The following is a 72,089-nucleotide window of genomic DNA, read 5'->3' on the forward strand; positions in this document are numbered from 1 at the left end:
TAATTTGACGTTGGGGAAAAGTCCATGTTGTACCATCAAACACCAGGACTGATATTAAGATTAATGATGTTGATGCATTCACTTGTAAGAAGCAGCTTTTTGCTGCTGTTGATGTCAAGGTCAGGCCAGATTGTAATCGCTTCATCTGGTTTAATCTGTAACAATGCATTACATTTGATAGAGCCTTTCATTTTTGCTTGTGTCACATGTGGTTACTAAAGCCATCAAATAGTGCAATGCAGTAAAAATGTAGTAAAAAAAAAGTATTTTCCTCTGAATGGAGAAACAAATCCTAAAGAGTGATTACTTTAAAGGCTTTATTTGTGATTTTTCAAACTTAAATATAATAGAAATCAAGTATATCCTCTGAAAATAACTCTGTGAGTTATGACTGTCTACAATGGGTGTAACACCCGAGTCCCACTGTCTGTGATGTTTTCAGAGTTTTCAGAGTCCTATCTTCACTTTGTTTACATCGCCCGGACGGCCGGCTGACTCCTCCCCTCGCGTATAAAAGTTGTTTAATTGAGGGACTAGAGAAAAGAAGAATAACATACTGTACTCACTGCTTAACTGTGTTTCTAGATCACGCTCATTTCAGGTAAATTTACATGCAGTGTGAAGATACGAGCATAATAAAGATCGCTAGCATTAGCATGCTAACACAACAATGCACCGCAAGTTGTTTTGGTTTCATGCTGGTGCTCAAGGGCGACATCTGCTGGATGAAAAAATCGCATATAAAGCCTTTAAAAATGTGTACTTTGTAATGTTTAATTGGAATGATTGTAGAGTAATACATGTCAGATTGAAGTTCATATTCAAACAGTGTAGAAACAAAATATCCACTTCTTTTTCCTCTAATTGAATCTCCTGTGAGGAACGTTTATATTGCGTATTTATTAGTGGCCTGATGGACAACGCAGGACAATTTATCTCTTTACTGATCCTGTACACGTATACACAGTAAGTCCTCCATTATATTAAATGTCTAACGTGCAACTCACATTAAAATCTTTGGCGTGGAACATTTTCTAAAGGCCTGTATAGACTAGAGGCATCAGTATTCAGCAGACTGTTTTATTACCATCCAAAAGCCCCTCACAGGAGCTTTTAATGACCATCCAATCAGAGTGAACAGGATATGTCTATGTAGGTATGTCTCATTTCTAAGTATCTAATACTTGGAATAACTCAGCATCATCTCGTTGTTCTGTACAGGACAGACCTCTAAAAATGCAATCTAAGGTCAAAGTTAGTGACCAGAGCAGGTAAACAGGCTCCTTGTCTGTGTTGCTCCAGTGAACCAACAGCCTCAATCCTTTCTTTCCTTTTGGCCCTCAGTGGAAAAGCCCCACCGTAGTCGAGGAGAGGGATACAGAGGTGGGGCTCTCTGCCTCTAAAAGACCTCTCTGTCCGGTCTCTGGCCTGCAGCCAGGCAGCAGCAGCAGAGACGTGCCACACCAGGTAGCTGCGCATGGAAGACACGTTTCATAAACTCCATAATGATCTTCAAATGAGAGTCCTTAATGACACGCTGCAGATGACTGAGCTGTAAATCGCTCATAAAGTACATTCTCCTGTGAGTTTCACACGAGGACTTTAAACCGGGTCCGGGAGATAGAGGTTGGTCTTTGACTCAGGAGTCGCCTTATAAAGTGGAGGAGAGGGAAGAAGGGGCTTATTTTTACCACACAGAGGAAAAGAGAGCGAGGTCATGGCCATGTGGAGGACAGCAGCAGCACTCCTGCTTTTACTACATACTGGTAAGAGATCTTTAAGAAGATTCATTAAATATCAGTCTGTGTTTCCTTCTCATATATTACTAACAGAAAATACAACATATTTTAAAAAGTTATGTTATTTGAAGAGAGATAATGTTTTCTGTATCAGATGCTGACTGTCTCCTGTCTTACATTTAACAAATACAACCTTGCATGATGATATTTTTGCCACAGATTTCAGGTTAAAAAAACCTAAAGTTTCCTTTTCTGTGTGGAACGTGTGGAAACATCTGCCCTCGAGTTAATGATTCATGCAATCGAACCATTAAAATCTGACAGAAAATGAGTAGATTCAGCTCACACAGGCTGAAATACTTCTTCTTTTAGTCTACATATTCACACAAACAATGTGTTGTGCCCATTGATTTATCAGGTTAACCCTAAAAGTGTTCAGGGCGACAGAGAAAAATCTAACTTTCTTCAGCATAAAACATGATGAAAACACAAACAGAGTGAACAAATCCTGGTTCATTTAGCAACCAGTCTTAACTCATTGTCTAGTTTTAAATAAGTATGTTACTGTACCTGTTATTAAACCTCACTATTATACATCTTATGAAATATGTTTAATCATTTGTATGGAACACTGTATACATCAGGATACATGTACAGCTCTCTACTTAATCCGTCTCCATAGAAAGTTTAAGAAATGCTGTAAACTTCTGTGTGACTCATCATCAGGTAGAACATGTTGACCTGAATCACTTTCCATTTGACCTTGATTTACTGCACTCATCAAGACAGGCTTGATAAGAGAAAGGAGATATCTCCTCATTAGACGCTGGTTTATTACGCTCTATTTGTTTTTTTCACTTATTATTTTAAAGCAAAGCAGAGTCTACTCTTCGCAGGTCAAATTGTGAGTGGTCAAACCGAATGCGTCTAAGTTTATTTAATTTGATTTCATTTAGTTTTTAAAGGTCTGAAGAGGTGAAATAGCTAAACCAATATTTCATCGACTCTCAGGTCAGGACTGTGAGTCTATTATGTTAAAATACCGTCAAGAAAAAGAAGGAAGAAAAATATGTGTGTATGTATTCAAGCTTTCTATATCCACTGATCATATCTACTTCAAATACTAACGTTAAAGTATCCTGTGGATTTTGTTTTACTTTAAAAAGCTCTAGCAGAATGACAAATTTTAATTCTATCTAAGCTCATTTCTTTGAGGACTTAAAGAGAAGATGTTTGTCACAAGTCACAATTTAAACTTCTCTAACAAATGGAAATCAAAGATCAGGATTTGGGCTGTGGTGTGGGGTGTGCCTGCTACAGTCAGAGGAGCATTTGGAGGAGCTTCACTGAAGCTGGCAGAATGGATTCATGACATTACAGGATAGTTTCATTAAATCACTTTGTGGAATCATTTAACATGAAGGGATCTATGTGTCTTTATCTCCTAGTGTTTGGGCAGAGCACCATCAGGTGGTGCACCATCTCTGATGCAGAGCAAAAGAAATGTCAGGCCATGTCTCAGGCATTCACCGAAGTCTCCATCCGCCCGTCCCTCAGCTGCGTCAACGGACAGACAGTGGAGGGCTGCGTCCAGAAACTACAGGTGCAAATTTGACAACGGCGTTTGAATTACTTACTTAAGTAACATGCTTTGTGAAATACCTTTAATGTGAGTCATCTGTTAAATCGTAGGTGTCAGGACAGAGAACTCATTAACAGCTGAACACATAACCAGAGATGAGATAACATGAAGAAACTCTTTGGACAACACCAATGCCCATGTTAATAATTAATGACATTATCAGGAGGGGCACAAGGTTTATGACCAAGAACTAGACGATGTTTAATCTCAGGATAGGGTGTCCATGGTTACCAGAAGTTGAACTAGGAGGGAAACGTTTGACGTTTACACTTCCCTATGTGTTATAAAGAAAAAGCTGATATGCTGAAAACACATTTCAGTATATCTAACCTCCCAAAACATGTCTTATTAGGACCATAACATGTATATTTCAAAAATTGGACATTTTCATTTACACAAAATAACACACAAAGCCACCCGAACATTTACAGAGTTTCACACAAAATGTTTAAAAAGTTAAAAACTGTCCATGTGAGACTGGTTACGTTTAGAATTCTTGATATTAGTTGAAACTCCTTGATATCACAATAAACATACATTTCTTTGTATACTTTGTCCCTGCAGAAAAAAGAAGCAGACACCTTGTCCATGTTCGGCAGTGACATCTACAACCTGGGGAAGACGGCTTCACTCAAGATGGCTGCCAGTGAATCAAAAAGTGATCGTAAGTTTCAACAGAGTCAGCCTGTGCTACCAAGAGTAGATCTGGAAGTGGTTGAGAGTTTTTCAAATGTTTTTTTTTTTCTTCAGGGGAGCTAGACAATAAAAAGAATACCATCCTCATGTCTTTGCGCTAAACGTGACATTGAGCTAGCCCGCGATTAGCTTAGCTTAGCATCAAGATTGGGAATTGTCAGAAAAAAAGGAATCTGACAAAAATGACTTCTAAAGCTCACATTAACTTTGTATTTCATGGGTAACACTTTATAATAACCATAATCTATAAAGGGTAAATAGATAGTTAATTAGCCATTAGTTAATAGTTATTTACTGTTAACAAACAAATAAATTATAGTTAATAATGTTTGCTAATGATTTGAAATGCTATAATTTATGTTATGTTAACAGTTTAGTGATGCACAAATCAATCAAGCAAATATCTGGTCCATGTATCTCTGTAATGTCTATAGATGTTTTATAAACCATTTCTTAAAGGTTTATAAATTATTTGGTCATCATTAACAAACACTTTATAAAGTGTATGAAATGTAATAATGTGTGCATCAATAAACTGTTAACATAACATAAATTAAAGCATTACAAATCATTAGCAAACATTATTAACTATATTTCATTGTTTGTTAACAGTAAATAACTATTAACTAATGTTTAATTAACTATCTATTTACCCATATTTACCCTTTATAGATGATGGTTCTTATAAAGTGTTACCATTTCATGTATTTAAAGTGTTAAGAAACTACTCAGAAATATGTGTTTTTATATCAAGTTAGCCTACATGCTTCACTGGACTAGCCTAAAAATAAGCTAGAAATACGCAGGCTTAGCTAAGCTAACCACTGCTGGATGTAGCCTACACATATTAGAGGGGTATCTTAGACATTTAAGAATTTATTGTATTGTGTGTTAATGTGTGTGCTTGTGTTGTTTCAGGAACCGGTGCCTCCTACTATGCAGTAGCTGTTGTTAAGAAAACAAATTCTGCTATCAACATCAACAACCTGGCAGGAAAGAAGAGCTGCCACACCGGGAAAGGCCGAACAGCCGGCTGGAATATGCCTTTAGGATACTTCATAGACCAGGGCTACATGTCTGTGATGGGCTGCAACATCCCACAGGGTAGGGAAACATATCAATACTTCTCGTGTGGTCGATGGTTCATAATGTGACTGAATATTAATAACCTGTACAGAAAATGAAAAGAGACTTTTGTGTATGTGTTTGGACAGGTGTGGCAAATTTCTTCAATGCTAGCTGTGTCCCTGGAGCCACTGAGGTTGGTGACCCTGCGTCTTTGTGTCAGCTGTGTAAAGGAGACGGCAAAGGAGCACACGTATGTGAGAAGAGCGACAAAGAGATGTACTACAGTTATGAAGGAGCTTTCAGGTAACACACTTTCATCCTTCTGAACTTCTACAATCTGCCGACAAGAATGAGTTGATGCAGAGGATATTGTCAGGTCATCAAGGGGTTATTACCAATGATTTTAGGATTTATCTTTCAACAATCATCAAGCTTTAAATGATCAACTAATTGCCTTGAACGTACTTGCCAAAGGTTTTTTTATATAATAGCCATTGCCATCCATAGGGCCACGCTGCTACCAATCAATGTGTTTTATATGGAAAATCTGGATTTGGAGAGCACAGCCACTTAAAAAAAAACAGGTGTGAAGTTCAACAATTCAACAATGGCTATACCTTTATCCTCATCTTTGTGTTGTTGTCTTTGTGTCTGTAGGTGTCTGGCTGAAGATGCAGGAGAGGTGGCTTTCATCAAACACACGACCGTCGAGGAGAACACTAACGGTAATAGCAGCGACAGCCTCTTTGTTGTTTGTCATTAGTTAGCATGTCTGGTAGCTAACCAGGTCATTTTTTTTTCACAAGGCCTTGGTCCACCCTGGGCTCAATCACTGCAGTCAGCAAACTATCAGCTGTTGTGCCGTGACGGTTCCAGAGCTCCTGTCTCGCAGTGGAAAACGTGCCATCTCGTCCGCGTCCCATTTCGTGGGATTGCAGTCGGCAATCACATCAGCCCCTCTGTGGTGTTCGGCATGCTCACCGAGGGCCTGGTACGTCCATTCTTCTTCTTCTATTAGTCACATTTTTTATTTTTTAGATTTTACCTATATTTTTGATGGCATGTTAAAAAATGCTACCACAACTAGCAAGCAAAGAAAGGAAACAGGCGGCAAGTCTTTATGCTAAGCTAACAACCTGCAGACTGTAGCTTTAATATAGTTAAAGACATCAGGGTGGAATCACTGTTTTATATCAAACTGTTTGCAAGTTAACGTTTCCTTAAACAGTTTTCATATATTTCTGCACCAAACTTAAAATCTTCATCTCCTTTAAAGCTGCTGATGATTAAAAGCTCAGGAGGTGATTATAAAGATTTGTTGTTGTGGACTTGCTTTCTTTGTTGCTGTCTCCAGACTTTGAATGAACTCATTTAAAATCAGTCCCTTCTGGCTTGTGGTTGACAAATAAATTGACTTAAAAATTTGAAATTCATGTAAACCTACAGCGCTGCGTTACCATTTTGGTCCTTTCCATAACTCTAAAGTATCACAGTCGTTGCATATTGAAATATCTCAAACACAGTGGAGCAATCACACGTTTGGATAGACGTTTAACTGATTGTAACTTTCTGTTTGCAGGAAAAATCAAAGTTCAAAATGTTTTCATCTGACATGTTTGGAGGACAAAACCTACTTTTCTCCGATTCCTCCGTCATATTTCAAAACGTCGAGTCAGACGACCCCCAGAAATGGATGGGACGTTTCTATTACAGTGCAATGAAAGCCATGGACTGTAAAACTGAAGGTGAATCATCTTTCTATTGATCTATCCGCCTGAAGATATATCAGAATAATGTTGTTCAAACAAATATTGAAAGCAAAACAAAACTAAAGATCTTCATCATGAAAATACCTTCATCTTAAACTGAATCACTCCTCTCTGAATACCCCAGATGTCCTGCGCTGGTGTGTTTTGTCAAGCGGTGAGCAGCAGAAGTGTGGTGACATGGGCGCAGCCTTCTCAAGGAAAGGTCTGACCCCAGACGTCAGGTGTATCTACGGGGACTCTGTGACTGACTGCATGAAGAAAATCAAGGTAACACAACTTTCAAGCTGAAAGAAAGCTAGAAAAGTTTTCTTTCTAGAAATTATCCACTTTTTCTAGCGTTTGTTGCATCTCTGCTCTTCCTTTTCACATTTGTGTAGAACAACGAGGCGGATGCCGTCACTCTGGATGGAGGTTACATCTATACGGCTGGCAAAGAGTATGGCTTAGTCCCAGCTACAGCAGAGAGCTACACAGGTATAATCCATAGACTGTATCAAACATGGTTGTAGTTTCAGTGACGACAACAATTGATTTCTGGAGCGTAGTTTTGAAGCCCAGCTATGGCGGTCGCCATATTAGAAATGCTGAACTTTTGGTCACTCTAGAAACAGACAAAGAGGTTGAGCTGAGGCCTTAACAACGACAACACACAATAAAGCCTTAATACAATCAAAATGGACAAATCTTTAAAAAATCCCCACCTGTGCGGTGTGTCCCGATAAGGAAATTAGCTGTTTAGAGCAAAATCATTTTGTAGCAGGCTGCAAACATGTTTATTTCTGCTGAAAAAAATTTCATTTTAACATTAGTTCAAGGGCTTTTGCTATCAGCCTCAAGTGGACAGTTGAGGAACTGCAGTTTTTCTGCATTACTGCGTTGGCTTCATTTTTCAACACTCTTTGTACTATCCCCCAAAAATAGAGACTCTCATAAAGATTCATTCACTTGTTCATGTTTGGAAGACGACAGATACAGATTTGTTTTTCCTCGTTTTGTGTCTCCAGACGACCGCGATGGTTCCATGTATTATGCAGTCGCGGTGGTGAAAAAGAGTAGCGCTGACATCCGCAACCTCGATGACCTGCGCGGCCGCCGCTCCTGTCACACCGGGTACGGTCGCACAGCTGGCTGGAACGTTCCCTCAGCGATGCTGATAGAGAGAGGCCTGATCTCCCCCAAGCAATGTCAGATACCACAAGGTCAGAGGGATGTCGATGTGTGTGTGTGTGTGTGTGTGTGTGTGTGTGTGTGTGTGTGTGTGTGTGTGTGTGTGTGTGTGTGTGTGTGTGTATGTGTGTGTGTGTGTGTGTGTATGTGTGTGTGTGTGCGTGTGTATGTTTTTGTACAGTGTTAGCTGAAGCAGTCAGAAATCATACAAACTAGGTGGTAAAGTTGTTAAATCATAAAATCTCAAACATAGCTAATTAAGGGTCTATATATTTGTTTATAGTCGTTATAAACGACACATATTCATTCATTAAAGCAAATACCAGAGATTATTTGTCACTTTTTCTTCTTCTTTCTGATTTATGCACAAAATCTGAAAGCAGACATGTTTATATTTTTTAAATAACGTCATCCAAAGGAAGCAAAAGGCTTTTATCCTTTACAAGATAGTTAATCACAAGAAAAAACAAATCTGCTGTTTCATGTCAGATTAGGGGACCACTTTTCTGGGTGGACTCATAGCTGAACAGTAATTGAAGACCATCTTGACGTACTCATCAAATAATCAAATATGGTCTCTTCTTAGTGTCTAAAATGTTTATGGTTTAAGTTTTACAGTAACCTGCTTTGTGAACATGTAATCAGTCATCAATCAAATAACATTTATAAAAAGCAGCCTGGAAATGTGGGGACGTAAAGATACCTGTCACTAAAAGATTAAAGTATTGAAAAATATTTTAACTGTATTTTTCCTTTTTCCCATGATGCTTAGCGGTGGGAGGGTTCTTCAAGCAGAGCTGTGTACCAGGCGCCAACCAACCTGGTTTCCCTGTAAACCTTTGTGGTCTGTGTGTGGGAGACGATGTAGGAAAGAACAAGTGTGAGAAAGGCAAAGATCTGTACGATGGATACAACGGTGCCTTCAGGTACTAAACACTACAAAACAAACAACAACCTCGAACCACAATATGAGTCTGTCAATGTTATGACTAAGGCCAACTTTGGTTCTGAGATATATATCGCTTGTCTCATAACTTCTGCAGATTTAAATACAACAGTACCTACGCGCACCGGCTGCCATCACAATGAAGAAATGAAATCAGAGACACCAATCAGAGCACTTGAAAAATGAAATGTATTCTGAATTTTGCAGTTGCAAAATGTGGTATCATATATATATTGCAAAATATAATATAGCTGAATGATTCATCCAAAATTTACAGAGTTTGAATCTGTACTTTCCACTAGTATGGTAAATGGACTTGAGCTTGTATATCGCTTTTCAAGTCTTCTGACTACTCAAAGAGCTTTTCCACCGCAGGTCACACCTACACATCCACACACTGATGGTAGAGGCTGCCGACCATCAGAAGTAACTAATCCCATTCATACACATTCATACGCTGCTGTCGAAGCAGCGGGAGCAACTTGGGCTTAAGTGTCTTGCCCAAGAACACATCGGACATGTTGCTTCAGGAGCTGGGGATCGAACCCAGACCTTCCGATTGAGAGGACAGAATTGAATTCTAAGCGGTTTTGTGTTTTTATTTCTGAAATGCAGCTTGAGAGTTGCAGTATTTTATGCTTTATGTTTTACTAAAGAAACGTGTTTGTGAGAGGCTGTTCATCATTTTTACTGACGACACAACTGAAACTGTAACAAGCCATCGAGGTGTTAAAACGATACGCTAACTTTTATCTTCTCGGTCCAATCAGGTGTCTGGCGAGCGGGGCTGGAGAAGTGGCTTTTGTAAAGCATTCGACTGTTTTCCAAAACACAGATGGTAAAACAAGTCACTTCAAGGTGCACATTATTTTCTCATCGCGTTAAGAGACTTTGTTAACCCCTCCACTGTGTGTGTGTGTGTGTGTGTGTGTGTGTGTGTGTGTGTGTGTGTGTGTGTGTGTGTGTGTTCAGGTAACTCTGCTGAACCGTGGACAACAGATCTCCTGTCTACAGATTTCCAGCTGCTTTGTTCTCAGAGCTCTAAATCTGAGGTGACACAGTACAGACACTGTCACCTGGCCAGAGTCCCCTCCCACGCTGTGATGGTTCGGCCCGACACTAACATCCACGCCGTCTACGGACTCCTGGACCGTGCACAGGTAAGGGTGTTCAAACGGCTGTAAGACCTGACACTGCATTATGAAGTTCAGTTTCTGCTAATGCATTTCCAGATCATCTGACATTTGAGGTTCCCTTGATGCATGTTGGATTTCTTTTTTTTTTACTTCTTTCCCCCCCACTTGATCAGTTTTGCTGTTTATTCATTTTCTCTTCATTTGTTCCCCTGTAGGCATATTTCAGCAGTGATACTGGTACAGATTTCAGGATGTTTGACTCGCAGACCTACCAGGGCGCAGATCTCATCTTCAAAGACTCCACTGTCCGTCTTGTGGGAGTTGGTGACAGAAAGACCTACCAGGAGTGGCTGGGACAGGGCTACATGGACTCTCTGGTGGAGTTGGAGTGTAATTCATCAAGTGCAGGTAAAAAAAAAAAAAAAAACACCCTGAACTTCATAAATCACATCTTACAATCCAATGTCAACAAAAAAAACTATTCAAGATTCAAAATTCAAAATGTTTATTGTCATGTGCACAGTAGGAAACATGTTTCCCTGTACAATGAAATTCTTTCTTTGCTGTCCACAATGAATGCCTACAATAAAATAATAAAATTAAACATAGCCAAATAATAATAATAATAATAAAAACAATAATAATATATACAAATATCCATAATAGCTATTGCTGTGTTTCAATGCACGTGATAGATGATCTTTAATTGACTATCAAGAGGAGCTGGACCTTCAAGTACACTAAACTAAAGCCACAACTTGCTTGCTTAGCTTACCAATGAATACTCGAAACCGGGGGAAGAAATAAGTCAAAAAATCAAGATATGTGTCGATGAACAGAACTTTGATTGATAGCTTCTTGTACTTAATGAGTGATGAGTGAGTGAGTGATGTCACTTCATCTCTCTGCATCAAAGCCAATCAGCCGATACTGTAAAAGTTTGACCTCTTTGATAATCCAGCCTGGTGTCGATTACACTTGATGTGATAGTAAAATATACTGCAGTGTTACATGCTGAAGTGCAGTACTCATATGAATCAATCTCCTAACTCATTCAAACATCATTCAGCTGTATTGGACATATAAACATTTATGTGTGGATTGAAGCCTCATGTATACATTGAGCCATCAGACTGATCCATAAAGAAGGATGTAACATGTTGTTTTGGGGAGTTTTCATTGTGGAACTAGTTAAAGTAAGGAAGGTCAAATTAACCTGCTGTTGATTTTGACTTTTTACTTCTATAAACTCTTTGTAGAACTGTTTGATAAACCCATATCACACCTGAGGTCGAGTTGTATTAAATACCAGCACGGCGTCACTCAGTCCATGATCAAACCACAGCATTACTGATATCCAGAACAACATCACTCCCTCTCGTGTGACATTGCTTAAGTTGCTTTGTTAAGAACAACCACTTGAATATTTGTCATCTCCTCCCTCTTACAGTGATGTCCTCTGTACGGCTGCTGCTGATGGCCCTGTTCAGCACCATGCTCACCAACCTCTGGATGTAAAAGCAGAGCAAAGCTCTCCTCCTAATTTTCCTGCGTCACCATTTTTTTTTCTTTCCTCACGCCTTCCCTTCTGTCCCCCTTTTTTTTCTTCTTCTCCAAGTTTGACACAACAATCGTTATATTTTCACCATCTTGTCTGCATTATAATCAAACCCCACCCCTTCTCTTTAAGTATTTTCATCCTCAAGATTGTATCATTTTACCTGATTGAGTGTCATTTTAATTTAAGGGAGGATATCATGTTGTTGGAACTGCCTTTGGATTTCATCTGCGGTCGTTTTTTTTTTTTTTTAAAGATGTAACTCAAGCACGATGTCTCCTGGAGACTTTCAGTCAGAGTGAATGTGATGAGAGGAGAAGGTGTTCCTGCCACTTTGTTTACTGAAGGTGAGCTGCCATATCAGTGTGTATGCTGCCACCTGTTACATTGCGTTAAGTGTGCAACACATCCCTTTTCCTCCAGAAGCCAGCTTTACAAAGAACAGACAATCTGACTTTCCCAAACTCACTAGAGCCACAAAACATGTGTTAAGTTGTTCAAATGTAAGTGAATAGACGACTTAGTGAAATATGATTAAAAACAACTCCTTAGGTCAACCTTAAAATCCGTTTTCTTGCACAAAAACCACTAACCCCCCCCCCCCCCCCCCCCCCTAAAAATGCAATCTTATAGTTCTCCTCATCGTCACATTGACGATTGCATGGATTCTGATCCACTCCAGATCAACTTTTCTCATTTTCTAGTCAGATTGCTGTTCTGTTCTGTTCTGCTGCCTCTTGCTCTGTGAGTATTACTAACAAACACGGCCCTGCTTCGGTTTGGGTCGTGTTTCTACTATAAGCTTATGCCATATCAGTGAATATGCACTAGTGTTACCTCCACACAGAGCTGTGCTGAGGATGTTGTGATGATGAGTGACTGAGTGTTTGTCCATAGGCTGTCTGCTTCATGTATTCTCCCCAAAGTACCTAAAAGTGAAATAGATCAATAAGTAAATACACAGTTTGTCATGTTGGATGGGTAGTCGTACCTCCCACCTGTAGCCACCTCACGTCTTTGTAGCTTTTCATTTGGACACAAGTGGAGTGAGTCACTCTGACAACGTGTTGGGGAGAACATAAAGAAAGCATCCTGTGGTTTTTACAGAAGAGAGTGGATGAGTTTGTGTTTGTCTTGAAGGTTGAAGTCAAAGAGAAGTCTGTTCAGTTAAAGAAAAGACAACAAATGAACACGGCGGCCATTGTTCTCTGACGTCACACTCAGGTTGTGAAGCTCATGCTGTTAAAATAGTTTAAAAAAGATTAAAGGGACCAACTTAAAAGACAATGAAAAGTGAAAACCCTGAAGGACGTCGTCCAGATTTCAAGGCTAAACAACAAAAATCTGCCAACGGGGCGAACTCCTTTTTTATCCATTGGCTTAAAATGAGATGTACTCGCTGACTTAGATACAGACATCTCATTTCATACACTCAACAAGTAGCCTACATTTTGCTTTTTATTTCTAGGAATATGATTTGTATCTGGACTTGTCAGCTGAATGTGGCTTTAAATAAGCGTAATGAGATATTTTAACTAGAAATAAGACAAATACACTCGCTTTGATTTGAGTTTTTGCAGAGCAGGAAGTCGTAGATTGCTAACTTTAGCTGTTTTCTTACACCAAGTTGTGGGATAACAAATATTTTGTTTATAGTCAAACCAGTCCTCCATGTCCCTCCAGGATTTCACTATCCATTTTCACTTCCAGGTTGAAAATGATTTGACAGAGTGCTGACATTTACATTGCTGAAAACCTGAACCACAGCAGTATGACACTTTAATTCAAGCTTCCCAGCTTTGGTGCAACGTCAGAGGGTAATCGCTTCCTTTGAATACGATGAATGTGTAATGTAATTTTAACTTTTACATGAAAAAAGCCTGTTCGACTTGAGATTTGATTGATTAACAGTGACACAAAAATGATTATCAAGGAGTTAAAGTGGAATGAAATACTAGAAGAAGACCTGCTGTGATGTAACCCCAAACATCTCACTCCAGATGTGTCTCCTTCCCGATGCTCATGTTATCCACTGTACTTCTGCTGCTTTCCTGTTTAAAAAGCGTTGATTTGGATGTGTATGTTCCTATGTTGAGAGATTTATTTTTATATGAAGTTCAGATGCCATATCAGTGTATATGTACTGACTCATGCTGTCAGAAACAAATGCCTTCTCTTTCCTCCTGATAGAGATCTATTTCTTTGTGAAATGACGTATCATGTAACTAATATTTAGTTGCCAGGCCAGTGCGTCTGCACGAGTATTGCTACAGAAAGCTGCCGACTTGAGCTGGTTTCAGTGCTCAAATGAAATAAAGCTTTAATACTGCAAAGTGTGACCTGTTGAGCTTCTCTTCTTGATGTATTTTATCAATTTCAAATGGCTTGAAATGTTTCAGTGTGTTTTTTATATGAACATTTTGTATTGCTATTTGCGTAATAGTTTTCCAGTTTTTGTTATTTTTAGTCTCTTGTAGCTAAAAATATCAGACCACCTGAAATCAAATGAACTCTGAGTTATGTGAGACCTTCAGCTTGTGACTGTTCAAATCTGACTCAGAATGAACATTGGAGCAACTCCCAACGTCATATTATTTCAGTGTGTCTGTGAGCATTTGTATTGACAAAGAGCAAATACAGTCAAATAGTTTACTTTCATTTCAGCAGAAATCTGACTTTCACAATAATGTGAAAAATATGCAATTAAGTCATTTCAAATTTGGATTTGTTTTTGGACGGCACCTCGTGACCCCCCTCCCAGTGTCTTGTGACCAAATTGGTAACCACTGATCTGAGTTACTGCTTCTAAATGGACTCAAGGGTTGCAAACAGTCAGGAATATTTCCATGTAGTTATGAACTAAATGGCATCAGAAGACTGCTGTGATTGGAGTATGTCACTGTTCTTTAAGGACACATGCGCTTTAATACCTGCAGATGTGTTTTCTTGTTTAGCTTGATTTCTTCTTGCCATGTATTCGATGCATTGTTTTACGTTTCCGTAATTTTGTACTGGAGAAATAGTTTTACTTAGCTTCCTTGTAATTTATTCTTTTCATAAAGTTTTTTCGGTAACCCTTTATAATAACCATCATCTATAAAGGGTAAATAAGGGTCAATAGATAGTTAATTAACCATTAGTTAATAATTATTTACTGTTAACAATGAAATTATAGTTAATAGTGTTTGCTAATGATTTGTAATGCTATAATTTATGATATGTTAACAGTTTATTGATGCACACATTATAACATTTCATACACTTTATAAAGTGTTTGTTAATGATGACCAAATGATTTATAAACCTGTAAAAGATGGTTTATAAAACATCTATAAACATTACAGAGACAGGCCCTCACTTCACCCCTCACTTCAGTGGAGCAGGAGGTAACAAGGATGTGGGGCAGGACTTGAGTTCATAGGACCCTCCACCCCCCATGCCCCCATCCCCCCCCCCCTCTATAATAACATCATGATTTGGAAAACGGGTTTTCTCCAGGTCCGCTCCGGTTCTCCCATCGCATCCTGTAACAATGTGTTGCAAGAATTTAAAAAATGTATTAAAAAAATAAATAAAAGTGAAATAGAAATTCAAAAATGTCTGAAATTCTGCTGATTCAGTGTTACTCTGGTTAAACTTTGTTATGATCAAACCATTTGAGATCTGATTGCCTCATCATTTGTTTCAGGATTTAAAAAAATAAAAATAAGTGTATAAAATGTTATGTCTACTAAGTTCCTATCATTTACTATAAGAACTGTAGAACTGTATTTGATAATAAAATAATAAACAATTCAGACTGCCAGATTAAAGTGTTGCTTAACTTACAAATTCATTGTTTCAAAATCTAAAAATGAGATTCACAGAATCCTCAATGTCAGCGTGCACCATTTTGGATAAGTCTCCTATTCACAGTGAGCATCTACGGTAGCAGAAAAAAACTGTTTTAAAAACAATTAGCAGATAATTCAATTATAAAAAGCCAATAATACACAGGTTAAAAAATAAACACATTCCACGGTGTGACAGATGGCTGGGCGGTTATGTAGCGCACCACATATATGGAGTCTTCATACCTCATCTCAAAAGGACCGTGGGTTCAATTCCGACCTCGGCTCTTTGCTGCCTGTCATCCCCCACTCTCTCCTCCCAACATTTCCTGTCTCTCTTCGGCTGTCCGATCCAATAAAGGCAGACAGACCCAAAAAACAAACACTTCATACAGGTGTATTTCAAGTTTTTAACAGACTTTATTTTATTCCTTAATTTCTTATAAAGATCTGTCAGGTTTCACAAAATAAGAAGTCAAATAGCTCATTGTAAAGACAATTTACTGCATGGTTTTAAAAATATTATCTGATCAATTATTTCTCTCTTCACTACTTTTTCGCTGAACAATCATCCAGAGATTCTAAAATGAAACCATTATTAATTAAATATAATCACAGCAAATATAAAGACAGCAAATGATTGCATGAGTGTTTCAGATTTATAAAACCGTTCGTACGCACACCTGCACGCAATGTTCCCTTTATAAATCACGATCCACCTGGAAATGTGCGCACGTAGATTAGTCCCATGTTCCGCCCTCTACACGCCCACATTCAACCATAAACGGTCAATGCAAAGCAGCTCGTGAATGAAAATGCAAACAAACGAGGGGGCAGATCAAAGGTTTCCAGCGCTGGATCGCGGCCAAACCCGTAAGTTTAGACGAAGAAACAAAACTTTCTGACCCAGAAACAGAGGAGTTTGTGAATGAAGTGAAGGATAAAATGGACATATCGGTAGTTTACTGCAGCAGGAGGATCACAAACTGAAGAAAAGTCAGAGAGTGACACCACGTCGCTGCTGCATTCACCCTGTCCTATGTGCCAAAACATCCACCGTTCATCATTACGCACGAGTATATCTGCAATGTTTACATGTTTACGGGACCCACACTGACTTCTTCATATTGTCAGAGTGCTCACGTCAGTCAGCAGTCTGCCTCACTCTATCATATTAGTAATCAAAAGTTTGATCAACGAACAAAAACGTTTGATTGTTGGCCCTTTTTTTCGTGGTAAACTCCGTCTGCTCTGTGACTAATTATGAGGATATATAGGCCTAATGATCGTGGATTTGTTTCATGACCATGATCATCATTAAACTAAACAATCTATTCAATATGTTGAAACTCTGGAAAATGTGGAAACCCTTGCCTGTCAACAAAGTATAGGACATCTTCCACCCCACACTCGGCCCTCTGCTGCACATCTACAAATTTAGCGTGCTTCAGAAGGGCCTCCTGCAGGGGGAGTTTGTTGATCAGAAACACCAGTGCTGCCTGCTGGAATATCTGCACCTCCTGAGGTGTGATGTCTCCAGCCTCAAGGAGCCTGTTGAGGCTGCTGGTGAAGCCAACATTCAGCTTTTCTCCTATCAGAGAGAGAAAAGAAAGAGATAAAGCACATTAAGTACAGGTAGTTTAAACAATATCTATGTTCTAGGTTTTACCCATAGACTACATATACATTTTATGCCTTTTCCATCACATCAGAGATCTCACTCATAACAACAATCTTCATAAAAAAAGTGTATTTGTGGACAATGAGCATACAGGTTTATCTCCTTATGAGACTTGAAAGCATTACCCATGGAAGTGACAAAATTCTGTAAAATATATATGTAGCACCTGTGGTCCTAACCTGGTTGGATAGATAAGATACTAACATCAATCTAGGTCCTAAAAGAGTATGCACCTTGAATGACTCACAAAAGGAGTTGGTGTTGGTTTGAACAGTTGACACTTTTTAATGCCTTTATCAGCATCAATAAACATTAACAGTAGTGCTGTGTGTATAAACATAGAAAAAATAGAGTTCTGTGAAAATAAAACAAAAGAAATTGTCTTTTCCAGTTGGACTCCCAGCTCGAATGCTCCTCTATAAAAAGGAATTGTGAGAAATGTTCAACGTGCAAAAAGAGTTCAGCTTTGGGGAAAAATCTTCTACTTCAATCATTGTATTTTTCAATGTATAACCAAAATCCAAGGAAATACCTAAATACAATAAGATTAATTGCTATGTATCACAACAATTAGTTTTTAACAACAAAAAATATACTGACTTGCAATGAATCACCATATGTCATGGTATTTTAGCAAATAAATGAATTATTTATCTCTTTTAAAATCTACTCTTCATATTTCCCTTCTTTAAACTCTTTTAAATAAAGATTTGAATATATTGCATTTTAAAACATGAAAATGAATTAAATTATAACTACTATTACACTTATACAAAGTGCTTTAATGTCAACAAAACAGGTGAAGTGTTCCTTTAAGGTTTCACTGTCTGTGCTGCTCAAACTCACCTGAGATTCATAAAGACAATAATAACTCGATGAAAGTTATCTTCCTCAGGCTCACAACTTGTGTTCTGCTAAAAGAGTGAACTTATTAACATCAAAACATTCTTTTGACTAAACCTGTTGTTAGAGGAATTCAGCCAAGAATATCGTTTGGATCATATTTGTGTGTTATGCATAAATTCATCATGTGAATCCCCTTCATAGATACGACTTCATATGACCCTATTTTGTATATATATTAAAAAAAAGAGTCAACTTTGGAGCGATATTTAGAACAGATTCTTTGTAAATTGTCAATTCGTATGATATCAATGTTCTCGCACTAGCAGCAAAACTGAGTCCGCTACTTCAGCCCAAAAAACAATATTTTTAACGTCAGGTGAGACAAATGATAATGCAGTGTAAGAAGAATTAAAGTGAAGTCAGAACTGAGAAGAACTATTACAGCCTCATATTAAAGTCATGCTGACAAGTGTGGTTCAATCTAATTCAGATTTGTTGTTTGTTTACAGTTTAATATGTAAAATAATGCTGCTGGAAATGCTTCAACTGTTTGAAAGGTGCAAATATTAAAAAGTTTGAATTATTTTTAAACTATGAGGAAATATTACAGTGATTATTTATCTTCCTTTTTCAGGGTGTAAAACAAAGCACAGTTGTTCAAAGTTTTTATGGGTCATTTGTGTGATGGAGGTGCGGTAGTAGAAATGTTCTGGGTAAATTTGGGCCGTGGTAGGGGCCCAATGTGATATCTTTTCATGGGGCCCGGAGTTCCTAGCGGCGCCGCTGATCTAGGACTAAAAAACAGGTGTCAGAATAGCTGCTGAAATGAACAAGGATTCAACTGTTAGCTAATATTACTGATTACCAGCTGACTGGACACAATATTCCCCAACATACAGAAATCAAATGATGAGATGACTTACTGTATTAATACCATATGGTCCTCTTCTCCATAGACTGTAAATATAACGGTCCTCTCCCACGTCGATCAGTCTGTACTTCAGCGAGCGTCTGAATCAAAGTGTCATTGGCGTCTTCTTTGTAACCACAGTGTAGCGTTGTTGTAGCGGGAATATCTAAATCTTACCCGGATACAGCAATGCTATTTATTGATTGGCTGTTGGGTAGCTATAGTTCTTTTTTTTGATTAGCTGGTGCGTGGCAAGCTCCTTCTGAACTCTATGGGAAACCCCCTTGATTCCTATCTGTTCCATAGTTACAAAATATAGCGGCACAACTTGGTGGGTGTTATCCTAGTAATTTATTTGCGTGAGAAATACAAGGCTTTTCTCACGCAGTGTTTCTCACACTAATTTAGTGTTGCCTAGCAACACTAAGTTTGGAGGCGGAGCTTAACGGACTCCGATCTCTGACGTCAGGTGACAGAGGGCTTTTTTTGCCTTTGATCTGTGACGCGTTGTGAAAGATAGCTAAGGGGAGCATACATTTAGAAGACAGTGAAGTTAAAGGACGGAGCTCTTATTAGTCGAGAAATCTTACAAGTAGCTTATCTGACAGACAGATAGACGAGAGAAATAACCAAAACATCATTTATAATTCATCTAAATACAAGGTAGAAATACATCGATACAGAAATCACAATGGACAGTATTGAGTATAGAATGAAAGAGGCAGTGGAGTTCATGGAGATTAAAGTTGCTTCTGTTTGCCCACTGATTGAATCCTTTTTTGAAAGGATGACTTCAGAACAATGGGCAATGATGAAAAATGGAAATGCGGATGATGCCACCAAACTTCAGTTGGCCGAATTGATTTTGGAATTAATAACGTTTTTAGCCAATTCTTTTATGGAAACTGTTACACGAAGAAATATTGTCCTTTCTGAGGATAGGATTCGGGCTACTTTGGGAGACACAATTCCTCAGAGCTTTGCTGAGGTTTTAAATATTGACCAATGTAAATGTGACAGCTCTAACTATTTAACGGATTTAATTGCTAAAGAGGTTGCCCTAAGCATCAAGTCTTCCCTCTTAGCTAGAGCAAACTCACAGGAGTATTCAATCAATCCACGAATCACACCCCCGAAAACACTGAATAAGATGGTGAGACATGCTTGCATGATGTTAAAAACATTGATAGGCAAGGTGAAAAATATCTGCACGGTGACCTTGGCCAAAGCCAAGAGGCAAAAGAAGAGACAAAGTAACATCTCAATAGAGACGGACTTGGTCATTGAAGATCTAGAGGTGGCTGACACTAAGGACAGCTGTCTGTCACAAACCAGATCTCTAGGATCAGGAGTCCAACAGAAGAGGTCCAGAGGATCAGCAGACAGCCGTTTGAGTGCAAAAACAAAAGCTTTTCACAAAGTTATTAGCAGAGAGTTACTGGAGTTCACAGAACCTCTTTTGGACAGCATGGCGGGCTCTGAGCTGCTCCAGACGGACACTTTTCAGGATATTCAAGTGATTGCTGAAGACATCGCTCAGTCAATCGCAGAAGAAGTTCAGAGTGTGGAAGAAAACGATGTAAGCCTGACACCAGAAAAGAAAAACAAACAGTTTTTTAAAGGAGCACTGGACAAGATACATCACTTTTTTGCAAAGAGCTTTGCCAGAATGTCCATTCATCGCCTTGCACAACAGCTTAGGAGCAAATTCCGTCGTGGCTCAAAAGTTGAAAGCAGAGAGTCAATTCAGTCATTGGCTGACAGTATTGACTCTCTGTTTTTTAAACAAGCTATGGAGACCCTTCAAAATGGAAACCAGGTTTGCGTATATCCAAAGCTGATTAATTTTACCCGGGCTAATGTCCTGGTATTAACAAAAGGAATCAGTGATCTCCTTTACAATTACAGTGTAAATGGATTATTGCCTGAGCTTACCCCAGAACCACCATATTGCAGGGATGTGTGTCCTGACATCTATGGTGAGATACAAGCCAGAGTCTGGTGTTTTCTGGCACTGATGAAGTGGTGGCTTTCCTTTCAGGTAGACACCCATAGCAACAGGGTGATGCTTGCTTTGGGAGAGACTGAGCAAGCTTTGTCAGAAAAAGAGCAAATGAAATCACAGAAGGGACCTCAGGTCACCAAAGGTTCACCTTTTGTACCGACTAAGAGCGTAGAAGAACTTTTTAAGCGAACATCTGTCAGAATACTTGTCGAAATGTTAGTTACACGGATGTTCAACAATGCTAAAGTGAAACACACCTTAGTGAAGCCAGAGACTATCATTAAGCGCCTGTTTGAAAAGATATGGGCTGAAGTGCACGGAGGAGATTTTCAAATCGAATCCAAACACTTTGATAAAATCCACAAGGCCATTTTCAAAGACCTGAGCAAGAAGTTTGGCAATGGGGGGATTGGGTTGGTTCTCCTGAATATGGAGCTTCAAGAAACTGAAAACTATATCATCTCCCTTTTTAAAACTCACCTGACACCAAAAAGGCCTAACGCTGTCTGCAGGGTCTTTAGGGCCGTCGGCAAGGCCCTCACTTCACCCTTCAGACGAAATAAGGTGTACCCCCTCCCCCACCCTCGATAATTCCATCATGATTTGGAAAACGGGTTTTCTCCGGGTTCGCTCCGGTTCTCCCATCGCATCCTGTAACAATGTGTTGCAAGAATTTAAAAAATGTCATGATTTGGAAAACGGGTTTTCTCCGGGTTCGCTCCGGTTCTCCCATCGCATCCTGTAACAATGTGTTGCAAGAATTTAAAAAATGTATTAAAAAAATAAATAAAAGTGAATTAGAAATTCAAAAATGTCTGAAATTCTGCTGATTCAGTGTTACTCTGGTTAAACTTTGTTATGATCAAACCATTTGAGATCTGATTGCCTCATCATTTGTTTCAGGATTTAAAAAAATAAAAATAAGTCTATAAAATGTTATGTCTACTAAGTTCCTATCATTTACTATAAGAACTGTAGAACTGTATTTGATAATAAAATAATAAACAATTCAGACTGCCAGATTAAAGTGTTGCTTAACTTACAAATTCATTGTTTCAAAATCTAAAAATTTGATTCACAGAATCCTCAATGTCAGCGTGCACCATTTTGGATAAGTCTCCTATTCACAGTGAGCATCTACGGTAGCAGAAAAAAACTGTTTTAAAAACAATTAGCAGATAATTCAATTATAAAAAGCCAATAATACACAGGTTAAAAAATAAACACATTCCACGGTGTGACAGATGGCTGGGCGGTTATGTAGCGCATTGCATATATGGAGTCTTTATACCTCATCTCAAAAGGACCGTGGGTTCAATTCCAACCTCGGCTCTTTGCTGCCTGTCATCCCCCACTCTCTCCTCCCAACATTTCCTGTCTCTCTTCGGCTGTCCGATCCAATAAAGGCAGACAGACCCAAAAAACAAACACTTCATACAGGTGTATTTCAAGTTTTTAACAGACTTCATTTTATTCCTTAATTTCTTATAAAGATCTGTCAGGTTTCACAAAATAAGAAGTCAAATAGCTCATTTTAAAGACAATTTACTGCATGGTTTTAAAAACATTATCTGATCAATTATTTCTCTCTTCACTACTTTTTCGCTGAACAATCATCCAGAGATTCTAAAATGAAACCATTTTTAATTAAATATAATCACAGCAAGACAGTAAATGATTGCATGAGTGTTTCTTCCAACTTCAGGTGATGAAATATGGAGCTGTGTTGGTTAAATGGGCAAGATGAAGTCCAACATTTACCGATATCCAGAGCTCTCAAGTTTTGAACTGAGTTCAGAGTGAGATTTTGGCTGCGGCGGCAGTTTGGGTAAAATCTGATAAAAGACACATAAATTCGTACAAATAAAACTATTTATTGACAACATTTCTTAGTGCAGGGGTGCTTATCTGCCCTCCCTTGTGGGAGATTGTGTGTGTCTATGTGTGATTATGGTTAGTGTTGTTTATTGTAGGTGTTTGTGGCAGGTTTTGAGGCCTTCAGCACAGGGGTTGGTGGCTCCTATTTGAAACACTGTGGTTCCAGGTCCAGCCTGACATTTTGACTGTCATGATTGACGAAAGTGTTCCATTCAGTGCCAAGCTGTTTCTCGTTTTGGTCTTGTTTCGGCCGACCATGGAGAAAACCCTCTCTGCGTCCGCATTTGAGTGTGGGAGCACTAAAACTAATGCTGCTATCTTAGATAGCCTCCCAGACTGGCTCAAACCGGTCACCTTTGAAAAAAAGGAACCAACTATTAATCAAATGCTTTGCTTTTATTATGTCAATTAATTATGTGTACGTCAGCTGGTGCCAAATATTTCTTACCTTGCTCTTGGTTGAGGACATACTCCCCCAAAACTCCTCAACATTAAAGGTGGTGGGATCTTGGGGCATGGGGATCTCCATGAGTTGATACTCCAGGAACTCCTCACTCACCTTGTCCTGTTCCTGTGGCCCATGGAAAGGAAGTAGTTCCTGAAATCTAAAAAGAGCACCATGTGTAAAGAACTGGGGTCTCATTTATAAAAGAGTGCGTAGAATCCATACTAAAAATGTAAGTGCACTGCAGCAGGAAGATCACAAACTGAAGAAAAGTCAGAGAGTGACACCACGTCGCTGCTGCATTCACGCTATCCTATGTGCCAAAACATCCACCGTTCATCATTACGCACGAGAACAAAAACGTTTGATTGTTGGCCCTTTTTTCGTGGGAAACTCCGTCTGCTCTGTGACTAATTATGAGGATATATAGGCCTAATGATCGTGTCAGAGATGCCCCGACTTAATGTCCACACTTGAATTATTTACAGAATAAATACGTGCAGCTGATGAAGATGTGCTGAGTATGGAGGAGGCGAAATGTGTGAAGCCACCGTCGTGTCTCTGTGCGCTCTGTGCGTCTTGACGCAGTCATCTTTATTAAAACTAAAAATCACACGATGATAAATGCACGATATTGAAAGATATTAAAGGGCCCATATTATGCTTTTTCTGGTTTTATATGCTCTTTAGTGTGTTTTCTTAAGTGTTCTGTGCATGTTTAGGCACATCTATGTGCAAAAATTCAAAGTCCGCGGAAACGCGGCTTCTCCTACGTCCTCCTGTTAGCTGCAGCATTAGCTGCATGTAACGCTCGGTTCTAGGCCCCCTCGAAAATGTTTTGCCAGTGTGACGTCTTGTCAGTGTGATATCATTGATCTAAGTCCATTGGCTCGTTGTGGCAAGCCCAGCAGCTCATGTTGCACGCCCGTTAACTTCTGTAGCACGTCCGCGATATGCCGTCGACTGCAGTAGCACAGTAGTTTAATCAGACTCTTTAACAGCATCACCACCTCATGACTCATTTCAATAATGCTACACACTGTGTGTTTTTTTTAATAACAATAACTCTTTCCAGTGTAGTTACTGTGTAATTTTCCATTATTGTATTTTTTTTATTTAACTGATGTAAATATGTTTGATTTGATTTTTAACTTCTATTTTTATTTTTAATAATTATATTCCCGTCCCGTTTTCTGGAGCTGCTGTAATGCACAAATTTCCCCCACGGGGGATCAATAAAGTTTATCTTTATCTCTTTATCTTTAGTGCTAAGGTGCTAATGTTTTTGCACCCCAGCCCTCGGAGCCAGAGTGGCTGAGTGACTGACCAATTACGGCAGAGCAGACAGCCCGACCAATCAGATCAGACTTGGCACACGTGGGGACTCTGAACGTGGGCACTTCAGAGCCTTAGAGAGAGAGTCAGAAGTGAGCCGGTGCATGGAGCGGCAGTTCATGAAAACAGACACTTTTTTCAAACTTTAGCTATTGTGAACATACTTTAGTAGGTACATAGATTAAATATACGAACCCCAAAAAGGGAATAATATGACCTCTTTAATGAAAACTGGTGGCTCTATGTTCTTTGTCAGTCTAATGTTTAACTCTACATCAGTGATTACATTAGTGTATAAGTCCGGTCCTCTGAGGTCCATCCGGGATAACGAAGGCGAGACGGCGCTGATGCAATATGTATGAGGCAGACTTTTATTTTTTGTTTTTATTTGTTTATATTGTCATAATTAAAGTGACTTATATCACACATATATATATATAGCCTAAATAAAACCATCGCTTTGAATGATTATGATGATGTGGATCTGTCAGTAAAGTTTGATATTTAGTGAAATAAAATGTAGAAGAGACATCAATATGTATCTGCAGGCTTCAATTCACCACTTGGCCGCCTGTGTCGCCAATTTCCCATGCCTCCAAAATGAACGTACGCCTGGGTCAGAGTTTGCTTACCAGTGCGCAGATTTTACCGTCAGGTTTGTTTTTATAGATCACAAACTTTGCGTGGGAAAAGGCGTACGCCAGTTTCAGACCCCGTTTTGTGCGTACGCAACGGTTATAAATGAGACCCCTGATTAAGATACCATGGGAGAAAAAACAGGATTTGTTTTGTGACCATGATCATCATTAAACTAAACAATCTATTCAATATGTTGAAACTCTGGAAAATGTGGAAACCCTTGCCTGTCAACAAAGTATAGGACATCTTCCACCCCACACTCGGCCCTCTGCTGCACATCCACAAATTTAGCGTGCTTCAGAAGGGCCTCCTGCAGGGGGAGTTTGTTGATCAGAAACACCAGTGCTGCCTGCTGGAATAGCTGCACCTCCTGAGGTGTGATGTCTCCAGCCTCAAGGAGCCTGTTGAGGCTGCTGGTGAAGCCAACATTCAGCTTTTCTCCTATCAGAGAGAGAAAAGAAAGAGATAAAGCACATTAAGTACAGGTAGTTTAAACAATATCTATGTTCTAGGTTTTACCCATAGACTACATATACATTTTATGCCTTTTCCATCACATCAGAGATCTCACTCATAACAACAATCTTCACAAAAAAGTGAATGAGCATACAGGTTTATCTCCTTATGAGACTTGAAAGCATTACCCATGGAAGTCACAAAATTCTGTAAAATATATATGTAGCACCTGTGGTCCTAACCTGGTTGGATAGATAAGATACTAACATCAATCTAGGTCCTAAAAGAGTATGCACCTTGAATGACTCACAAAAGGAGTTGGTGTTGGTTTGAACAGTTGACACTTTTTAATGCCTTTGTCAGCATCAATAAACATTTACAGTAGTGCTGTGTGTATAAACATAGAAAAAATAGAGTTCTGTGAAAATAAAACAAAAGAAATTGTCTTTTCCAGCTCGAATGCTCCTCTATAAAGAGGAATTGTGAGAAAAGTTCAACGTGCAAAAAGAGTTCAGCTTTGGGGAAAAATCTTCTACTTCAATCATTGTATTTTTCAATGTATTACCAAAATCCAAGGAAATACCTAAATACAATAAGATTAATTGCTATGTATCACAACAATTAGTTTTTAACAACAAAAAATATACTGACTTGCAATGAATCACCATGTCATGGTATTTTAGCAAATAAATGAATTATTTATCTCTTTTAAACTCTACTCTTCATATTTCCCTTCTTTAAACTCTTTTAAATAAAGATTTGAATATATTGCATTTTAAAACATGAAAATGAATTAAATTATAACTACTATTACACTTATACAAAGTGCTTTAATGTCAACAAAACAGGTGAAGTGTTCCTTTAAGGTTTCACTGTCTGTGCTGCTCAAACTCACCTGAGATTCATAAAGACAATAATAACTCGATGAAAGTTATCTTCCTCAGGCTCACAACTTGTGTTCTGCTAAAAGAGTGAACTTATTAACATCAAAACATCCTTTTGACTGGATTAATCAAGGTTTTTCAACTATTTTATGGCAATTTATAGCGGGAAAAGTTGGGTCTGCTCGTGGCTGGGTGATTGACAGGTCACGAAGCTGCTGCTCAGCAGAGAGCGCCCTCTACTGGGGAACATGGACAATTGCACATATCTAAACAACATATATGGGGTTAGTAGCCCTATATTTCATACGGGTTACATATATAACATCAATAGCCAACAAATAAAAAATGTCTGCATTTTGTTGTATAACACTAGAGCTGGTTGAATCACAAACCTGCCAGTTAACCTTTATGGTTGGTGCTGCCCTTAAACCAGTACCCAAGAGGTGGTAACATTCATTTTATCAGGAAAAAAAGAGAAGCATTTTGGATTTTTGATTTTAAAAGTTTATTTCCAGGTGGGATGAATGAGGAGTTTTCAATCAATGAGTTCTTATAATGTTTTTATGGTTTTATGCTCTTCCAATATTTTACATTGTTTAGTATATACATTTTTAAACATATTGTAAGATTCTTTTAATTTATTTTTAAATCCCTTGTTGTATTTGTTTTGTGTCAAAAGCCTCCTTAGTGCTCTTCACCTTTTCTCACCTGTGCAGGCTTTTAACCACCCCCCTTAACCATCCCCTTGATCCCTACCTGTTCACCAGTTGTGATGTCAGCCTTGTTAGACACGCCCTTCACCATCATGTTACCTGGCCAACAAACCAGCCCACCTTGCATGTGCCCTATTGGCTGATAAACACATATGTGGAGGCATCTGATTGGTTGTCCCTACCTTTTTGATTTTTTTTTAACCTTTCCTTCAATTGTGTACCCACCCTATTTAAATTATGTTTATAAATCTGTTTCTCAATGACCCTGATGAAGGCCACGAGCCGAAACGCGTCGGTCTAAATTGTTAATAAAGTTGATCTTCTTACTACAAGTGTTGCTGGAGCATTCTGACCTCTTCTTAAACCAGTACCCAACATCCACAGTCAGATCCTCTGGATCAAATCCGAATATCTGCAAAACAAGAAATCAAAGATTTATTACAACACTATACAGCAAACTTATAAAAGTAACTTTTACTTGGCATTGGACTTAACAGATTGGTAATATAAAGTGTACATGTTTGAACTTACTGTTGTGAATAATATGGCAGGGGCAGCCATGTATGTACCGGTAAAAACTGCCATTTTCCCTCAGCATTCTGGCTGCAATTGAATTTTTGGCCCCTGTATTTACAGGTGCATTGTCGATTGAGAGACCTACACAATTTCTCCAAGGGATGTTACTTTCCTGCAAGGCTTCATTGATTTTTTGATAAATCACTTCAGCTGTGCCACAGCTCCGCCCACTGGTGGTGCACATATCCAGGAATCTGTGCACAACTTTGGTGGTGTCAAATATCCTCACAGTGAGGGGATTCATCTGCAACAATAAGGTGCATAACTAAACCTACATGTTGTTGGGACATTTTATGAGTGTACATGTAGAAATGGAAACAAACACACAAATTACTGATAGTTGTTAAACTCATACCTGTATCATTTGAGCCAAGCCAAAGTGGCCTACTGACTAAAATAGACTTACATTTGCCATTTCATTTTCTGCATCTGCACAAAAATGGTCCAGCCTATTTCAAAATATGACTAGGCCAGGGCCCGTATTCACAAAGAATCTTTAGGCACACTTACAAAAACATCCAAATGGCAAGGGAATAATTGTGCTTCTGTTTCAATAGCCCACGTCAGCAACAACAATTAGATAGCCTATATGTGAAAAGGCAAAGCCTATTTGATAATTAAATGAAATTACTTTTATGCAAAGATGGACATACTGAATCAATCCGAGGGTCTAGTGCAGGGGTAGGCAACATGTGACCCTTTAGTCTATTCTAGTGGCTCCCTGGCTTTGTTGAAAAATGGAAATCAATAAAACATTTTTATATATAATTCCATTCAGTCATCAAGCTTCAAGCTATACTTGAAGCACAGCATACGGCACAGCATATGTGTCTGTATAGCCTAGTCTGTATTTTCACGATGACAATTGAAAATACAGTACAGCCAACAGGAGTATATGCCGAGAATGACATACAATGGCAGGTTAATAAAGACAGAAATGTGTCAACTATTTGTGTTTCAATGTTTCCAATATCGTTGCGGCCCCAAACTTGATTTTTTTATTTACTATTTCTGGTCAAAAAATTGCATTTTAGACCCCTGGTCTAGTGTATTCTGTTTATTTAATTGAAGCCACTCGTCTGTAGGCCTAACAGGTTATGTATTTAATCAGTTGTGCTTCACACCACTGATGTGCACCGACACCGACCTGTTACTCATCGACCTGTCACTCATCGACCTGTCACTCATCGACCTGTCACTCATCAGCCCATCACGGAGCGAAGTGAGAGCAAGCTTAATTATCCTTGCTAGAAGTTGGTCTCAGCGTCTTTGTGAAACACTTTTAAGAAAAAACTCCTACATAAAAACTTTTAGCGTAGTTTAGAAGTACTCTTAGAGGTAAGAGAAAAACTTTGTGAATACGGGTCATGATCTAGGACCAGGGGCGTTGTAGTGGGGGACTGACTACCCAGGGCCCCAGTGGGGAGGGGGGCTCTTCATGGGCCTGAAATAAAAATGTATTTCTTATTTCGCTTTTTTCTCTAAGTTATGAACGCAATAAGATAATTACAATTGTCTGAATAAATAAACAAACATTCAGAATTCCTTGTTGGAAAAATGTGGAGTCTGTCTCAAAGGCCCCTCTCTCCCTTCTGAATGTGCAGAATGGTTTAGTCCGCCCCTGCACCTCTCACCTGGATTGATCTGAATTCATCAATTCATCAAAAAAAGAGTCCACTTTGGAGCGATATTTAGAACAGATTCTTTGTAAACTGTCAATTCGTATGATATCAATGTTCTCGCACTAGCAGCAAAACTGAGTCCGCTACTTCAGCCCAAAAAACAATATTTTTAACGTCAGGTGAGACAAATGATAATGCAGTGTAAGAAGAATTAAAGTGAAGTCAGAACTGAGAAGAACTATTACAGCCTCATATTAAAGTCATGCTGACAAGTGTGGTTCAATCTAATTCAGATTTGTTGTTTGTTTACAGTTTAATATGTAAAATAATGCTGCTGGAAATGCTTCAACTGTTTGAAAGGTGCAAATATTAAAAAGTTTGAATTATTTTTAAACTATGAGGAAATATTACAGTGATTATTTATCTTCCTTTTTCAGGGTGTAAAACAAAGCATAGTTGTTCAAAGTTTTTATGGGTCATTTGTGTGATGGAGGTGCGGTAGTAGAAATGTTCTGGGTAAATTTGGGCCGTGGTAGGGGCCCAATGTGATATCTTTTCATGGGGCCCGGAGTTCCTAGCGGCGCCGCTGATCTAGGACTAAAAAACAGGTGTCAGAATAGCTGCTGAAATGAACAAGGATTCAACTGTTAGCTAATATTACTGATTACCAGCTGACTGGACACAATATTCCCCAACATACAGAAATCAAATGATGAGATGACTTACTGTATTAATACCATATGGTCCTCTTCTCCATAGACTGTAAATATAACGGTCCTCTCCCACGTCGATCAGTCTGTACTTCAGCGAGCGTCTGACTCAAAGTGTCATTGGCGTCTTCTTTGTAACCACAGTGTAGCGTTGTTGTAGCGGGAATATCTAAATCTTACCCGGATACAGCAATGCTATTTATTGATTGGCTGTTGGGTAGCTATAGTTCTTTTTTTTGATTAGCTGGTGTGTGGCAAGCTCCTTCTGAACTCAATGGGAAACCCCCTTGATTCCTATCTGTTCCATAGTTACAAAATATAGCGGCACAACTTGGTGGGCGTTATCCTAGTAATTTATCTGCGTGAGAAATACAAGGCTTTTCTCACGCAGTGTTTCTCACACAAATTTAGTGTTGCCTAGCAACACTAAATTTGGAGGCGGAGCTTAACGGACTCTGATTTCTGACGTCAGGTGACAGAGGGCTTTTTTTTGCCTTTGATCTGTGACGCGTTGTGAAAGATAGCTAAGGGGAGCATACATTTAGAAGACAGTGAAGTTAAAGGACGGAGCTCTTATTAGTTGACAAATCTTACAAGTAGCTTATCTGACAGACAGATAGACGAGAGAAATAACCAAAACATCATTTATAATTGATCTAAATACAAGGTAGAAATACATTGATACAGAAATCACAATGGACAGTATTGAGTATAGAATCAAAGAGGCAATGGAGATTAAAGTTGCTTCTGTTTGCCCGCTGATTGAATCCTTTTTTGAAAGGATGACTTCAGAACAATGGGCAATGATGAAAAATGGAAATGTGGATGATGCCACCAAACTTAAGTTGGCCGAATTGCTTTTGGAATTAATAACGTTTTTAGCCAATTCTTTTATGGAAACTGTTACACGAAGAAATATTGTCCTTTCTGCGGATAGGATTCGGGCTACTTTGGGAGACACAATTCCTCAGAGCTTTGCTGAGGTTTTAAATATTGACCAATGTAAATGTAAGAGCTCTAACTATTTAACGGATTTAATTGCTAAAGAGGTTGCCCTAAGCATCAAGTCTTCCCTCTTAGCTAGAGCAAACTCACAGGAGTATTCAATCAATCCACGAATCACACCCCCGAAAAGACTGAATAAGATGGTGAGACATGCTTGCATGATGTTAAAAACATTCATAGACAAGGTGAAAAATATCTGCACGGTGACCTTGGCCAAAGCCAAGAGGCAAAAGAAGAGACAAAGTAACATCTCAATAGAGATGGACTTGGTCATTGAAGATCTAGAGGTGGCTGACAGTAAGGACAGCTGTCTGTCACAAACCAGATCTCTAGGATCAGGAGTCCAACAGAAGAGGTCCAGAGGATCAGCAGACAGCCGTTTGAGTGCAAAAACAAAAGCTTTTCACAAAGTTATTAGCAGAGAGTTACTGGAGTTCACAGAACCTCTTTGGGACAGCATGGCGGGCTCTGAGCTGCTACAGACGGACACTTTTCAGGATATTCAAGTGATTGCTGAAAACATTTTTCAGGATATTCAAGTGATTGCTGAAGACATCGCTCAGTCAATCGCAGAAGAAGTTCAGAGTGTGGAAGAAATAGACGATGTAAGCCTGACACCAGAAAAGAAAAACAAACAGTTTTTTAAAGGAGCACTGGACAAGATACATCACTTTTTTGCAAAGAGCTTTGCCAGAATGTCCATTCATCGCCTTGCACAACAGTTTAGGAGCAAATTCCGTCGTGGCTCAAAAGTTGACAGCAGAGAGTCAATTCAGTCATTGGCTGACAGTATTGACTCTCTGTTTTTTAAACAAGATATGGAGACCCTTCATAATGGAAACCAGGTTTGCGTATATCCAAAGCTGATTAATTTTACCAAGGCTAATGTCCTGGTATTAACAAAAGGAATCAGTGATCTCCTTTACAGTTACTGTGTAAATGGATTATTGCCTGGGCTTACCCCAGAACCACCATATTGCAGGGATGTGTGTCCTGACATCTATGGTGAGATACAAGCCAGAGTCTGGTGTTTTCTGGCACTGATGAAGTGGTGGCTTTCCTTTCAGGTAGACACCCATAGCAACAGGGTGATACTTGCTTTGGAAGTGACTGAGCGAGCTTTGTCAGAAAAAGAGCAAATGGAGTCACAGAAGGGACCTCAGGTCACCAAAGATTCACCTTTTGTACCGACTGAGAGCATAGAAGAACTTTTTAAGAGAACATCTGTCAGAATACTTGTTGAAATGTTAGTTACACGGATGTTCAACAATGCTAAAGTGAAACACACCTTAGTGAAGCCAGAGACTATCATTAAGCGCCTGTTTGAAAAGATATGGGCTGAAGTGCACGGAGGAGATTTTCAAATTGAATCCAAACACTTTGATAAAATCCACAAGGCCATTTTCAAAGACCTGAGCAAGAAGTTTGGCAATGGGGGGATTGGGTTGGTTCTCCTGAATATGGAGCTTCAAGAAACTGAAAACTATATCATCTCCCTTTTTAAAACTCACCTGACACCAAGGCCCTCACTTCACCCTATAATGCAGTTATTCTCATGTTCTGACAGCGTTAGTACTTCCACCAGATAGGCCTAACGCTGCCTAAGGATGTGGGGCAGGACTTAAGTTCATAGGACCCCCCACCCTCTATAATAACATCATGATTTGGACAACGGGTTTTCTCCGGGTTCGCTCCGGTTCTCCCATCGCATCCTGTAACAATGTGTTGCAAGAATTTAAAAAATGTCATGATTTGGAAAACGGGTTTTCTCCGGGTTCGCTCCGGTTCTCCCATCGCATCCTGTAACAATGTGTTGCAAGAATTTAAAAAATGTATTAAAAAAATAAATAAAAGTGAATTAGAAATTCAAAAATGTCTGAAATTCTGCTGATTCAGTGTTACTCTGGTTAAACTTTGTTATGATCAAACCATTTGAGATCTGATTGCCTCATCATTTGTTTCAGGATTTAAAAAAATAAAAATAAGTCTATAAAATGTTATGTCTACTAAGTTCCTATCATTTACTATAAGAACTGTAGAACTGTATTTGATAATAAAATAATAAACAATTCAGACTGCCAGATTAAAGTGTTGCTTAACTTACAAATTCATTGTTTCAAAATCTAAAAATTTGATTCACAGAATCCTCAATGTCAGCGTGCACCATTTTGGATAAGTCTCCTATTCACAGTGAGCATCTACGGTAGCAGAAAAAAACTGTTTTAAAAACAATTAGCAGATAATTCAATTATAAAAAGCCAATAATACACAGGTTAAAAAATAAACACATTCCACGGTGTGACAGATGGCTCGGCGGTTATGTAGCGCATCACATATATGGAGTCTTTATACCTCATCTCAAAAGGACCGTGGGTTCAATTCCGACCTCGGCTCTTTGCTGCCTGTCATCCCCCACTCTCTCCTCCCAACATTTCCTGTCTCTCTTCGGCTGTCCGATCCAATAAAGGCAGACAGACCCAAAAAACAAACACTTCATACAGGTGTATTTCAAGTTTTTAACAGACTTTATTTTATTCCTTAATTTCTTATAAAGATCTGTCAGGTTTCACAAAATAAGAAGTCAAATAGCTCATTTTAAAGACAATTTACTGCATGGTTTTAAAAAATATTATCTGATCAATTATTTCTCTCTTCACTACTTTTTCGCTGAACAATCATCCAGAGATTCTAAAATGAAACCATTATTAATTAAATATAATCACAGCAAGACAGCAAATGATTGCATGAGTGTTTCTTCCAACTTCAGGTGATGAAATATGGAGCTGTGTTGGTTAAATGGGCAGTTTGGGTAAAATCTGATAAAAGACACATAAATTCGTAAATAAAACTATTTACTGACAACATTTCTTAGTGCAGGGGTGCACTTAGTGTTGTTTATTTAGTGTTGTTTGCGTTAGTGGTAGGTTTTGAGGCCTTCAGCACAGGGGTTGGTGGCTCCCATTTGAAACACTGTGGTTCCAGGCCAGCCATTTTGTGCAAGTGCAAACAATGCCCGTTTATCAAAAATAAATTAAAGTACATTCACATTCTTCACTATAACTAAATAGTTCACAGAAAAATAAATTCAATGGGCAAAGGAATAAGTGCAATTGTAAATAATTTTCGGTCCAAAAACAAATTTAACCGTCTGTTAACAATGAACATACTGTAAAGAGACAATAGCACCTTTTTTTGCAGTTATAACATATGTACATTCATTTGCACATTAATCTAACATGTTAAAAAAATAATAATTCTTCAAGTGCAAATAATGCCCACTTAACAAATAAATTTTACTTTCACTTTTCTTCACTATAATATATGTCACTGCTATACAATTCAATGGGAAAACATACTGTATAGGGACAATAACATTTTTCTTTGTATTTAGATAAAAAAAAGAATGCATGTTTCTATGGCTAATTTAAGATCAAAACCAACATAACCCTGACTTTGGTCAACACTGGCCTACTGTTTCAATCTTATGGCAACTCCTTCAGCTCCTTAATCTTATCTCCTAACTGACTCTCCACAGTCTCAAGAGACCTCTCTTTTTCTTTTGCAGCCCTCCGAAGTCCATTTGATTTGGAAACAAAGCTGAGGTTTCCAAGTGTCTCTGCTTTTTCTGCATTGCGATCAGCAGACGTGCTCAGAACCTGAATGTCTTCCACCAACTGCTTTTTCTTTGCTTTTAATTCTGCTATCTCCTCCATTATTCCTTTCTTTTTTTTCCCAACTTTTTCTCATCCCTCTGTAACCTTTTCTTTCATCTAGATAAAGCAGATACCTCTGTCTACCAGAAACTGCTGAAAGTAGTAGTTCTTTAGAGTAGGCTATGTTCTGCAATCGTCCAACACTCTTCACATGGTCAAGAATGACACGCTGGGCCACCAGGGAGTGCTCTTGCAGATTCTCCACCACCACTTCTTTGTTAACTGAAAAACCTCTTTCAACAGAAGCTTGGCCATGTGAAAGGATCAAGAGATCCCTCACTGTCTCCCACAGATGGCACCACTCTGCTTTGGTGGACAACATCTCATGGTAGAACACATCCAACCTCTCACTCTGTGGGTTGAAGCTCCTGGTCATAGAACTGACTGAACTCCTTCAGAACCTCATCACAGGTTTTTTCATGGATGCGTCCAGCTTCCACAAGGATCTGAAGAACACAGGTGAGCTTCCTTGTGCTCGTTTCCTTATTTCTAATGAGCACCCTTGGGTCCAGAACAGACAGATGTCTCACAAGAGGACACCTGATTGGAGCCTTCTCAAATAGCTTGGAGACCATCTTCATTAAAAACAGCTTACAGTTCTGTCTGAACTCCAGCCTCAGCCTCTGAGCATTTGGGTGCTTCTTTCTGTGCTCTTCTTTTTGTTACATCAACATGGTTCTCTGCATTTTCATACTCAACCTGTAAGAGTTTCAGTGTGTTGGTAGCACTCTGCATGACACTTGGCTTTATGAATTTTTCGAGTAATCCTCTCAGCAGACTGGCAAGGTCCTCATTCATGAATGGGAGCATGGGTTCATCAGACTGGTACAACTTCAGGAATGGAGTGATTTCCCTTGCCACCATGAGAAAAAAGTTGAGTTTTGCCGGGAAGGGGTCATCTCCAACAACCTTTTCTGCAGTCTTGAAAGACTTGGTGGATGGCTCTGCTACAGTTCCCTTTTTTGCAGCACTTATGTATGTATTCAGGAAGGGCAAGATCTGTAGTGCACGCTCTGCCACCTCAACATTTTCTAGCCACCGATGACTACAGAAATTAAGGGGGAAAGATGAGGAACCAGTTACCTCTGTATAGTCCTCCCTGCGTGCTGGGACATCCTTAAATAACCACTTGAGGCTTGACAAGGCATTTCCAAGCTCCCATTCAGCTGCTGCACAGCCTGCTCTGAAGGAATTGTGCAGTATGTGTAAACCACAGCTTCCAACATCCACCTTTTTGTATGCCTGTTTGATCTTTAATGTTTTGTTGGAAAAGTCTCAAAAGTTTTAAGTTCACATTGGGGCCATCCATTGAAAGCTGCATAAGGTTGTGGAACCCAATATCTGAACAAACAGTTTCAAATTTCTCGTACATTTGTACCGCAGTGTGATGACCCATGAAAACCGAACTTAGATACCTTGTTTTTACATGGTTATCGTGCCAGAATCTCACGTGCATATCAAGCTGACTTTTCCTCATTTCGTGGTTCAAACTTTCATCAAACAGAAGCACATATCGATCTTTCTTGACTTTTTCTTTCATCAGGGACAGGAAATGAGGGGCTATCCCAAACGTGGAAAGATATGCTGCTTTCTTCTCCCCACAAGCAAACTGTTTTGCAACCTCACTGTCAGGAAACATGGTTTTGAAAATAGCTCCAATGTTTTCACATGACTTGTAGGAATAAGGGCAGGTTATCATTTTTGTTGTCCAACAAATCTCTGCCATCAGAGCTGGGTTTGTGCTAATGAAAGGTCTCATGGTGTTTGCTGAGGTGTCCTTTTCACAACTGGCTGTTGCTGGAGTAGCTTGGGCTGCACCGTTTGATGTTGAAGTTGAGCAGGTCACGTCTCCACTGCTAGATGCATTATGTGGCTGTTGGAAATAAGCCCCCAGGGAAGGACCGGACCTATGCTTTAAATGGTCTTGATGTTTCCTGCCTGAAAAAAGGGGAAACAAATCAAATGTTATTGAGAGAAGAAAATTGGAGAGTATGGCCCTCAACAGACCTTTATCAGTTTCGTTCACATGAGCAAAATTACCATCTATCAGGTTAATAACAACATGACTATACCTATGCCATACTCATAATCAATAGCTCTAGATGTAGGCAATACTTGCTAATTAATAACTTATTTCTCTCTCTCACACACACACCTACACACACACACACACAGAGAGTACATTTTAAGGAAACATTCAAGAATAACTAAGGGCAAATACAGCCTGAGCACAGAGTCCTTTTTCCCCCGGCTGAATAATTGCACGTAAAGAAATTATATATATATATATATATATATATGCCTATATATTTAAATAAATTATTGATTTTTTAAAAACTATTTTAAATAGGAGCTTGTGTATGACCACACACTCCCAATAGTGCTAGGTTGCTAGGTTACAGTTTGTGTATGTCGGTGTGTTGCCAAAAAGTGATCCTCTTCCAAAAAGGGATATCAGTCAATAAAAAGGTATTTCAGCCATAATACGTCCATGATTTCAGTACGTAAAAGGGACTAAGTGGGCTCTGGTCCAATAAAGCATCGGTACACATAACTGGGCGACATAGCGTTAACATGCTGGGACCGTGGACTGAAATCACTTTTTGGCAGCACACCGCAACGACTCTGCCAGCAAATACCTTCTCGACTTCGACAACTTCACAAAATTAACATTTTGGATCTTGGTTCTGCAACTAATGTTACCAGTGACCAATTAGGTTATACAACTTGTTATCAAATGAAAATGCATCGGGCTGCATCGGTTATCACCCAGCTAGGTGTAACGTCACGTTACGTTAGGATGAAGTAACCCCCGAGGCTTACTCTAAAGGCGAGTAGAGTAGTAATCCAAAGTGACATTGTCCGATATATGAATATGTTTGAACGAAAACTTTGTCTCAACTGATTTACCTTTGTCTCAACTGACTTACCTTTGGCATGACTTGTAAGTGCCGATTCCCCCACAGCTTGATGTCCTTTTTGCAGACCGTATAGTATGCCTGCCGGTCATTTGGGCCTCATCGTAACCAATTTTTATATTATCATTTTCAAGCCAGATGGCATTGAAACGGCAACCTGGCATGGTAGCATCAAGAGCGATAGGTCCATGTGAGCAGCGACGTGGTTCTGGATAATTCCTGAAGCGATCGCCAGGTGAGGCGCGTGCGCAAGGAAAGAAAACACGGGGAGCAACACTCATACGAGACGGCGGAGAAAGAAACATTACGACTTAATTTTTTTTTAATTTACAGAATACATTTTTTTTTTATTTGTTAAATTACAACACTGGTCAATATAGAGTAAATCCAGCATGTGTTCAAATTTCAAGCACATTTCCAACCTTGAAAACACTATATTTAAAATCAAGCATTTTCCAGACTTTCAAGGCTCTGTACGAACCCTGTTCTGGTCCATGTGTCTCTGTAATGTTTAGAGATGTTTTATAAACCATCTCTTAAAGGTTTATAAATCATTTGGTCATCATTAACAAACACTTTATAAAGTGTATGAAATGTTATAATGTGTGCACCAATAAACTGTTAACATAAATTATAGCATTACAAATCATTTGCAAACATTATTAACTATTATTTCATTGTTAACAGTAAATAACTATTAACTAATGGTTAATTAACTATCTATTTACCCTTTATAGATGATGGTTATTATAAAGTGTTACCGTTTTTTCTGAAGATCTAAATTGAATATCCAACATTGAAAAGTTAAGTTTCCACATTTTCTTCTGTAACTTGTCCCACAAAGTAAACAGAGACAGCGTGACAGTCAAAGAGTTGTGTTATAAATTAAAGTCTTTATTTATAGGCAGAACAAAGTGGTGAATTCATTGACTATACACATCCGCTCTCTCTCTACATATGTACACTTTATGAACATGAATTGTTTACAACTTAATGTGCAGATCCATTAAAGCTCTGTGGCAGGATTTTGTGTCATACAGACCAGTGAACAATCTTACAGGGAGATGTAAAAACGTCATATTTTAGTCAGGAAATCATGAAACTACCAGTATGAGGCCGTCTGTTAAAGGTGTCTCAAGAGGGTTTGAGAATACTTTAAATTGAGAATTCACGGAGGAGGAACTTCTGCTCATTATTTTCCAAGACTTCCTGAATTATGAAATAAGCACGTATGTTCACATGTTCTCAGAAATGTGAAGTCAGTGAATTTATTGAGCTAAACAAATATTCTCCTGAGTTATCTGGCCACTTATTGTTGTAGGGCCTCTTTACATTATAAAAAAAACAATAATGCACATTTTGATTGTGAGCTGATCAGCATGAATCCACTTAGTTTGGTTGCAGTTTTCCACCACTTTCTTTAATGATGTTCAACACAGTCAGCTGAGGATGATGATGTCCCAGTCTCTCTCTCTTGAATCTACATCCAGGGTCGTCCTCTTCATTTCTTGATCTGCCTTGAGCCTTCTTTCCATCCCTCCTTCACTTCATTCACAAAGGTCTCCTTGACTTTCTTGAAGCGGCTGCTCATCTCTCCCATGTCTCCTGGGACTCTGCTGGCCTCCTGCTTCACCTGCTGCAGAGTCTGGGAGCGCAGGGCCCGCTGCGACGCGTCCCTGCCGGCTATCTGAGCCTTGGTGATGGCGTACGCTGTGAGCTGAGCCGCCCTGCGGATCGGACGAGACTCCGCCAACTTCTCTATGACCTGGGGGTTGTTGATGAGGTTGAATAAAAACCGGAAAATCATCTTTGAAGTTTTGTTCCTGCGGTCCTTCTCCTCACTGACACGTTAGCTTAGCAGCCTCTTTCAAATCTCGGGTTTCAGCCCTAAAATGACACAAACGTTTAACGTGAGTTAGCTGAAAGTGTAAAACAAAGTCATAACTTTACGTATACTGATGCTGTGGATTAAGTTTAAAACAATACATGAAGTATTTGACTTACTTAAGCTGAGCCAGGTCACCGCAGGGTTACAGTGGGTGAGATAACAACAGACTGAGGAGAGCGGCTGAAGTTAGTTTCTCATTCGATGGTTAAAAAGGAAGTTAGTTTCTCATTCGATGGTTAAAGGAAGTCTCTCTGCTGCTCTTTGTTTACACACTTCTGTCTTGGGGCTGAATGAAAAAAACATATATATATTTTTTTTTTTAAAGCAAAATAGGCAAAAACTTTCCATATTTATGGGCTGTTGGTGGTTCAAAGTAATATAAATGCATTATATTTTAATAATTTATGTGATTTGTGGACAAGATCTTTTTTTGTTCCTAAGGAAACTATCTCCAAAAAAAGTATAGTGGGGAACATATATACTGTTAATCAATTTTTTGGGGCTCAATCTCTGGTTCTACAGGGCATTCATATAATATACACCTGGTCTAATGGGATCTGGACGGAAAAATAAAGATAAAGAAAACTTTTCCTTTCTGTGAATAAATGACAGAAATGCATGTTTCTTTACTAATGGTCAATTTACTAGCTGTTTCTTTTTGATGGGCTTTTCACACATATGGTCGCACCATTTTAAACTAGGTTACTTTGTTAAATAATGACGAGGTTCACATGTAAGCTATAAAAGATTATAATTAAAGTTTAAAACCCACTTTGGTAGTTACAAATGCATTAGAGCCGGCTTTATTTTATTGGTTAGATGCCTCTCTGTGAAGGTGGAGCAAATATTTATGGGCTGTTGGTGGTTTAAAGTTATATAAATGCATTAGATTTTAATAATTTATGTGATTTGTGGACAATATATATTTTTTGTTCATAAGGAAACTATCTCTAAAAAAAAGTATAGTGGGGTACAATATGTATATTTATATTTCTGAAATGTTTGATAGCCAAATAACATGTAATGCTGTGTAACTATTTTGAGAAAGACATTCAAAGAATCTTCCCTTTCTGTATTTAACCTGATAGAGGAAGACTTCAAGTTGAGCGTTTAAGTTCTTGACAAAGATGAAAGATGAAATTAGATATTTAATACTGTACTGGAGACTACACTTTTCTGATTGATTACATTGAGTAGTTACTATATTGATATGGGCCACATGTTTTTGTTTGCTTTACCAAAAAAAAAACTAAGACTAAGCTGTCAGAAAATCTATGTAAGAAGTAATTTGATTAAAATGTTTTTGTCAACCAACCAATTCTGAGGTTGATGATTTATAGTTTACAAGATGAATAAAATCTTTAGACAGATTTTAAAACTTTAGTAAAACTTTTAAGTGATGACTACTTCACAAATTCAATTTTCTTTAGGTTAACCATTGAAACCAGGTAAGAACATTATCCTTTAAATGTAATAATAATAATAATAATAATACATTGGTTTTATATAGTGCTTTTCTGAAAACTCAAAGAGGCTTTGACAAAAACCAAAACAATGTACACTGAACCTATACACACTAAATAAGTAAATCAATAAATAATCAATACAAAGGACAATAATAACAGCTAAACATCGAAAAAAATGTCGAGGGGGGAGGCAGGGATACCTTTAAAAAACAAGGCACAAATAACTCCTTTACCCACAGAGTTGTTCTAACGAAACTGAAGCTGACTTCAGTGTTGTCGCGGACAGTTTCCGGACATCTTTGATTGTAACACAAGCCGGTAAACTAAACCCGGGTCACATCACACGTACATCCGCTTCCAATCACATATATCTCCCAGCTCATTTCCCTCATTCAGCCTCCGAATTTGCACATCAGCTTTGAGCCCGGATTTCTTTGAACCCAAAACCGTTTTTCGCAGCCGGAACCTGCGGGAGGACTGCAGACATGCGGGTTTTAGTGATCCTCGTTGTGACGGTGCTCTCTCTCAGCTCGGTGACCGGGAGCGGAGCCGAGAAGAAGAAGCTGCAGATCGGCATCAAGAAGCGAGTGGACAACTGCCCCATCAAGTCCCGCAAAGGAGACGTGCTGAACATGCACTACACGGGCAAGCTGGAGGACGGCGCCGAGTTCGACAGCAGCATCTCCCGCGACAGGCCCTTCACCTTCACGCTGGGCACCGGCCAGGTGATCAAAGGCTGGGACCAGGGCCTGCTGGGCATGTGCGAGGGCGAGAAGAGGAAGCTGGTCATCCCCGCGGAGCTGGGCTACGGAGACCGGGGAGCTCCACCGAAAATCCCCGGAGGAGCGACCCTCATCTTCGAGGTGGAGCTGCTCAGCATCGAGAGGAGATCCGAGCTTTGATGGAGGAGAGACGACGACGAGGAGGAGGAGGAGGGGGGGGGATAACTTTCAAAAACGTCAGTAATTTAGAGATGTGGTTTCACATGCACTTTGTAACGTGTTCATTAATCCTGCAGGAAAATGAAAAATGGCGAATTGTCTGTTCAGTGGGGTGGATTGGTCACATGAGTTCTTGAGATCAGTTCAGAGGAAAAAGCAGAACATAACCATGTGCTTTTGAACACAACATTTATACGCTTATCTCTACAACAATAACAACGTGTTTCAAATCAGTGCTTTAAAATACATGTGAACAAACACAGACATGGATATTATTTATAGCTACAGAGGCTCTGATTGTGAAAAAAACAGTTTGGCCAATGATTTGGTCATGATTTTGTATCTGTTCTTGAAATTAGATATCAGATCTGAAGGGTTAAATCCGGTGTATAGCCTCAGCTTTGATAGTTGTACATTTTTTATTCATTTCTAGTAGTTCTTGAAAAGGGTTTCTGTTGATGCTCCGAGGACAAGTCTTGTGATGTAATGTAGAAATACGCATGTGTGGGATCAAATAAAGGGAGGAAAACAAAAAGGAAGAACAAAAATAGCACCTGATATAAATCAGTGTTCTGTATTTGTCTTTCAGGTTCCAGGAGCTGCAGCAGCATCGGGTGGAGAGAATCTGTACTTGGATGGAGACGATAAGACACATTATGGAGGAGACCGTCAGCAGACCCACAGTCGTCCCTTACTGGCTTTTATGCTCTGATTTATTGCACTGATGTAATTATATTGTACAATAACAGACTGTAAGTGTTTGCTAAACATAAGTAGAACTGACAGTGAGCAGATAAGAACAGGATCTCGCCGTGGGCTGATTTATAAAGTCATTACAATCTCATCTCATTTTTGCTCTAAATTTTCTGTGATTTTTTTTTTTTTTTTTTTTTTTTTTAGCCAGTCTTTTCATTACTCTACTTTCAACTGAAGTATTATTAGGTTGTTTAAGAAATCAAACTTAAGACAGCAGGACAGCTGAAAACACATGTTTTTCGTTTACTGTTACTATTTGATTTATTATAATAAAATGTTGACCTCGCTGGAAAGTTTGCAGTCTAGAGTGGTTTTGTTGGATCAATAAGCCCGTCTGGGGAAAGCAAAATAAAGAAGAGTTCATTGTGTCTTAGGTTTAATCTCTTTGTTATATATGTACGGTGCATGTCGACATGTAGTTGGGATTGTAAACTACATAACTTGAAGTGCTATGCAGGTTGTCTTTGATTCTTGATGGATGCACTGAACACTTTCATATTACACCATATATATCAACACAGTGTTACTCAATATATATATATATTTGAGCTTTTAGAGGAGAAACTGTTCAACCATTGAGCAAGTAAAAAAGACAATTATTTGGAAAATATATTTAAAAAAAAATAGGTGAATATCTAAAAATATGAATACAATTTCAAAGTATTTATTCAGTGTTAAAATTAGTATTTGGAAAACCTGAAATCAATATATTTTAAATATTTCACTTTTTATCATCAATTAAAAAATATAAAACAGATTAATAATTGTATCTGAATATCCATTAAATATATCTGGTATCATGAAAAGATAAGATAATCTTTTATTTATCCCACAACGGGGACATTTACATTGTTACAGCAGCAAAGAGCAAAGATTGCAAACAAAAAGTGAACACTAAATAAAAAAATAAAAATTAAGAATGTACTAAAAAATAGATTAAAAAAAAAAATGTCCACACAGTAAAGAAATAGATATAATATATATTATATCTATATAACATGCAAAAATAAAAGAGTCAAAGGGTAAAATGACGTGTCCCCTCAACAGAGTCTGTCTATCAGCAGCCTTTAATAACAGCAGCCAATCAAATGTCACCACATCGTTTTATAAGCAACAGGCTTGATCAAAATAATGCCTTTACCACAAGGGGGCGCCATCAAGCTGTGTGTTACTCGAGCCACCCGGAGTTCTTTTTAATACGGACACAAAACCCGGAAACTGCTTCATTGTGTTTCCGCTATGCTAAAAGTTGAATAGCTGCTGGCGGCGTATCCACAAATCCTCAACAATGGCTGTGAAATTAAACGCTTTGACCAGCGATTCCTACATCGATGTTAGTCAATACAGAGACCAACACTTTAAGGTAAGGCGGAGGAACTTTAATATTACATTAAGACTTTACGGCTGCTATGGAAACCGAAATGTTGAATTGTTAAATTAACGTTAACGACGACAGAGTGGGCAGCTCGGGTCAAAGGTTAAACATGTTTAATTTGTTAAATTGATTATATTACATTACACGGTTTTGAATGGATGGAACATTTCTTTTAACTTTCTGGACGGTAATGAGAACATAAATAAACATGATCTGGAGCTGGCTCTCTGGTTATCTGAGTTAAATATAAGATAAAAGATTATTTTATTTTATCTGAGTTTAGAGTCAGATTTCTGCTGCGGCGGCTGTTTGAGTAAAATCTGATAAAAGACACAAATTAGTACAAATACAACTATTTATTGACAACATTTCTTAGTGCAGGGGTGGGGGTGTGTGTGTGTGTGTGTGTGGTTTAATCTCGTAAATTAGATTAAAACTTTCCTAGTTTTTTCTCACATATTGTGACACATTGTAAGTGGTAACATTTAACATTATGGACATGTCATAGATAGATAAACTTTATTGATCCCACACTTGGACATTGTGGTGTTACAGCAGCAGATTATTTAGGAAACAGAAGGAACGATTGCCTAGTAAACAAACCCTGCAAATGTTAAGAAGATGGAAAAAATATATATACATCCAAAAATTTAGCTTAAAGGGATACTTCACCCGTTGAAACATGAATCTGTGTTGACATTGGGTCATATATGTAGAAATGTGAAATAAATTTTGAAGTTGGTGCCTTCTTGGTCGTGAAAAGGCAGAAAGTGTCTTTTTGGCTCATGTGGATGAAAGACACCAAATCCCAGAATGCACAGCACCGCAGGCCACTCCCACTAAGGTCCTCTAGTTCAGAATCAGATATACTTTATTAATCCCAGAGGGAAATTCGATAAAGTTTTTCCAAAATATACAGTATAGCAGTAGAAATATAGAAATAAAAACATTTACAGACATTTTTACTTCAACACATGAGGCCATTTCCTCAACTGATTCAGAGATTTCATCCAGAATTGATCTGGGAAATTCCTGGCAGAAAACAGACTCTATGTCTGTGTCAATAGGCAAACAGTGAGAGCACCAACACTACCAGTCTGCCCCAGCTCGAGCCGGCCCCCGCCCCCGCCCCAATTAAGGGGCAACTAGAGAGTGTGAGAAAATAAACATCAGACATCTTAAAGTGCAAATACAGTGTCAGTGTGCAAAAAGAAAATGCTATGAACATATGAGTGAGAACAGGTGTTATAATGAGATGAATGTGCAAAGATGAAATAACTAATCTGGTTACTGTTGAGAGATCTAACTTTCAGAAGTCTACCTGAGAGTGGTGCTCATTCATCATTTTTTTATTTGTCTTGTGTTTTCAGGGTAATCGCTATGACCAGGAGAAGCTGCTGAAGCAGAGTAACACTTTATATGTTGGGAATCTCTCCTTCTACACCACTGAGGAGCAGGTGAGATACACTGGGCTTATTGGTTCAGAGTTTTCATCAACTTCTTTGCACTTGGTCATGTTGTCATCATATGACAGGATGTTAAAAACAAATCTAACTTGTGCTTACAGATTTGTCTATCACACCTTTTTATGGCTTGCTACATTATTTTTGTGCTCTGATAACTGTGTTCCTCAAGTTTTGAGTCGTAATGTGAATTAGAAAGTGGTATGCTATGTAAACTATATTTAAAACACAACATTAAAATGATTGTTTTTTAAATATGAATATTATTTTAAAAAGATTTCAAGCATTTCAGCGTTAACCATGTTTGTCTGAAATCCTTTAAAAGTATATTTTATAATCTCTCACACGATTGTTGTGCTCTTCTTTTTTTTTTTGGAATTGATGAAAAGGTGCACGAGCTGTTTTCCAAAAGTGGAGACGTGAAGCGCATCATCATTGGTCTGGATAAAGTCAAGAAGACGGCCTGTGGGTTCTGCTTTGTAGAGTATCCTTTTGAACAATGACGGCTCATTTAGTCATGACTTACTGCTTTTACTACAGTAGTATCGAGTGTGTAAACATACCTTAACACCTGGCTGTATCAGATACTACACACGAATCGGTGCAGAGAATGCCATGCGCTTTATTAACGGCACACGGCTGGATGACCGCATCATCAGGACTGACTGGGACGCCGGCTTCAAGGAGGGGCGGCAGTACGGCCGCGGCAAGTCTGGAGGACAGGTAAGGATTGTTAGGTTTTGTTTGTGTTGAATCTGTAATAATCACCTCGTAGCTGCTAACAGGGTTAGATGTTCAAATGTTTATCTTTCTAATGCCCGCTTCCTCACACCACACAGACATGGGCACAACGTTTTAGAGAAAAAATCCACCATGTCTGTTATTAGAGATAACTGCAGGACACTAATAGAAGGGCATGTTTGTAATAAAAGTTAACATAGATGAACTGAATTTATTTAGACTGATTCACTAAATCAATTCAAAGTCTGCAGCTTTACGCTTCAGGCTACACAGATTTGTAAAGTGAAGAAGACATCTATCGGCTAAAGTGTCTATTCCATCTCGGTATCCATGACGATGTTTGTTTGCATTGACATGGAAGAAAACTTTCTCATTCTGAAAGGACATCAGTGTGCTCTCTTAACTGACTGTGTGTATTTGCTGAGATGAGCTCGTACTTCACAGTACAGGTGGGAGTGAGCCTCCAGCTTATTACAGTTAGATACTGAGCTTACAGTCTAGTCCTGCTCTTTTTGAAGCCCTGAGATAACTTTTGTTGTGATTCGGCTCCATATAAATGAAATGAATACATTTATTGATTGATACAGTTGTGCCTCCAGGGAAAAGAGTGACAGTTTAATGATAGCCTGATAGTGTGTCTTAGTTACAGTAGCTGTAACCAGCTGTGACATCATCTGGATCCATATAAATTATAACCCAGTATGTAAAATAAATGGTGCTTACATCCGTATAATCAAGACTCTTCCAGTTCTATACATTCATGCTGCTTAATCTCCTGTCAGCCACAGCTCAGTGTCTCTTCTCTGATTCCAGGTGTATGTGAGTATCCATGGTTACAGGGACTCTCCCTCTCTTACTCGTCACTTTCTTAAAGTTACTTTATTTATTATTTTAATGTTTTTTTTTTGGAATCTTGCTTTAATAGTAAATGGGCTTAATGTAGTAATTCTCTCTTTGAGAAACGAATGCTAAATAAAGATTGTATGAAAATTAACAAGCAAATTTCCATCTAAAAATGCTTAAACACACTTTAAAAAATCCAAATTCGCTTGAGGAACTACAGCCTACACACACACATGGTGTTCCCACTAGAGTAGTTATATAGAGGATTGTAACGTTCTCTCTTCCAGCTGTTTGCTTGTTGACCGTGTAAACATCTGTTTGGATGGTGGTGTGACTCTGATGTAATCTTTAAGTTTGTTTCTTCACATTAAAAAAAGTTTTGTAGTTTTGTTATGTATTTGTATGGAGAAGCGATGTAAAACACAGCGTAGTATGGCCTTTGAAAAATGAGATAAAGTGGAATGACTGTGAGGAAGATCAATACTTTATATCATGACATTTTAATACACCAGTATGATATTTAGAAAGTGATATCACTTGAAAATTAAATTATGCATGATTAAGCGTGACCTTTTGAAGAGACAGCATTACTACTGCATGGCATTTTGAAAAATGAAAGTGTATATTATGCTGTTAGCAAATAGAATATGCATAATAATGTCCAGTCTTGCTGTAGTGGTACACGAGGAGCCTTCTGGGAGAGTGTAAATAAATAAAGTTAATATTTGAAGAAGAATTGTTTTATTGCGGCGGAGAGCACAGACAGAAATGCCCTCCAGTCTTTAACTTCAGCATAAGAATCTCACACAGAAATAATGTAAGATGTGTATTTACCTTCGCCCTCTGGCTGTGTTTTTATTTCCTGTGTAGGTGAGAGACGAGTACAGGCAGGACTACGACCCGGCCAGGGGCGGCTACGGGAAGCTGGCTAGCCAGCATCGACCCACAGAGGCGCGCAATAGTTTTTAAAAGGAACCCCCACCTTCAGTCCTGGATTCATTCTCCAACAACAGCTTCAACAGATTGTTTCCTCAATGTGAACGCCAAACACTCAACAGCAGCCAGAACAAGAGGGCTCCTTATTCCATCGTCTCTGACCGTCGTTCCTGCAGCCAGTCTACTTCGATCACACGCCCAACCTCAAAGTTGGCGTGTGATATGAGGGGATGTTTTCATTGTTCTGTACATTTCCCTACAGACTGGAAAGGAGCTGATATCATGCAGGGACTGGGTCAGTGATGCATCAAATAACATGACTAAATGAACTTGACGAGTCTCCGTGTTCTGTTACATTGGCAGTCTGTTCTATAAAAACAAACATTTGGAATTTGGTTTTCATCTTCTTTACCATTGTGAATACTTTTTTTAAATAAAGATTTGTTTGACATCTTTGGGAAAGGCTTTTATTTTCTCTTATCCTGCTCTATACTCTATCGGTCTGAGCTGATTTAAAAAATCATTCAAGTACATATTTATTTATCTTGTATTGACTGTTACACTACTAACTGAAGCAAAATCCTTTGTTTACACCGAAAACAAACCATAACAGTAATATTATCAACTTTTAACATACTACTGGCCATTAACCAATCTACTGTAGTAGATAAAGAGCAGTGTTATGTTTTAGTTGAAATATCTTTAAAATAAAAATGTATTTTTAAAAGAATATAATTAAAAGGTATAATGTGAATGAGAATAGCTCCAGATCACTACGGGGTCGTGTTGAGTGTTCTTGAGGCGGTGTACAGACGACAGCGATGACTGCCTAATTAATACAATATTTATGATTCTACCAATAACTCAAACATGAGTGAAGAAAAGTTCACTTAGACGTTTGATATTTGTGCTTTTCTGATCTCCTTAGGGATACGTCTACTTCTGGTTATTCAGCAACACTGTTTGTTGTTGCGTGATAGGCAATCAGCGTTTAGCTTCTTTTTCTTTTAACAGTTTGAAGCTGCTGGAAGTGACGCCGATAACGGCTTTAAATAGTGAACCAAAAAACAACTTGGACTTTCTGCTAAGCTAAGCTAAGAAACCCCAAAGCACGACAATCTCAGGAAATACAAAACAGTAAATGCATCACAAAACATTTTACAATGTGGTTTAAACTGAGAGGAAACGGCGATACAAAACTGACCACTTAACCACAGCTACAACTCAGTAATTCTCTAGGTCAGACGTTGCATCAGTTCAGACCTTTGAGATCTTGTAAAGTTCAGCGTGTGATCGACCTCTTCTGTTCCCTGCAGCTCAGTAACGACCCTGTTCCCCTTAAGGAAGTGTGATTATACTGGTGATGATTTTTTTCGCTGAGCAGTTGGTCGAGGCTCCGTTCTGCAGACGGTTTCCTCGTTCCCCTTGTTATAAAGAACACGGTATCTTGGCAGTTTCTGAGCAGTCAGCTGGTCTCTTATCTCAAAGTGAGCTGAAGTGAGGAGCCCAGCAGAATACTAAAGCTGCTGAATTGGCTCAGCCTCAGACATATTTTTGCATTATATCCCCCTCCGCTAATTCAAGCCATCAGCTACTACACTTTATTCGTAATCGCATCCTTTCAAGGAGATTATGAAAATGAACACAAGATGGCAGGAGAGGAGGGGGAGTTCCTTGGTATAATTAGGGGCAGAGGGAATGTGACAGTGAGCCAGCAGTTGAACACTTTCCATGTCAGCTCAAGCGTCTCACTGTGATTAGAGAAAGAGAGCCTCTGCTTCCTTTTTGAGCCAGCTGGAGCTCCAAGGATCAGAAGCACTAACACAGAAACTATAAGAGAAAACGTTAACCCGGGGTTTTCATACTTTACTACTTGCACCCCAAAGCATGAATGTTTCCATAACTATCATGGCCTCTCAGTTGGGTTTTGTTGGGTACTTTTGTAGAGCTGTGGTTGCAACATGGAGGGTCCTTTTGCAATTTTCAGGGCATGTGAAAAGAGTAGAAGATATTGTGGAGAAATCATTTAGATCAGTGTTTCTCAACTCGTCTAGCATCAGGACCCACCACCAACTCCTGCGTGAAAAAAAATCGCGACTCAAATTACTGATATTCTTTCGACCAATCAGATTTTATTTTACTGAAAAATTGTGCAACTTGGACCTCAGCGGGCACAAAACATGTGACAGAAGCAAGAAACTGAACAAAAGAAATTGTTTAAAAATACTTTTTCACACAAGGCAACACATTCCCGACCCACCGAAATTAGCTTCGCGACCCACTTCTGGGTCCCGACCCACCAGTTGAGAACCACTGATTTTAGATTATTAAAAGAGTTTTGCTTTCAGAGACAAAATGTGAAAGGGTGACACAAAAGTCTGATACTAATCTTTAGATGCATGTTCAAAATATTAAAAACTTGAGTCGGTTGTAACAGTAATAGTGAACCCAGGTATTAATTTATGTTTCATGTTTAAAAAAAACAGCACACCACACCTTCACACACATATGCAAATGTGTGTGAAGGTGTGGTGTGTGAGCATATAATTCAGAATTCAAAGAGAAAGGTAACTAGTTCAAACTCAAACTTAGCAGTAATGATGCTGTTGGATCTCTTTCAGAGTGAGGTCCAAAAACACTCTGAAATATCCCTTGATCCTCACAGGTGCTGCCAGAGAAAACAACATTGAGATTGACATTGTGACTTTAAAGCTCCTGTGAGTAGTTTTCAGCTGGTTACAGAAAAGTAATACTGATGTCTCCATTCACAAAAACAAGACAATTAGCGAGGACCGATTATTTATCAGATGTTCATTCAAGACGAGGGGATTAACAGATTCAAGCTGCCTGAACAGCTTTACATTTTACAGTCATGACGGGCGATACGTCTGATTGTTTAAATGAAAGCAGGATGAGATTTCTCTTCAGAACACACTACTTACACATTCACAGCAGAAGCAAAAGACAAATTCCACACAAAATTAAAATACGCATTCACAGCAAGCGGAAACCTCTGGTGTTGAAAAACAAAGCCAATGTGGAAGTTAAAAAAAACATCATTTCTCATCGTGTCCAGTTAAGGCTGACAGTAAAAGCCCCAGAAGTCACACACACACACACACATGATAGAACGCCCATTTTATATATGTTTTTAAAGATTTATTTTTGGGCTTTTTTTTTTTTCTCATTGTAGAGATAAGAGAGTAGATAGGATCAGGAATCAGGGAAAGGGAGTGCGGAACGACGTGCAGGAAAGGAGCCACAGGTTGGACTCGAACCTGGGCCGCCCGCTTGGAGGACAACAGCCTCCATACACGAGGACGCACGCACCAACCACTGTGCCACCAGCGTCCCCTAGAATGCCCATTTTGACAGCAGAAAACACGTTTACAGCCTGGTTAAAAAAAAAAAACGAAATTGGGTCTGAATAGCTCACGTCTTATTGACACATTCTGCACAGGGGGAACACTTTTTCAATAACTCATCAGTTTGGATGATATAGAGGCTTAGAGTTTTACATAATTAGGGGGCGTGACTGATCTGGTTTACAGACGGGTGCGCTGTAGCTGTTTGCCAGGAGGGCTAAAAACCTGCCTCAGCTTTGCCTGTTGTTAGGTTGACTGAAAATTAGATTGAGACACTCATTTCATTTCAAAAGACAAAAAATTAAACAAATTAAAAGTAATATGTTTTTCATTTTGATTCACTAGTAAATAGAAATGATAGATATGTGAAACAATTAGCTAGAAATAATGGATACAACTGTTAATAATTTGATAACAATGCTGTTCTTTTGTTGACACTCTGTTGAACTACTTGTAGCTTTGACTAAAAGGCAAATATTGTCACTATAGCGTCGCATAGCGGACTCTGTTGCTTCGTCCTTCCCTCCCGTCTGACAGGGCTAGTCTCCCACTGTGAGGAGCCAGGTCAGGAGAATATCCGGAGCAGTCCTCCTGTAATGATCTAGATATTTTTTCAGGAGTGCGTGATGTGAAAACGGCTCGTGTTTGACGCCCTCACCTCTGTTTCAGGTTCTTTTATAACTCCGCTGGTGGGTCTTCAAGCTGGGAGAGCTGTGGCCTGAACTTCTGAAAGGATTGTAAAAAGGATTTAATTCCGCCCTCTGTACCATAAAAGACCTGCTCATCCATTAAAGGCTTTATATGTTCAAATGCTTTGTATTTGCCATTTTGTGTAAGCCCAGTGATCTATTCTTTTTTTGTGCTTCTGCAGCAAAAGAGGGGAGCCCTGCCGTGCCCCCCGGATTAAATGGCACTTGCAGATTCACAATATTAATTGTTATCATCGTCTGGTTCAAAGAGTCAGGTTCAAATGGGGTCAAATGAGAATGAGAGCGCCGAGGCCAGACCCAGAGTTAACAAGACATTATGCTAATGGAGCGTTTTCTTTGGAAATATGGAGGGGAAAAACCTTGAATACTCTCTCCCTCGTCACCCTCAGAAAAAGCCATAACTAAGGCAGCCTGTCAATGACTGGTTAGATATGATGCAGTCAGATAATGATCCATCATTACAATGAAGAACAGCTCTCAGCAGGGTGGAAATACTCCCCAACGTGTCTATAATTCATTATTAAAGGGTGTTTCATCATTAATTAACACACCAGTAGCTCCCACAGGTCGAGTTGTTTGCTTTCATATTTCCCCATATCCAGGCTTATTTTTTTTTATCCTGGAGCGGACAAAGCACATTCATTTAAGGAGTGTCTGATTATAAAAAGGCTCTTCCATCTTTGTTGCTTTACTGCTTTGAGGAGATTCTTTTTCTGTTTTAATGTAACCAGTGCAAAGAAATAGACTGATATGCGCTCCGTGCACATTTGTTGTTGTTGTTGTTGTTGCAGTTTTTTGAATGCACATCTTTTTGCACATTATCATGTACCTTTGTGTATCTTTTTAATCCTAATATTTGAATTTAAAATCTTTTTATACTTCGCTTGCACCGTGGTTCGGAGAGAAATGTTTTTTTTTCGATTTTTCTGTATATCCAGCACGTATGGAAAAATTGACAATAAAAATGACTTTGACTTTGATATATATTGTTGTATATTGTTTTCTGAGTTCGGTTTGGATGAACTTAACTAGGCCTGCACAGACCTCAGGATGAACCGACAGTTTTTTTGAGGCGGCTGAATGAGAGCAAATGCTCGAAAGACGGGTGCTTAAATCTTGTGGAACGATTTCCAAGCGAGGAAGCTGCGACATCATATTTCCATGGTCAAAGATTGTACGATGGTGTCCAACAATGAGTTATGACCGTCGTGTTTGGATGTCCACAGGTCTTCCACTTATTGGCCATGAAGCTTACTATGATTTGTGATGATGATGATTATTGATGCTGTGTACACTCTATCTGACACAGCTTTACTCATATCTGAATGCTGCAGGCGGACGGTCAAAAGTTACAGAAGATGTTGTGCTTAAGATGATTTTCATAGTAGGATTTGCTTGGTATACGTTCAGTCATGATTCACATCTTTTCACCTGTCACTGGCCTCTCAGTGTTAAGTTGTTCCTTGAATGAAGACAATCAGATGTTTCTGTTTGATGCTTTCACACGGGTCTAATTAGTTTTGTCATAATTCGTTCTTTAACATTTTATTTAGAGACAGGACGTTGGATAGAGTCAGAAATGGACGTCACTTTCATTCCAGCATCGCTCTGTATGTTACTGAACGTTGAGGCGGCTTTTGATTTAGGAAGAATAAAACGACCTCCAACAGCATGCCCTGCTGGATGATGGTGTGTGTCTGTACTGAAGGATGATTTTTTTATTTGAACAGATACATCTTGTGTTTGGGAGACCGAGTGGTATTACAGTCAACGGGCGGGTTTTTATACAGTAATACATATCATCCTCAGGTAACAGATGGACAAATACCTCCATCACTATTCTACAATGTGAGGAAATACCATCAATATCGTCTCCATTTCATGTTTCATTTCTTCCAGGAGAATATTGGCCGCTAGCGTTTCAAACAGCCGTGTGACTAAACATGCAGATTTCCTGTTATCGAGGAGCATCCAATTACAGCCAAGTAATTCACTCCTCTGTGAGAGCTGCGCCGTGCCCATAGAGAGGCTAAATTAGCTCATCTTAGCCTGACATTTTGAGGCACAGGGGATGCATTTGTTTGAAATGAGGTGGTTTTATCCGGTAGAGTGCGTTACAGTCAGTTTGAATGTTAGCATTCGCATCGGATTGGATTGAGACCGAGCAGTGTTATGTGATAAGGCTGAAGCGCATTTGACAGGTGGGAGCTGCTTGTGAAGATTTAAAAGGCCCATTTGTCCCTCCACACAGAGACAGATGCCTTTGTTCGATGTTTCATCATCTACGGTTTCATTTAATCTGTTTCATATGTCATCACATACAGCGTGACGGGTGATTCAGGGAAACATGAAAACACGAGTTCTTCATCAGTGAAAATAAGGGCAGCACTTTCAGCCAACCCTGTAAAATCTGCATCAGGAAGAAGACAAAAAAAGGAGTAATGATTTGATTAACACCGTCCCTGATTGGGACTCTGGGAAACAACTTTTATTCGGTTGTCACGGCGATTTGAAACTCATAATTTAGATTGACAAATGTCCTGTCACAAGTTCCACTCAAGGTATGTTTATTCTTTTTCTGTCTTTCAGTAGGTGTGTAAGGAACCCTTCATCTGTCATCAAGGGACTGACTCAGAGGAAAGTTGAACATGCTGTAACTGACAGGTGTCAGTGTGGAGAAAAAAAAAGCACGGCTGTAAGGATGAGTAAGCCAGGAGAGAGGACAGAGAAGGAAAACAAAAATCCTGTTTTTGAGGCAGACAACCTCATTTGGCCACTGGACTTGAAGCCTTTGGCTAATTTCATATGCAATTAAAACGAGTTAACAGCAAGCAGCTATGTTGTTATTAAGAATAACGGGGACATAACACACATAGAAATGATTTATTGCACAGAATGTATTTCCTGTAATAGCCTGAAGAACTCAAACAGCAGCCTGCAGCACAGTAGCTGATGCTATGTCTGTCAAACTGTCCGTTCGACAAGATGTACTTTTTTAAAATGATCAAAAATGCAGGATGAGAACTCAGACTTCACGAGCTCAGACAGATGTAAACAAAGACAGCGTCATCCCTTCTAGTAAGCATGATGATAGGTTTGATGAGTACGGCTGACAAAGCAGCTGATTACCCAATGACAGCCAACTCAACTCAATGTCTACTTACATTTTACCAAAGCTGTCTGAATTTAAAGAGCCCATATTCTGCCCTTTTTGGGGTTCGTATATTTAATCTATGTACCTACTTTTGTACGTTCACAATAGCTAAAGTTTGAAAAAAAAGTGTCTGTTTTCATGTACTGCTCCTCCTTGCTCCCTCTACGCTCTGAGTCCGTCAGCTACACTCTGTTGAGCCCACACTGTTAGACCCCACGTGGGCCAAGTCTGCTCTGATTGGTCTGCCGATCCGCTCTGTCGTTATTGGTCAGTTGCTCAGCACGCTTCTCGGAAATTTCAACATGAGCTGCAGGGCCACAACGAGCCAACGAGCTTAGATCAGTGATCTCACACTGACAATGACGACGCACTGACACATTTTTATGGAGGGGGGCTAGAACCGAGCGTTACATGCAGCTAATGCTACAGCTAACAGGAGGACGTAGGAGAAGCCACGTTTCCGCGGACTTTGAATTTTTGCACATAGATGTGCCTAAACATGCACAGGACACTTGGAAAACACACTAAAGAGCATATAAAACCAGAAAAAGCAGAATATGGGACCTTTAAATGTAAACCACTGATTTGAGATTAAAGGGCCTTAGGGTCTGAGCGATTGGATCAAGTTATGAGATCATCTAACAAAATCTAGCTTCATTATGGGAACGGATGAATCCACTCTTTTTGGAGCCTTTCTTGTCTTCTGACTACTCAAAGTGCTTCAGAACCACAGGGTCAAATTCACCTATTCACACACTGATAGCAGAGGCTGCTATGTAAAGTGTTCATCTGTATTCACATGCTGACACAGGCAGCAAGAGCTGGGTTCCCGTTTCGACATGTGTCTGGATACCGAACACCCCCCCCCCCCCCCCACACACACCTTCTGATTGAGAGACGACCGACTCTACGACTGAGCCGCAGTCCCCCTGCTGTGTGACCACCGGGATCAATGAGCATGTCAGCAGTCAATTTAATATAAGAAAAAAAAATCAAATGGAGGAAGGAAAAATGACTTTTTACAGACAGTTACAACACGGTTGCATAGTCCTGGATTTAATCTAACATGTCGATAATTGTAAAATATCTATGTAGTTGATGTACAGTTTAAATAAAGTTGAGCATAATTCATAATAAAAGAGTTTATTTGTGTCGGCTGCACTAACTCTCCTCCATCCTTCTTCTCCGTCTTGTTCCAGCTGAGAGAGCCTGTCTGTCCGACTTGGAGATGCTCGCAGGTCGTTACAGCTCGTAGACCTCTTGGTTGGAAGCGCCGGGCCTAATATCACGCTTCACAACACTCTCAATACCCTGCTGCTTTCTGGAGAGCTTCACCTCATCCTCTGTGCTGCAAGACATGTGTTCCTCTTGCTCACTCGCTGAAGATCAATGCCATGCTGAGTGAAACTCTCACATGCGAGATCATTAGCATATTCTCATACTTCTACAGTGTGTGCATTTTTAGCCACCAATCAAAAGTGTTCTACTAACAGACTCGCTGTCGAGCTTGAGGCTAAAAACGTCTCCAATGCGTGTTTTTTTCCCTCTGATATGTGTCTTTAAAAAGTGCTGCACTCAACTGTGATCTATGTGAGAAAAAGTGTCACGCCTGAGCCGCTGCAGCCTGAACCACAAAGTACCTGGTCCCTTCAGCGATCATGTTGAGGCTCATTGAACACAGAAATAATTACAGAAGGTTTTTTTCAGTCTGTTTCAATTTGTTACAGTCCATTTCTGGCCTCTCGTTGATCCACTTTCATTATTGTAAAAGTACTGATGACTGTTTTTGAAAACAGCACAGTGGCTCACAGATAAAAAAAACAAAACAAGTCAACACTCTAATGACATTTACCTCCATCTTTATTCTCCATTTCTTTAACGATAACAGACAGTTATCTGTCTCTTAAGAAAAGCGAGATCACCGCAATTGAGATCTTTTTATTTGGCAGGTATGTGACTTTATTCATCTCATTTGAACAGAGAATTAGGAAGATTGATAAGTATGTCTTCAGTTACTCCTTTCTCTGCCAAACTGAGGAAACACAGGAAAATACTGCACTTGATATGCGACCTGTGTTTCATCATCTCGCCCTGCTGATACTGAACTGTTGGTATAACCTGCTATTAGAGGCGTGTATCCCAAGGAATGTCAGCAACATCTCTTCCAAGTATCCCTTATTACTTTAAATTAGCCCTTAAATAGCATAGCCTATATATACTGTATATCCCCTTTTATGAAGTTCTTTGTTTAATTCTTTTCATTTTCTAGTTTTCATCTCTGGTTTAACTTAGTCAAGCCTCACATTCTCTTTCATTTATGCTTTCTCCCTCTTTGGACTTTGTAAAAACCTCCTATCTATTTAGCTTGCTACTGTTCCAAGTACAAAAGTGCACTCTCTTAAAATGACTAAAGATGCTGGTAGCTTTATCATTAGCAAGCCTGATAAACAGTTGTAAAAAACAAAAAAAAAACAACTGTCCTGCGTAAGGCTTTTTCTTCTTCAGTGGAAGTCAGGATAAACCTTCCAATATATATTATTAAATCCTACATTGTTCAAGTAAAAATTGAAGTTGTAGCTACACTCACAGATCAATCAAACTCATAGGAATGAGAGGATAATAACAGATAATAGACTATATTAAACATGGAGCTTAGTGACATCGACTGAGGTTACTGCTGATTCTACATTTTGTTGGCATGTCCCTTTAACCAAAACTCAATTTACAAACTTCTTGTAAAACATATGTAACCAGTCTTAACCTCAAGAAAACTTCTTTCATTTTAAAATTTCTGTCAAATTTCAGTTGTCACACGACGAGACAAATTAAAAGCGACCAGCCCGTCGAGAGTAAACTGACCTTACGCGGATCCCACTCACTATTTCCACCCTGAAACATTTACTTCTGCTCATCCATGCAGAGAATAAGATGAGATTGAAACTGTTGTTGGGATGTTGTCCCAGCATGCAGCTGACTCTGGACACGGCTGTGGTCCCCCTTATTGTCCCCTGGAGGTGAGCTGGTGATCTCCTGCCCTGTGCTGTGCTGCAGCTGACAAATGAGCAGAATCCTGCTGGGCCGGTGTCATCCACAGGTTCATGTCAAAACCACGTCCGCCTCCATCTTTTAGGGATACGACTATCCTATATTTATCCTCACTCAAAGTGTCCTGTTGGGCACCTGTCTTCCTGTCAGCTCTTCTGAGTGTGTTTGTGTTTCATCTGCTTTCTGATAACAAATCTCCTTTTCCCTACCGTGCAGTATTTAATGATGGCTATCAACTTCTTTTTCTTCTTCTTGTGCACTTCAGTTTACATAATATTACTGGATTGATTTAACCAAGCTGTAGTCGTCTGCCTATGTGGACAACATTGTTCATGCTGATTATACTCAAAGGAAATGATATCAGATTTTCATAGTCTGCCGCATACACTTGTTTGCTTACTTAAACTGAAGTTCATCATTACAGTATATTCTCGGTCCATTAATAACCTTTTGCACATGGCATGCATGTTTTCCAAATGTTTGTTCACTATTAATAATTTGTTTGTCCATTACCACTGTTTTTATAGTGTTTTATAGTGAAGTTGAAATTTCAATGGTCATGTTCTGTTTTTAACCTCGATACATTTAGATTCATCATCGATATGCATCCACATGTCAGAAGACCCCCTCACAGTGATACTTACAGTTAGTTAGTGTGAGATGAAGAAGAGGAGCAGTCCTTTGCAACACCATGCAGGATAGGCCAACAGATGAACTAAAATGCTATTTTTTTTTAGAAATAACAAGAAACAATTTCCTTTTGGGATTATTAAAGCATAAAAAAAGACAGAATCACATTTTCAACATGGTGAGAAACCTGGTAATGCTGTAGTAGCTGCAAAGCCCCGATCGATACAGTACCTGTGAGCAGGTCCTCTTACTGTGGTTAGATAAATGTTAGGAAAAACATCTTTCATACGGTTATCAGTGATGTTATAGGTACACACTGAAATATGTGATTAATATCAGCTAAATGAAAGGAACACTGTTGCATTCAAATCCGTAATATAACACCATTAAGTGTCTCTGGAGGAGAGGATTCAGATTTAACAGTCAAGCTGATGCACAACATGGCTCACTTTAAATTGAAGGCTTAAATAACTCGCATGTTATCCTGGATAACTCACAAGCAGATGTTTCGGATGTTTTCTGTATCAAACAAGTGTTTGTGATATACGTCAGAGTTTATGATGTCAGGACATGAATTAAACGTAAAACGTTTCCGTCAGGTAGCCTCAGGAGGTTTGTTGTCTAATCCAAAGCAGTGAGCTCTACTCTGAAATAATTAATCCTGATTAAATAATAAATAAACCCCTGAGAAAGCCGATGAGAAGTCTGGGAGAAGCCAGTGTTTACCCGGCATGGAGATGAACAAATCGTATTAAGAAAGGTGTTGTTTGTAAACCTGCAGTGTAAGAATGTTTCAAGGATGAGTCGAAGGAAATATGAATACTGATATCACTACTCTCTTGTTTTCTCTTCTCTTGTCTGACCTTGCTTTAAGGATCCAGTCTCATACGTAACACCTTGAGGCTGTGTTTGTTTTCATTACAAGGGTGACTGGGCAGAGACGTGAGGAAGCTCTCAGGATAGTGACAAATCCTTCACCAGCTGGAATATTTTACAAAAGCCCATTGCCAGTTTGCACTTAGATTACTGAACATCTCTTATACTATGATTTCAAATTATAACTGTTTGCCCATAGGTGTTGAATCCAAAAACCTGAATGCCAATAATGGTTGCATTCAGATACCTTCACATTATCAAATAAGCCCCAAAACATGTCAAAAGTTCCGGGCTCTGTCCAGCATCCTGTCTCTCCAATAAAGGAACAAAAAGCCCAAAAATAAATGTGTGCAAAGTTCTTACAGTGAGCAGCTTTTAGTCAATAGCAAGCTCAGCTATTTCTTTCAATCTCTAATCCAACCATATTGTAAAAAATAATATAACTTTTGTATGATGTACAAGCAAGAGCATCACAGTTCAAGGTACAATATTTACCATAGTATCCACCAATGTGCATGATGAAAGTAGTGCTGCACTTTTAATCTATGAATTGATTTGGAAAAAAGTCAGATACCTATTAGTCATAAATTGTTTAGCTAATATTTCAAGTAACATTTTCCAACGTTTGCCGGTTCCAGCATCTCAAATATAATGATTTGCGGCTTTTATTTTTCATCCATGAGAAACAATTAAAAGTCTTGGCTGCAGAAAAGAAGCAACTTGAAGACACAACATGAAATTGTGATGAGCATTTTCACAGCTTTTTAAAAATATTTAAACCAGACAGTTGGCGATTATTTGAGAAAATTATCATGCAGCCCTGAAAGCATACAAAGTACACAATTTATAAGGGGCAGCTGCACTTCTTCCCATAGCAATAATTGAAAGAGTAAGCTATGGAACAGTATATCTCTTCCTTCCAAACCAGTGCATGCTGGGATAGGCCTGAAGCTCTGTGTGACCCTGGACACGAGTAAGTCCATTTGGAAAGTGGATGAATAATACAACTAAGGGATGTTGAGGTTCTTCCAGGAGCTTGAGGCGTTGGAGCCATTGAATATTTTTCCAACCAAATGACCTGCCAAAAGCCCGGCGAATCAAGCAGCAGCAGATGTTGAGAATAAAAAGTTAGAGTGCATTGATCACTTGGCTGGCACCATTTGGTTTGCAAACTAAATAAGAGCACGTGGGAAAAAATATGGGGACAGAAGATTGTAGAGTGTCTGAGGAAACGGCTGCAGAGTAAAATGTTTTTTTTTTTAGTTTAGAAGGAAATTAAAGCATCATATCTGGAGTAGTATAGCTGGGTAGGACACACTGTCCAGTACACTTTAAATTACTCCATTATCAACAATGACTCGCTGGAGCAGAATATGAGCACTGGAAGCGCTTAGAAATGTTGATTATTTGACTTATAGATAACTTTTAACAGGGATGATTTGAGCACACATGCTCTTTTTCACACCTGGTCCAGCACAACCACATTCTCACTATATTCCCCGGAGCAAGGCCAATTATGATGATAAGCATAGTCACCATTAAAAACCTCCAATACGAAAAGTCATCATCTCATATCGGCTGAACTCGACCATTAAAAGAAACCGGAAACAACCTCAGCTCTCTATCAGTATTCACAGAGAGAATAAACTGACCCCAGCGGCTGGAAATCCTCAACTTAAACTGTGTTTATTCATTGGTCCATGATTATTCCATTCTCCGTGATTACATCCTGTCCTAATTCTTCTGGCTGTTAATGTGTGTGGGTCGTAACTGAGACAGAAAAAGTACGCACACTCAAACTGGAGATAAGAAAATAAATATATTTAATGGAAAGTTTCTGTTTCAGCAAAAAGTCTCCTTTGAGGGTCGTTGGATTCTCGGGCACAAACCTGCGTAAATGTGCAAACCTGTAACCCAGGGTTGCCAGGTATGTAGGTTGAATGGACCTATTTTTGTGCAATTACATTAATAGTTTAACCAATAATATAAAATAAATGTATTTATTCATAATCAAGTCCTTCCAGTCTGACTTCAGATCATACAACCAGTAAACACATGGACACAGGGAAAACTGCCCTACAAGCTAAAGCTATAAACCAGCGCCCCATATTTTCCATTCCTTGAAATTAGTTGAGCAACTCTTAAATCTTTCTGCCTCCCCTGTTAACGGTATAAGTGCGCCCTTGGGTATAAGTCCCCCCCTAATTGTGAATCACTCATGTATAGACATGGCATGCTGAAATGCACTCAGGAGCCCTTTAAAAGCATCTTCTTGTTACGTAATTCACATCTCTTTAACCATCTTTCCTTTGAAAAGATGTTTGCAGGCAGGATGAAGAAATAGAAAAATAAATGCTGATGGGAAAAAAAAATCAACTACAGGAATGTGAACAAACATTGCCCCCTGGAGAGCTGGCAATACCAGACTCACTGTTCAGGAAATTGCGCTTTGACTGTTTTAATGCTGAACCTTTATAAAAACAGAGGAAGACGTTCGTGATGGAGGGAACGTTCGTCTGTTTATGTGCGAGTGTGTTGCTATATAATGAAGCCTTAGTATGTGAGCACGCATCTTTTTTACATATTAATGTGAATTTCAATATCAAAGTGGATGTCTGGATAAATGAGGCAATTATTTTCCCTGACTCTGCCGAGACTCATTTGCACTATATGCTAACGAGGGCTAAAAGCAGGTGAGAGAGGGAGGAATACATGTAGATGCTAACTTACACAGACACTGAAATGAAGTGAAGCGGAAGATTGTGTTTAAACTTTGCCAAGAAACGTAAAGACATACAATGAAGTGAATCGATCTACAAAAGGTTAAAGGCTTTATATCCCGAAATGAGCGTGATCTAGAAACACAGTTAATCAGTGAGTACAGTATGTTATTCTTCTTTTCTCTAGTCCCTCAATTAAATTACTTTTATACACGAGGGGAGGAGTCAGCCGGCCGTCCTGGCGATGTAAACAAAGTGAAGATAGGACTCTGAAAACTCTGAAAACATCACAGACAGTGGGACTCGGGTGTTACACCCATTGTAGACAGTCATGACTCACAGAGTTATTTTCAGAGGATATACTTGATTTATATTATATTTAAGTGTGAAAAATCACAAATAAAGCCTTTAAAGAAAAAACACAGTTAGGGATAAATGCTGAATCTAAACTGCATGGATCAGTTTTTCTGTTTACAAAATGGATCAATTTCAGAACCCGCTGACCCTCTTCTGATGAAAATGTGCCTCTGGGAGCGATGGCCAACTCCTCGATTATTCTGGTTTAGCCGGTGGTTAGCTCCAAACGACTTCCAGTCAACACTTTCTTTCCGGTGCGCTGCATTGTTTACAGTCCAATTAGAAACTCCAGAATCCATTGTGTGTTCAGATCAAGACATTTTAGGACAGAACACTTCCCATTACATACCAATATCGAGACCTTTATTTTACGCATTTATTTTAGAGACGGTCGATGGACTCAGAAACCGGGGAGAGAGAGAGAGAGAGAGAGAGAGAGAGAGAGAGAGAGAGAGAGAGTGGGGAACGAGGCGTGGGATAGGAGCCACAAGCTGGACCTGAACCTGAGGTTTGAGGACTTCATACATGGGACCAAAGCACCAACACATTTTTAATTTCAAATCTATGAATAGAGATTAACAATGGATTAATTATCTTTTTTTTTTTTTTTTTTTCACAAATTATATCCACCTGTTGCTTCACTCCCCCCTCAGCTTTTTAAGCATCTGTCTCTCACTTTTTTGTTTTTTGGCAGAAGCATACAGCTTTCTCCCCAAAGAGTAAAAACGCTACATTTCAAATCATCAAATTGCAGATGGAAAAAGTTATGGCTCAGCTATTGAACACGGTGGAGAATGAAGTTGGTAAACAGCGAGACATTTCTCTCAGGATTTTGCTCGAGAACATTGGACTTGGATTTGTCGATTGGAAAACAGCTTCAAATTAATTTTTCTGTATCTACGTGACGTGTAAAGAGACAACTTTTCCTGAAAATGTTCCTTGCAAAAACTGATCATATGTCACTGTCCTTAAATTTCCTGAATCAGACTTCTTTATCTTATTTTGAAATTCCATTTAAAAGCCGATTCCACGCATCATTTTCTCCTCTGTAATTACATGTTCAGTCATTTAATCTTCACATTATTCTCTTTAAACTTGTGTATGTATTTATTGAGTTTTTACATTTTACAAAAAATACAATACATTTAACAAAGCATATAACAGTCAAACTATATATATATATATATATAAATAAAAATAAAATCCACTCCCCCCACCCCAAAGGGAAAATATATAATTAAAGAAAAGACAGACCTAAAGACGAAACAAAACGCAAAAACTGGGCAACGACATTATGTAATCATACACAGCTTAGCATCACATCACATGGTATCGACAGTTAGGGACATATCACCTCCCAGTTACCAGAGTTTCTCCAACTTCACAGTCCTTTAAGAATGTAAGAAAGGGATTCCAGATGTCTTTGAATTTGGCTGATTTCTTTTTCATTGTGTATGTTAACTTTTCAAGGACAAGGCATGCTGATAGTTCTTTCAACCAGCGACCAGCCGAAGGGCTCTTGACGTCTTTCCAGCAAAGAGAAATCAAGTGTCTAGCTTGTACTAAACATAAGTCAGTTAGTTTCTTCTCTTTGCTGTTTAGCATACAGTCCTTCGGATACAAATTAAGAATACAACGTGTAGGGCAGTCGGGTACTGGATTCAAGGTAATCCGAGAAATGCATTTTATAACTTCATTCCATTCCTTTCGTATCTCAGGGCAGGCAGTGAAACAAGGTGCCCTTTTCAACATTGCATTTAACACAGACAACAGGATTATTTGGATTCATCTTATTCAGTCTATCCGGAGTAATATAAATTCTCATAATCCAATTATATTGAATCAGTCTGAGATGGGTATTTATTGTTAGGAGTTGAGCTTTCGAACACACCTCCCTCCAGTCCTCCTCCGAGATATCTTTTTGCAAGTCATTTGCCCATTGAGTTTTCTTATGCTCAGGAGAGTCTTTATGATTTTTCACCAGTATGTTATAGAGTAAGGATATCTGACCCTTACCAGTACAATTATTCACTGCGAAGTTTTCTAATATGGACAAAGGGGGTTGTATATAGGAGTGCGTCTGTGCATAAACAAAGCTCCTTAACTGTAAATATTTTTAAAAAGTGTGTCCGAGGTATGTCATATTCAATTCTAAGTTCTTCAAATGGAGTTAGTTTGCCTTCCTTATATAGATCCATAACTTTATAGATGCCCTTTGTTGCCCACATTTTAAAGCCTTGGTCTTTTTTGCCAGGAGAGAAGTTATCATTCCCCCATATTGGTGAAAAGCCAAAAAAAAACAAAGTAGATTCACCAAGAAATGACTGTACATTGTGTTTCTCACAAAGGGGTTATCAGTAAGTCGCTTCAATTTTTTGACAGACGCAGAGTATAAGTAAGTGTCAAGTCGCAGGCCTTCAGTGCAAAAACTTTCAATTTGTACCCATGGTAAGTAAGGTTCAGGCGAAAACCAATACAATGCAGCTGTAATTTGAGCAGCCCAGAAATACCACTGTAGATTGGGTAATTGTAACCCTCCTCTCTCATATGGCAGGTAAAGAAGTGACAGTCTCAACCTTGACCTTCTGTTATTCCAAATAAACTTTGTAAATAGTTGCTTCATTTTTGAAAAGAACTGTGGTGGTGGGGGTAAAGGGATCGATTGAAATAGATATAAAAACTTTGGTAATATATTCATCTTGATTACATTTATACGTCCCAATAGAGAGATTGGCATTGATGACCAACTATTCATGGATTCAGCTACTGTGGAAATCATAGGATCATAGTTACAGGATACTAAATCTTTAATGGTTGGGGTAATGATGATACCAAGAAATCTGTTTACTGCATTATTGAAAGGGTCGTTTATCACCGGATTTATTCGCTCACAACAAAAAAAACATAATAGAGGATTTTGTTTTGTTTACTTTAAAGCCTGAAAATTTTCCGAATGTGTCAATTCATTTAATCAGATTAAGGATTGAGTTATTTAGGTCTGTTAGAAATAAAAGGGTGTCATCAGCATACATTACAATGCGATGTTCAGTGTCCAATACTTTTACACCTGAAATTGAGGGGTGTGACCTCACCGCTATCGCAAACGGTTCCATTGCCAAAACAAATAGCGTTGGCGAGAGAGGGCACCCCTGACGGGTACCCCTTGTAAGTTTGAAAGGAGATGATATTAAATAGTTGGTGGAGACCTCTGCCATTGGGTCAGTATAAAGTGTCTCAATCCATTTTCGAAAGTAGTTACCAAAGCCAAAGCGAGATAGCACATCCAATAAATAGCTGCACTCCACTCCGTCGAATGCTTTTTCATTCAGACAGAATGGCAGTGTCAGGGGTTCCCTGCCTCGCATGTATCAAATTCAACACCCTTCTGACATTATGGAAGGCTTGACGGTTTTTCACTAAACCATTCTGATCTGGATTGATCACAGTTGGAAGCACCGATTCCAGTCTTCTAGCCATTACTTTAGCGACAACCTTAGCATCTGTGTCAAGCAGTGAAATGGGTCTATACGATGTGCAATTGGTAGGGGACTTATTGGGGTTCAAAATAAGTGTTATGAGCGCGCTCCTCAGGGAATCTGGGAGACGACCCTGTTCTCCTCATACATAGCTAAAAGAGGTTCAATTAATTTATCTTTAAATATCTTATAAATATCAACTGGTAGAGCATCAGGGCCTGCAGCTTTACCTCCCCTCATATTGGTAATAGCGTCAGCGATTTCTGAGGCATCTAGTTTCCTATCCATATGTCCTTTAAGATCGTCTGGCATGGAAGGAATACAAAGATCGTCCAGGAATTCAGATTGTGTTTCCAAATTTTCAGAGGATTCAGATGTATATAATATTTTATAGAAGATGGAAAAGGTATCATTAATTTCCTGAGGGTCTGCTGATATTGCTCCACTCTGAGTTTGAATTGCAGTAATTGCCCTGTCTGCATCCGATTTCTTAATTCGCCAGGCCAACAATCTCCCCGGTTTTTCACCTTGATCATAGTAACTCTGTTTGAGCCGGATTAAACTATTTTCTGCTTTCGATGTGGACAATTCCTCATATTGGGCTTTAAGTAATGTTAATTCTTGTTTTGCTTTTGTGGAGCCATCCAAAAAGGTCTCTCTTTCCAACTGTCTAATTTTGTGGTCAAGCTTGTTCATTTTTACTTTGAGTTTGTTTGTTTTCGAACTGGTATCAGGTATGATCATGCCTCTGATGTACGCCTTAAAGGCCTCCCATCTGACAATAGCAGAGGTCTCATCCGTATTTGTGCTAAAAAAACGACTCAATTTGTGCCTCTAAAAATTGCAGGAAATTCGAATCGGAAAACCATCTGGGATGAAATCTCCATCTAGGAGTGCCTTTAACTACCCCTTGTGCTCTGTGTACAAGTGAAGTGGGAGAGTGGTCTGACAGTAGTATGCTGTTATAGTTACATTCTATCACAGAGGAGAACATAGAGCTGGAAATCAGGAAATAATCTATACGTGAGTATGATTTAAATCGAGGAGAATAACAGGAGTTTAATCTCCTCCAGGGGTCACACAAGTTCAAATCCTTCACATACTGTAACAGCTTCTTCCTACTTTGTATATGAGAGGAGTCCACCCCAGTTGAACGGTCCATTTTAGGGTCTAAAGTGCAATTGAAATCACCTGCTATAAGAGCCTTCCCTGGGAGAGAGGAAATTAATAAAAATACATTTTCAAAGAATTTGGGATTTTTATCATTCGGGGCATATATGTTAATCCTGTTTATCTTTTCATTTATCAATGTACCCTGGACAATCAGGTACCTACCCCCTATGTCACGGATGACGTTGTCCACTTTAAAGGGTGCCGATTTATGAATCAGGATCATCACCCCGCGGGTGTGTGAGATAAGGAGGAGGCTGAAATGACTTGGTCACCCTGGCCATCTCCTTTTTATCTTTACCACTTCATCTGCCAGCAAATGGGTTTCTTGGAGATATACAACTAATGATTTAATTTGTTTAACCCTACTGAGTACTTGCTTCATTTTAGCCAACTTCACCAAAACCCCTGACATTCCAGGATGTTAACTTCAAATTTACATTAGAAGACATACAAAATAAAATCAAGTATGAACACTTTCAACCAGGCCATATATGTAATAGGAAGGAATGATGTAAACTGTAATCTCGTTCTTAACACAATTGGATTGTATGTCGTTATCCCACACTTCAAAATGAAATGTACATTTATAACCCCTAAAATAATCCCAGGACTGTCTCCCCAAACGAGACAGCGTACCTTCCCTGGTAACATTGAGAGCAGACTAGACGCTCAACTGATCCACTAACAACGAGGATCAGTTACGAACTGCCGAATCGCACAATAAACAAACCCCCCCCCCCCCCCCGCTCACAATCGGCTCAATGCAATAAGCGAACAAAATATGCTCAGGCTATATGCGTATCTGTCTGGTGTGTGGGATTAAAAACCACGTCAGCGTATAGTGACAATCAGGTGCAGCATAGGAAAGCATTGTTACCGCATGCACGAAACAGACAGTACCTTCCTTCAGTAGAAGCAAAACACAGATCAAGTTGAATGTTCACGCCGTCTGCTGCCGTTCTTGGCAGAGTTCAGTCACTGACAGTGGTTACCCCGGTGTAATCCCGCTAGCCGTGACCATCCTGCTAGGTTTCCAGTTCTTTAATGAACGACTCCACACCTGCAGGATCGGCAAACACGCGAGGTTTCCCTTCGTGGAATAGCCTGAGTTTAGCGGGGTATATGATGCCGTATTCTATCTTTAGGTCCCGTAGTTGTTGTTCCACATAGTCAAAGCGCTTTCTTTTCTTGTGCAGCTCAGTGAAGATGTCTTGAAAAAACATGACATGGTGGCCTTCATACATGATCTTACCCTTCTTTCTAGCCGCTTGCATGACTCGGATCTTGTCGCTGAAGTTTAAAAACGTCATTATCGTGACTCGCGGAGCAGAGGATTGTGGCGCACCAGGTAATCTATGTGCTCTTTCGATTACCAGCGGGGCAGGGAAGGTCTCGGGTCCCAGGACGTCGGGGTAGCCACTTTTCCAGAAAAGCAGCGGCATTGCCCTTTTCAACTCTCTCCGGGAGATTCACCAGTCTGAGATTTGAACGGCGGCTCCTGTTTTCCAGGTCATCCACCTTAGAGGTGAGCTCAGACACGTGCTTCTCCAGTATCGCGATTTTGGTTTTCCCACCAGCAATATCATCCTCTATGTCACCAATACGTTCCTCTGCTTGTTCCAGTCTCCCTGAAAAGTCTTTAAAGTCCGACTTGATCTCATTTACTGCAGTCAGAACTCCGTCAAATTTGGAGCCGAGGTCGTTTTTTCAGGGCTGCAAGTGCCTCTAAGATCCCCGCTGTTCCAGAAGTTTGCACACCGGTGGTTAGCATGCTAGCATCTTCCTCTGTTTCCTCGTGTCGGTCGGTCTTATTCTGAGCCTTTTTCTGGTGTCTGGTCGACATGTCTTAGATTACAGATACACTTAACTTAAGTTTGATAAAGAAGTGCGTTTGCTTTTAACTCAGGATAGTTAAATTTGGCCGATTCCCACGGAGAGCTCGAAAATGCGACCGTTCAGCTCCGTGCCATAGCCACTCCGCCTCTCTAAACTTGTGTTTTATTATATTTTTGTTTGTTAGCTTGCTCCTGTAGTGCACATACCAACCTCAGTCCATCGATTGTACGCTGCTTACGGGATGGTCACAGTGGTAGAAGCCTGAACAGGACAGTCAAGACCTCCCTCTTCTCAGCAAAGCTTTCCACCTCCTCCTTGGGGGGGGGGGGGAGATCCAGATCTGTTCTCAAGCCGGATTAGATTCATCTCTTTTGTTTGCTTCAGGTTGACCATGGGGTCTCCTACCAGCATGCCCTGCGCAGAAATCCTCTCAAGGAAGACACCCACTCAACTCCCTAAGCGTGTGACCTCGGGGGGTGAGGGTCGGACGTACATCGACTAGTTCTCTCTTCAGCTAAGCTCCCTGCCAGCGAGGTCCAGTAGAACGCCGGCATTACTGCTGATGCTGCACCAATCAACATGACCACCACACACTCTCATTCCCAGGACCTCCCTCCTGGAGCCAGAACCTTGGAGGGGGGCTCACAATGAGAAACTGCTGGCTTTGACTCAAAGGCTTGAGTCGGGCACAGGCTTGAAAGACTCGTGCTCAGTCTTCTTATCTGCAGGCATGTGAACTAAAGAATGAGAACCTTGGTGTCCTGGGATCGTAAACTACTTCGGAAAAGTTCCATTTAAACACATTTTATTAATTATTTATTATCACGCTTTAGCGACAGTCCCTGAATCGTTGCCTGACTTAGACTTAGACTTTCTTTATTGTCATTCAAACTTGTACTTTACAGTGCAGATAAGAACGAAATTTCGTTGCATTTGGCTCGTTGTAGTGGAGGATAAAAAAACAGCAGCAAGTACTTACAGATAAATATATTGCACATTTGTGATGTATGTTATATTGTATTTTACAGTCCAGTGAGGTAGTCCTGTGTGGGGGTTTGAGGGGGAATGGAGGGATTATTTTTTCGTGTTCAAGAGTCTTATGGCCTGTGGGAAAGGCAGAATTCAAACATCATCTCCTGAATGTATTTCACGTTTATTGATTACAGTTCCAGTAAGAGAAAGTGAGTTCAGTTAGCAGCAGAGAAATGGCTTTAATCTTTCTATTTCTCCTTACATTTTTCTTTTTTTTTTTACCAGAATTGATCAATAAGTCCTTAACCCTTCCCCTTGACTTTCAGCTGTGCCTTAGAGAGCGTTAGCATGTCTTTAAAACCTGAACAAAATGAGTTGATCCAGGAAGACAGATGTGATTTTAACTCTGCATCACTGTCTTTGCACCTTCAGCTCAAGCTGTGTCCTGCTTCCTCCTGTCAACAGGACATAACTCCAGCCCTCTGCTTGAACAGGAGGGAGTCTCCGAGGAAACAGACGGCGGACGAATATTGTGGCTTGATTAATTCTGCAACTGGGCTTGTGTTCATTCTTTTCAACTCTTGCAGCTTTTGAGTTTTTCTTTAAATGAAAAAAAGCAAATGTCTATTACAATTTATGCAGAACCTTGATGATGTAGCTCAGAATCAAAAGTACAACAGGAACAAAAAACACGTTTGAATTCATTGTAGAACGGAGAATATTTCCATGGTAATATTTATAAGACATCTCTGAGAGGGGAACAAGCCAGCTGAGATGAGACGATTTCACAATGTGCCAGAAATGACTTTCCCCCGCGTCTCCTCCTGCAATATGGTTTCACATTATGTGTGATTGTTGGGCAATTTCATCAGATCTCTCAGATAGGGCAACAAATAATCAAGAGGACAAATAGCATCAATCCAATTTTCAATTTCTGCTTTTCACAGGCGGAGAGGACCGTGATGGTGGAATTATGTCCCCATCTACCGCACAATGTCCTATTGAGAGAGGGAGAGCTGCTCTTTGCATTTTCAAAGCGGCTGTGCTACAGTACCGCAGAAGAAGATCAAAGGGTGTGGGAGACAAAACTGCAGAGGTAAAGGGGGATAAAGACAGACACATCAGTGAGCTTTAAGTCTTTGAGGGTTTCTCTTTGTCAAGGTTTAATGTTTATTTATTTAAATAACTACAGTGACGGTTCAGTGAATCCAGCTTTTACGTTGCTGTGTTGTTGGATTGTGCGGTAAGAGATTTTAAAAAAGGAACAGTGTAACCCAGTGTATGCAGAGACTGGAGAGCTGCACGTTTAATGTGCGCTGTACTATAGCTGCAAATCTCCCTTCAAAAATTAACATCAAAGATTGGTTAGGGTGTGCTAATGGTTAGTCATAAATGTGTGCATCATTTACTGTTAGTGCAAGATTCACAATTTAACTCTGAACCACAGACTTAATAAATCATAGAAGTAGTCTATATGTC

At 39.3% G+C, this 72,089-nt stretch overlaps 4 protein-coding genes across 4 annotated transcripts; 3 read left to right on the top strand and 1 right to left on the bottom strand.

Moving 5' to 3' along the window:
* Positions 1–1,566: 1,566 nt before the first annotated feature.
* On the top strand, positions 1,567–14,057 carry meltf (melanotransferrin). Its single transcript, XM_061034531.1, has 16 exons — positions 1,567–1,766; positions 3,188–3,342; positions 3,946–4,045; positions 4,996–5,181; positions 5,292–5,448; positions 5,803–5,870; positions 5,952–6,136; positions 6,725–6,890; positions 7,039–7,181; positions 7,292–7,388; positions 7,919–8,113; positions 8,854–9,007; positions 9,798–9,865; positions 10,000–10,187; positions 10,379–10,571; positions 11,614–14,057. Exons 1-16 carry the CDS (start codon positions 1,718–1,720, stop codon positions 11,679–11,681), a joined length of 2,172 nt encoding a protein of 723 aa, XP_060890514.1. The 5' UTR covers positions 1,567–1,717; the 3' UTR covers positions 11,682–14,057.
* Positions 14,058–38,762: 24,705 nt separating this feature from the next.
* On the bottom strand, positions 38,763–40,002 carry ncbp2as2 (NCBP2 antisense 2 (head to head)). The gene is made up of 2 exons (XM_061034439.1): positions 39,892–40,002; positions 38,763–39,774 (listed from the first exon to the last, which is right to left on the bottom strand). The coding sequence occupies exon 2, from the start codon at positions 39,692–39,694 to the stop codon at positions 39,389–39,391; it is 306 nt and encodes a 101-aa protein (XP_060890422.1). The 5' UTR covers positions 39,695–39,774; positions 39,892–40,002; the 3' UTR covers positions 38,763–39,388.
* A 1,691-nt stretch (positions 40,003–41,693) lies between these two features.
* On the top strand, positions 41,694–43,231 carry fkbp2 (FKBP prolyl isomerase 2). The gene is made up of 2 exons (XM_061034425.1): positions 41,694–42,199; positions 42,772–43,231. The coding sequence occupies exon 1, from the start codon at positions 41,727–41,729 to the stop codon at positions 42,141–42,143; it is 417 nt and encodes a 138-aa protein (XP_060890408.1). The 5' UTR covers positions 41,694–41,726; the 3' UTR covers positions 42,144–42,199; positions 42,772–43,231.
* Positions 43,232–44,149: 918 nt separating this feature from the next.
* ncbp2 (nuclear cap binding protein subunit 2) lies at positions 44,150–48,747 on the top strand. The gene is made up of 5 exons (XM_061034540.1): positions 44,150–44,301; positions 45,684–45,770; positions 46,166–46,260; positions 46,361–46,499; positions 48,231–48,747. Exons 1-5 carry the CDS (start codon positions 44,227–44,229, stop codon positions 48,327–48,329), a joined length of 495 nt encoding a protein of 164 aa, XP_060890523.1. The 5' UTR covers positions 44,150–44,226; the 3' UTR covers positions 48,330–48,747.
* The last annotated feature ends 23,342 nt before the right edge of the window (positions 48,748–72,089 follow it).

Source organism: Labrus mixtus, chromosome 3, assembly GCF_963584025.1.
Source record: "Labrus mixtus chromosome 3, fLabMix1.1, whole genome shotgun sequence".
NCBI lineage: Eukaryota > Metazoa > Chordata > Actinopteri > Labriformes > Labridae > Labrus > Labrus mixtus.

Excerpts from the sequence above, each read along its gene's own strand:
- meltf (XM_061034531.1), top strand. The coding sequence starts at position 1,718 with ATGGCCATGTGGAGGACAGCAGCAGCACTCCTGCTTTTACTACATACT. Across the intron at positions 5,182-5,291 it reads GGGCTGCAACATCCCACAGG|GTGTGGCAAATTTCTTCAAT; the intron begins GTAGGGAAACAT and ends GTGTTTGGACAG. Across the intron at positions 10,188-10,378 it reads GACTCCTGGACCGTGCACAG|GCATATTTCAGCAGTGATAC; the intron begins GTAAGGGTGTTC and ends GTTCCCCTGTAG.
- ncbp2as2 (XM_061034439.1), bottom strand. The coding sequence starts at position 39,694 with ATGATTTTCCGGTTTTTATTCAACCTCATCAACAACCCCCAGGTCATA.
- fkbp2 (XM_061034425.1), top strand. The coding sequence starts at position 41,727 with ATGCGGGTTTTAGTGATCCTCGTTGTGACGGTGCTCTCTCTCAGCTCG.
- ncbp2 (XM_061034540.1), top strand. The coding sequence starts at position 44,227 with ATGGCTGTGAAATTAAACGCTTTGACCAGCGATTCCTACATCGATGTT. Across the intron at positions 45,771-46,165 it reads TCTACACCACTGAGGAGCAG|GTGCACGAGCTGTTTTCCAA; the intron begins GTGAGATACACT and ends ATTGATGAAAAG. Across the intron at positions 46,261-46,360 it reads TGTGGGTTCTGCTTTGTAGA|ATACTACACACGAATCGGTG; the intron begins GTATCCTTTTGA and ends TGGCTGTATCAG.